This window comes from Ursus maritimus, unplaced genomic scaffold, assembly GCF_017311325.1.
Source record: "Ursus maritimus isolate PB19 unplaced genomic scaffold, ASM1731132v1 scaffold_13, whole genome shotgun sequence".
NCBI classification, from domain to species: Eukaryota; Metazoa; Chordata; class Mammalia; order Carnivora; family Ursidae; genus Ursus; species Ursus maritimus.
Window position 1 is genome coordinate 45,335,812 of NW_024423675.1, and position 72,089 is coordinate 45,407,900.

The 72,089-nt window shown below is 41.2% G+C and overlaps 2 protein-coding genes across 6 annotated transcripts in view; one reads left to right on the plus strand and one right to left on the minus strand.

The window, feature by feature from the left end:
• The window catches only part of REPS1 (RALBP1 associated Eps domain containing 1), an 80,448-nt gene extending 63,827 nt beyond the window's left edge, over positions 1–16,621 (minus strand). For 2 of the 5 annotated variants that reach the window (XM_040627849.1, XM_040627847.1), the window contains exon 1: positions 16,402–16,620. In XM_040627849.1, the coding sequence (XP_040483783.1) occupies positions 16,402–16,554 (153 nt within the window). In that variant the 5' untranslated portion in view covers positions 16,555–16,620. Of the gene's footprint in view, positions 1–16,401 lie in introns of all 5 variants that reach the window. The other 3 variants (XM_040627848.1, XM_040627851.1, XM_040627850.1) reach the window with 3 other exon arrangements.
• Positions 16,622–45,000: 28,379 nt separating this feature from the next.
• ABRACL (ABRA C-terminal like) lies at positions 45,001–57,072 on the plus strand. Its single transcript, XM_008691043.2, has 3 exons — positions 45,001–45,156; positions 50,468–50,534; positions 56,474–57,072. Exons 2-3 carry the CDS (start codon positions 50,474–50,476, stop codon positions 56,656–56,658), a joined length of 246 nt encoding a protein of 81 aa, XP_008689265.2. The 5' UTR covers positions 45,001–45,156; positions 50,468–50,473; the 3' UTR covers positions 56,659–57,072.
• The last annotated feature ends 15,017 nt before the right edge of the window (positions 57,073–72,089 follow it).

A 72,089-nucleotide genomic window follows, 5' to 3' on the forward strand; every position in this document is an offset into this window, starting at 1 on the left:
TTCGACAGAGATAGAGACAGCCAGCGAGAGAGGGAACACAAGCAGGGGGAGTTGGAGAGGAAGAAGCAGGCTCATAGCGGAAAAGCCTGATGTGGGGCTGGATCCCATAACACCGGGATCACGCCCTGAGCCGGAGGCAGACGCTTAACCGCTGTGCCACTCAGGCGCCCCCTTCAAATACATTTCTAATTCCATGGAACACAATACAACATTACAGAGATGTTCTTGATGACTCAGATTATTTAGATAAATATTAGATGTCTGGGATAACGACTATAAAGGAAACCAAAGGACTTTAAAAAATGAGTTAGTTTGCATATATCTCAAAATAGAAATGGACTCAGCATGAGAAGGATCTGTTCTGGATACCAAGGAAGAATAAATAAAACCTCAGTAACAATGTGGAGAATATACAAGAAAAATCTAGTTTGAGTTAAGCAGAAGTCTAAATTAAAAAATATTTTTGAAAGTAATAAACCTGTCAGCAAGTAATCTGACTTCCACTCTTATACCTCCATGAAACCCAATACTGAGCATGTTTTGTAGCATGTGACAGACTACTCTCTTCCATGACACGTTCTTTCTTTCTTTGCTTCTCTGCTCATTTCCCTCCAGAGCCCCAAGCAGCTACCTCAGGCTTCCTCTTGCTACCTTTCTTTTACTCAGCAAAGTTATCCTGGATGATCTTATTCGTATCTATGCTATAAGATGCCGCCTCTATGTTAAGAAGATCTAAACCATATTTCCATGAACTTTCTCCCAAGTTTCTGCCCTCTGGAGCTAATGAGCAGGACCTCAAAAAGTCAGATGAATGAATGTTACCCAGATTTCAAGAGATCTTGACTAACTTTGCTTTAGCAAATAAATCTGTTCGGTTTAACAATCTATTAGAATGGTCTTTGTTTTTATATAAAAGTTTTACAGAAAAATAGTTTTGAATTGTATCCCTTTATTTTAACAAAATTATTAATATACTTAGCAAACTACTGAAAATAATCAGTGTTACCTAAATAAGTGTAGCAGAAAAACCTATTTTTAAGTTTTATTTACAAAATGTTTGAAGACACCTGCCTGAAAGACACAGGTAAAGAGGACTTGCAGCTATTAGATTCTAAAAGGACTCACACAACTAGAGGCAGACTGCAAGCAGGTATGGGCCTCTCAACATGGTTTGTAAATGTCAAATAATTTCAAAAAGGAAATTTAGAGATTTAGAGGATTTTAGATTTGTTAGAGAGCAAAGACATAAGCACAGAAGTGGGATAATAAGTATTAATCATGGGGCCCCTGGGTGGCTCAGATGGTTAAGCGTCTGCCTTCAGCTCAGGTCATGATCCTGGGGTTCTGGGATCAAGCCCCACGTCAGGCTCCCTGCTGAGCATGAGGGAGCCTGCTTCTCCCTCTCCTGCTACTGTTCCCCTGGTTTGTGCTCTTTCACTCTCCCTACCAAATAAATAAATAAAAACTTGAAAAAAGTATTAATTATATAATACTTAGGAAGTAGAACATAGCAGTTACAAACAGGATTACTTAATCCCAACTCTACCATTTACTAGCTATGTGATCTCAGAGAAGTTACTTACCCTCTCCATGTCTTCATTTTAAAAATAGGGATAATAAACTGTACCCACATTGAGAATTAAATGAATTAATACTAGTAAAGAGGCAAAACAGTAGCTGGCATACAGTAGGCACTACACAACAGCATTTGTTATACTGTTATTATTTTATTATTATTACAGTATCTATTAAAGTTAGTGATAAGCAAACATACTTCTGAAAATAAAAGATAAATTTATGGTCACTCATTCAACATTCAACAAATATTCATTCAACAAATATTTACCCAAAAATATATATGGGATTCGGTCATGAACCTAATTGTAACAGTTACCCTGCTAGATTGCTGGAGCTTAGGAGAAAAGATTTAAGTTTACCAGAAGGGCAGGAACCAAGTCTATTTCACTCATCTCTATATACTCAGTGCCCTGAATGCATACATTGGTGCATAATAGGTGTTTAATAGTGATTGCTGAATTAATTAATAATGCTATTAGAGAATATTAAGTAGGAAAAAATATCTTTTGAATATACGGAGAGCAGGATTCAATAGAACCATCCCCTAATTAAAATGGGATAGCAGGGGCGCCTGGGTGGCACAGTGGTTAAGCGTCTGCCTTCGGCTCAGGGCGTGATCCTGGTGTTATAGGATCGAGCCCCACATCAGGCTCCTCCGCTATGAGCCTGCTTCTTCCTTTCCCACTCCCCCTGCTTGTGTTCCCTCTCTCTCTGGCTGTCTCTATCTCTGTCGAATAAATAAATAAAATCTTAAAAAATAATAAAAATAAAATAAAATAAAATAAAATGGTATAGCAATGCTACAGCTACAGGGTAACTGGCCTTCAAGGAATTTGTTCACTAACCTTCAAGAATTCACTAATTCTAGAGTTTCATAAAAGCATACATTTTCTTATTAATGAAACGGGAATAACAATACCTGGCAGGCTTATTATAAAGATTAAATGAGATCTTGTGTTAAATAAGAACCACAAAGCTGCAATGAGATGCTGATGGCAACTGGTAGGCTAGACTATTCTAGCTCCAAGACGTACTCCTCAATCAAAATGCAATCACACCATGTGTGGATGACTTTGGGGACTGCTTGCAAATAGCTAGTGAACCCCTTACATTAAACCTGTAAATGCTTCTGGATTTAACATCCGAGGTTCAACTTTTTGGAGGCTACACTAATTTCAGGCAAATATTACACTTCCACATCTACCTTGCCTTGTTAATGGTCTCAAGAATATTTCAGAAAAACTCTGAGGTCTTAACTGAGAATACCTAAATCTCTATGACAAATGTGCAATTCTCCATTTACCATGAAAGAACATTTCAAATATAATGAAGTTTGCAATCTTCATTTTTAGTGAATGGCCTCATTCAGAAACCACCATCAAGTCTGGACAAGCTTTAAGGCCACCCAGCTGCTACTCTCAAGCTTTGAAATGCCCACTGATTTTTGCTAACACAGATGGGCCGAACATGGCATCTCACTGAGCACATCCAAAATTCAGTACAATGTCTCCCCACAAAACTATAGAATCCTCCTCACTTCTCTATTTCTGTTAATGGTTATCACCATTCTGCAAGCTACATCAGCTCAAAACCTTAAAATCATCCTTTATTATAGCCTTTTGGTGGTACACTTCATTTCAGGAGGACAAATCCTCTAATTCCATAGTAAAAGGGTGAAACAAGTGGCATTACTGATAGGATCAAAAGATTGGGGGCAGTTATTATTAATTTCACGTAACAAAAATAATAAAAGGTATAAATCTAGGCTTAGAAGAAATATGGGGAGACTTTTACTATTAAAGCCAAGATCCTATAAATTATGAGTTTTCTCATATAAGCAGAGCTTGACTTAATGAAACTTATTTGATCACCCTCTTAGAACCAGGCACTTTGCTAGATGTTTACACTCCACTTTGGTATTATCTGGTATTATCCTCAGTCCACAAACAAGGAAATGGGAGTGTTCAAAAGTCTCTATGCACTTTTGTCATAGAGATTTAGGTATTCTCACTTAAGACCTTAGAGTTTTCCTGAAACTCTCTCCAGAGCAAGAGAGTTAATAAGTACCAAACAGAGAGTCAAACCTAGAATTGTCACATTCCTATTCTGGCTATACCATACTCGATACTTGTTGACAGAATATTACAAGGGTGTTATAATTAAATATTTTTCTATGGGATATAATTAAGTGCTCTAAAAATAAAAAAGAAGAAGAAGAAGAAGAAGAATTTGTAAGAGAGGAGAGAGAGAAGGAGGGGGCAGACAGAAGGAGAGGGAGAGAGAATCTTAAGCAGGCTCCATTCTCAGCACAGAGCGCGAAGTAGGTAGGGCTCCATCCCACAACCCTGAGATCGTAACCTGAGCCAAAATCAAGAACAAGACGCTTAACCAACTGAGCCATCCACGTGCTCTAAATATGAATTCTTCTAAATCAACTATTAAAAAATACTATATCAATAAACACTTGAGTTTAAACAACCCTCTGATCCTTCTAGTCATAAATGAGACACAAAGAAAAATCAATAATACTTAAATAGTTTCTAGACAATGATTTCTTTTTTCAAAGACACAGAGATTTCTATTTCCACATACAACGTATGACATAATCCATGGACAAAAAGCAATAATCACTTTTAGATCAGTGCTATTAGCTATTTTTTATCCAACGCAGTATATTCATATGATTATGAGGATTGGGTCCCAGATCTACTTATGCAAACTCAGACTGGATATACAACAATTCAGAAACACAAAGACACCAAATCAGTGCTTCAAAGTAACATTAGAAGCTTTTAGCCTGGAAAGCCTGGGTGGCTCAGGTGGTTAAGCCTCTGCTTTCGACTCAGATCATGATCCCAGGGTCCTGGGATTGAGTTCGCATTGGGCTCCTTGCTCAGCGGGATGCCTGCTTCTCCCTCTGCCTGCCGCTCCCCCTGCTTGTGCTCCCGTGAGCAAGCGCGCTGCTAGATTAGATAGACAGATAGATAAATAAATAAATAAATCCAGAAAAAAAGGCAGCTTTTAGCCTACAAAAAAATTCATGATAGTGACAGTGATTTTTTTTTTTTTAAGATTTGAGAGGGACAGAACGCGCATGTGCGCGGATGCAGGGAGCGGGTAGTGAGGGGCAGTGAGAATCTTAAGCAGACTCCATACTGAGCACCAACCCCAGGCAGGACTCCACCCCAGGACCCTGAGATCATGACCTGAGTGGAAACCAAGAGTACCAACAGTAATTATTTTAATAGAAGATGACCGGAAGTAGTCCTTCCTGTAGATTAAAACTACTATTTGATTAAATTACTACTTATCAGGCATGATTAAGTCAAACTCAGATTATTTTTGAGGCATTACATTTCTGTGATTTTCCAAAAAATTAAGATATCTGAATTAAGTGTACAGAAGTTCAGCATACTACCCAAAGTCAACAAAACCTGTTTTTTTTTCAATTTAAATTCAATTAGCCAACATACAGTACATCATGAGTTTCAGATGTAGTGTTCAATAATTCATCAGTTGCGTATAACACCCAGTGCTCATCACATCATGTGAAAGTGGTCTTAATTCATTCTAAATCACAACTTTCTCAACCCCTTCTAAATCTATTAAATAACGTACACATAAAAAAATCTAGTATATATGAGGCAGGCAGAGCCAGCACAAAGAAAGCAGTGAATAAATGTAAGACAGAATTATTATTCCAGTACTGGTGCTTCATGTAAATATACTTGGTTGTAATGAATCTTCATATGGCAGTCTCTTCTACACATAATTATCAATATATCACCTTTCATATGATATCTAGTGCATAAGGCCCTTAACAACTGTCAGATTATATAAGTGACATTGATATTGAGGTTTTGTAATTAGAACTGTATTATTCAGACAGTAGAAGGTCCTTTATTCTCTACCACACTCACCTTCACATCCTCCAAAATGACTATTTCATACATTCCCCTCACCCTGCAAAACTGTTTTCAAAAAAAATGTGTAGTTTTGAGGTATAATTTATATACCATAAAATCTAGCCATGGTAAGTGTATGATTCATTGAATTGTAAGAAAATTCATAGAGTCGTGTATCATTACCACAATCCAATGTTAGAACTTTACCGTCACCCCAAATGTTTTCCTCCGGTGTTTCCAGTCCTACCCTGGCCTTGGGTAACCACTATTCTGTATAGATATGCCTTTTCTAGACATTTAATATAAATGCAACCACAAATATGTACTCTTTTGTATCTGGCTTCTATCACTTATGTTTTTGACATTCATCTTTGTTGTAGTATTTTGTAATTTGTTCCTTTTTGTTACAGAATCGTATTTCACTGTATGGATATACTATATTTTGTTTATCCATTCACCATTTGATGGACAGCTGGATTGCTTTCCAATTTTTGACTGCTGTGAATAATGCTGCTAACAGACTTTAGCAATTCTTCGAGTGTACACATTTTCATTTCTTTTGGATAGATCCCTACGAGTAGAACTGCTAATTCATAAGATAAGCTTATCTGTAACTTTTTAAGAAACAGCCAAACTGTTTTCCAATATGGCTATACCATTTACATTTCCAAGAGCAGTGTATAAGAGTTCCAGTTTCTCCACAACACCATGTAATGTCAGTCTTTTTAATTATATTCATTCCTGTGGGTGTGTGACAACATCACTGTGGTTTAATCTGCATTTCCTTAATGACTAATAATGTTGAACATCTTTTTACATGCTTATTGGCCATTTATACTGTCTCCTTTGGTGAAATATCTATTAAAATCTTTTGCTCATTTTTTATTGTTTTTTTTCCTTTATAACTGGGTTGTAAAATTTTTTTATATATATTCTAGATTAAAGACCTTTACCATGTTTGTAATATGCAACTACTTTCTGCCAATCCGTGGCTTGTCTTTTTACTTTCTTAAGTAACCTCTGAAGTGCTAAAGTTTTTAAACATTTTAATGAAGTCTAATTTGTCAGTATTTTCTTTTATGATTCATGCTTTTGGTGTCATCTAAGAACTCTGCCTAACACAAGATCATAAGGATTTTCTCTAATATCTCCTAGAATTTTTATAGTTTTGGATTTTATAATTAAGTCTATGATCTATTTTAAGATAATATTTGTATATGGTGTGAAGTATATACAACAATATGCCCAAGTCCATTTTATTTTTAAACATACAGATATCTAATTGTCCCAGCACCTTTTGTTGAAAAGACTATCCTTCCCCCATTAAACTGTCCTAGCACTTTTTCAATAACCAGGTGATTATAAATGTTAAAGTTTCATTTCTGGACTCTCATTTCTGTTCTATTAATTTTCATGCTTGGTCTTTTTTTTTTTCCCTGATGGGCAACAACTTTATTTTTAACAAAATATTTTACTTTATTTGTCAGAGAGAGGGAGAGAGACACAGAGGCAGGCAGAGGGAGAAGCTGGCTCCCCACTGAGGAAGGAGCCCAACTCGGGACTCAATCCCAGGACCCTGGGATCGTGACATGAGCTGAAGGCAGATGCTTAACCAACTGAGTCACCCAGGTGTCCCTCATGCTTAGTCTTACGTCAATCATACTGTCTTGATTACCATAGATTATAGTAAATTTTAAAATTAGGGAGAGCAAATCTTCTATTTTATTTGTTTTCAAAATTGTTTTGGCTATTCTAGGTCCTTTGCATTTCCTTATAAATTTTAGGCTCTGCTTTACAAATTTCTACAAAAACGCCTCGTTGGATTTGGATAGGGATTTTGCTGAATCTACAGATAAGTTTGGGGACGACTGCCATCTTAACAACATCAATCTTCCAACCTATGAACACAGACTGTCTCTCCATTTAATTATAGATTTATTTATTTATTTATTTATTTATTAGAGAGAGAGAAAGCAAGAGCAGGAGGGCAGAAGGAGAGGGAGAGATCCTCTCAAGCAGACTCCACAATCAGCGCAGAGCACAACCCTGAGATTTGGAACTGTGCCAAAACCACAAGTTGGGATGCTTAACCAACTGTGTCACCCTTTCCATTTATTTAAATCTTCAATATCCCTTAGTAATGGTTTGTAATATAAAAATTTTGGTGTTTTGAAAGATTTTATTTTTAAGTCACCTCTACATTCATTGTGGGGCTCAAACTTATAACCCCGAGATCAAGAGTTGCATGCTCTACCAACTGAGCCAGCCAGGTACCCCATCTTTTGTTAAATTTATTCCTAAATATTTATTCTTTTTGATGCTACTGTAAATAGATTTTTTGTTACTTTCATATTCAGATTGTTCCCACTAAACTGTTAATCTTGCCTCACTTTGTAAAGAAAATAGAAACCGTTAGGCTAGAATACCCTAATTTTCCTCCACTCAATCTATGTACCTACTTGGTTCTATACCCGTGTTCTTCCTTCTCCCCTTTTAAAATTGAGGAAGGGATCCCTCTTCCGTTAAGACCATCCTGTAGTCAGAATTCTGAACTATCCTGTTTTTTCAATATCCTCTCCTCACCTTCCTTTCTTCCCTTATTAATCCTAACAATTAAAATCATGCTGCAGTATTTTTTATACTCAAAAAAATAAACAAAAGACTTCCTTTATATCCTCATATACCTCCAACTTCTACCCCATGCCTATTTCATCTATAAACTTCTTCAAAAAGCAATCTATACACCCTATCTCTAATTCCTGGGCCATCAGGTATCCCTCAAGTCACTCAAATCTGGCTTCCACCTCTTCCAGTCCATGAGACTGGCTCATCAAAGTTACTGATGACCTCCAGACTGCCAAATCTAATGGCCATATTTCTGCCCACATCTTCTCAACCTCTCCACCAAACTAATACAGTTAACTATTCTTTTCTTGAAATACTCGCATTACTTAGGATCCATGACATAATCCGATATACATCCCTGATTTCCTTACAACCACTCTGACTATCCTTCTTAGCCTCCTTCCTAGAGGCCTTCCAGTTTACCCAACTTAGAAATGTGGTGGACTCCTCAGGGTTCTATTTCTAGTCAATCCTTCTTCCCTCTCTGTGGTCACTTCCTTCCCTTCCTCCCTGATTTCAACTATTTTCATGGCTTTTAAGCATCACTAATAATACACTGATAATCTTCAAATTGACATCTCCAAGCCAAATATCTTTGATCCTCTCTGGTAGAGGCCCACCTGACAATCATACAGGATTCTGAGTACCTATGACTGACAAAAAACAAAAATAACTGAATTTACCATTACTCCTCCACCAAAAAACAGAACAAAACAGAACAAAAAAAAAAAAAAAAAAGAAAACACCTCGTCCCGCCATCCAATAATGGTGACCTCCAGCAATATCTCCGAGTTCTCCCTTATGTTCCGTATCCAACCATTATCATGTCCTCCTATTTTTGCTGCCTCAAAATATCTCAAATATGTCCACTCCTCTCAATCCCACAGCCACCTCACTAATCTAAGCCATTATCGTCTCCCATCTGAGCTACTGCATATCCACTGGCCAATCTGTTTCTGTTTGTCCCGGTATTCTCTTCTCTACACGGCAGGGTAATCTTTAAAACACATAATTCAGATGATGCTACTCCCTTACTAAAAACTTTTCATATTTTCAAATCCAAACTCCTTAATGCTGTGTACAAGACCCTGCAGTACGCGGTGCCTGCTATGTCCATCCCCCCCACCATAGCGCTCCAGCTTTTCATTTCCCCCAACACATTCAGCTCTTCAAGCTTCAGGCCCTTCACATGCTTTCCCTCTTTGTGAAACATCTCATTCTTACTCCCTTATTTCTGTCTACGTCTCCTCAGAGGAACCTTCCTTTAAAACTAAGTAGACCCCTGGAGTCTGCAATGATTCTCTATTAACTGTACACAGTTCTTTTCTTTCTTAACATTAACATAATCCATGAAGGCAGGAAAGATTTCTGATTTTTTATCACTGCTATATATATCTATAGAGATATATACACCCTGAATATAAATAGTAGCCATCAAGAAGTATTCATGAAAATATACAAAACTGACTTAAGAAAGACATTATGTTTAGTACTTCACAGGTTTGCTCTTCCTCAAAACTTTCTTAATGCAGAGGTCCGTGGGATGAGCTTGACTAAATTGGAGGAAGGCTAGCAACCTCAAATTATATGCACAATTTTGTGAACTGTGTTTTCTAAGTAGATGTCTAATATGTGCACCAGAATTTCAAAGGAAACTGCAATCCAAAAGAGTTAGAAGATACATAATCTAATAAATTCTGGCTTCATCATTTAACAAGGTAGACTCAAATTCAACATAAAGTCAATTCTTGAAACAAAATGAAGAAAAGATACAGTATTTTGGGGGGATGCCTGGGTGGCTGAGTCAGTTAAGTGTCTGCCTTCGGTTCAGGTCATAATCCTGGAGTTCCAGGATCGAGCCCCACCTAGGGCTCCCTGTGCAGCGGGGAGTCTACTTCTCCCTCTCCCTCTGCCTTTCCCCGCCCTGCTCATGTTCTCTCTCTCACTCTCGTTCTCTCAAATAAATAAATAAATAAATAAAATCTCAAAAAATATAGATAGATAGATAGATAGATAGATATAGTATTTTTTTAAAGGCCTAAGTCCCATAATTTACTAAATCTCAATGAAACTTAGTATATGGTATGAACCTCAAAAAAGATTTCTGACCCAAAGTTCTTATTACATACTGATTTTTATGTCATGCCTACATATGCAACCCATCAGACATAGATTCTTTATATAAAGGTAAAGGAGGGAAAAGATGAATGAAGATACATCTATCACAGGAAAGGCTGCAGAAAATGAAATATCTACGAAGGAAAAGATGAGAAGTGCGAACTCTTACCACCCACTTCAAATTTTCACTGGCCAAGTATCTTGAAGAATGAGAAACCATGGGCCTTACAACCCTTTCATTAGTTCAGAGAGAGAGAGAGAGAGAGAGAGTCACTTCAGCAACCCAGGCTGAGATTCTCTTCGAATCTCCACAAGAATGTAACAAATCAATGCGTTAAAACTGTGGAACAACTAATTTCAACACTGTGTGCTATGTTCTTAAGGGTGTGGTTGACTAGAGGGGCCATTTCGACACTGTAACACCTTTGTTTGAAAAACCCAATCCAATCACTTCAGGCTGTGAGAACGAAAATCCATGACATTAAGTGATCTGTTTAAAACCGTCACAAGGCTAGCTAGACAGGACTGGAACTTGCCTCCCGTGTTTGGTGCTCCTCATTACCAGCCTCTCTTACAGCTCCATCAAAATGCCGACCCAAACACTAAGACTCTAGTTCTGGGCTATTAATTTAAAAACAAAACGAAAAGACTAAAACCAGCATTTGATCTGATATAGGAAAAAGGAATTTAAAAAGTAAATATGACACTACAGAAAGTATGACTTCTCTCACAAACAGTATGATATGTTTTTTCAACTGTGTATAGAAAGTGTATGATTAAGCAAGATTATTTTTGTAGTTTGTTGTAATTATTATCGTGATTCAGAAATTACAAAAAAAAAAAGAAATCACTACTCCAAAATAACAAGCCTGACATTTATTTATATTAAATTTAAAACTTTCAACAAACAAGGCTCTGCTTCCCTATTTTAATATTATCACTAATGAGTAGATCTTATAATTGAACAAATTTCCAGAGAAAGACAAAATGGTTTATATTTCATTGTTGTCATTTTTCATCCATTAAATTAACATATTATTCAAATATTCTACCAAGATGTTGTTCAACACAAATGACCTAAAGATTTCTTGAGCTTCATGAATAGGGGTACATTGGATATAACCTTCAATGAAAGATTAGTACTAGAACTTTTATCAAGCTATTATGCTCTCAAAAGTCTATATTAAGTTTTAAAACATTTCCCAAAATAGAGGCTTTAAGTAAAAGCTAACAAAACGTATTTATTAGTATAGTAGCATACCTTCCATAATCTTAAAAAAATAAATTACTTCTGATTTTTAAGACAATAAATGCCTTTTTTTTTTTTTTTTTTTTTTTTGCTCAGCAAAGAGCAAAATTCCTCATGATTAAATCCTATGAACCAAATTTTTCTCCACTCAGTCCTGTTCCTCTCTGTTGCGGAGCATAATTCTTTTTTTTTTTTTTTTTAAGATTTTATTTATTTGACAGAGAGAGACACAGCCAGCGAGAGAGGGAATACAAGCAGGGGGGGTGGGAGATGAAAAAGCAGGCTCCCGGTGGAGGAGCCTGATGTGGGGCTGGATCTCAGGACCCTGGGATCACGCCCTGGGCTAAAGGCAGATGCTTAACGACTGAGCCACCTAGGCGCCCCAACTGTGGAGCATAATTCTACAAAGCTTCAGCTCATTCACTTTGTCTACTGACACACTGTCTCCAAAAACAAACCTTTAAACTCAGCACAAGTCTTACTCTACTATTCCAAAACCAGTGTAATGAATATACTTTAAGATATCTGTCTGACAGTTGTAATATAAATTGTGTCTCTGTGTGCACAAGATACCAACTACAAGAATCTTCCTATTTCTCTTAAGTCGCTGTGTCTCAAGACAGCATCATACATAAAACTATTCACTATGCAAAGAAGGAAATCCATACATAACTCAAAATCAAACAATCTCTAATCTCTACTCTTCAGAAGAGCTATGGGCAAACCAATCACATGAACAGTGAAAGTAAGAAAAAGCTGAAAGGTAGCAAGGAATAATGGTAAAGGAGAGATGCTTTATTCACTAACAAATTATTTAACTTCTCTGCCTATCATGTTCCTAGTTAATAAATAAAAATAACACCCCCTTCACCGTGTTCTTGTAAGGATCAAAGAGTTCCTGCATGAAAATGACTTGCCCGGTAAAAGGCACGTAACACGCCAGCTCCTTCCTCCTTCAGTTCTGGGCCCTCTGTTCTTTGTTCTCTATACTCATTCCCCCAGATGACTCAGCCTTCTCATGACTTTTATTAACAAATGCTGACAACTACTACATCAATCAAAGCCCTGATGTGTACATGCATGCTCACAGTGTAAGCTGTCCGTCCCCTACTCCTGAGATACTTAGGTGAGAAAGGCAGAGGAAGAGACCCAAATACCTGAATTTCACTGTAAGAACAAGCACTCCGTGCGGACAAATGTCCATGAGTCTCCAACTATCTCCTAGAGACTTCCACTTCCATCTCAAATGCCGGAAATCAAACTTGCCAGTATCTTTTTTAAAATCGGGCTCTCTTCCTGCCCCTTTTCTATGTGGGGAGTGGTGTCCAACAGAGACCAATCCTTGCTCTATTCTTCCCTCATCTAAATATCACCAGGTAACCCAGGCCCATCAATTCTACTCTCATAATTTCTTGCCTCATTTTCGGTCCCACTGTTACCACCAGAGTCCAGGTGAGGTTTTCTCAATCTCAGCACCACTGACTGGCATTCGGGCCCAGATCATCCTTGCTGTGGAGGCCGTCCTGTGCATTGTAGGATGCCTGGCAGCGTCACCGGCCTCTCGCCCCTAAATGCCAGTACAACTGCTCCTTCCCTGCAAGTTTTGACAACAAAAAGGTCTGCAGACAGTGCCAAATGCCCCTGGGGAGGCAAAATCATCCTCCCCACGATGTCCCCCAACTCCTGCATCTGAGCACCATGACCCAGTTCCTCACCACTTTTAACATGCAACAGAGAATGGATCCCCAAATTCATCTCCAGCTTCTTCCCTCTAACTCCTGTTGCACTGATCTCCTAAAGGTCTTATAAAGCACGGCTTTTATGAGTCATTTCTCTTAAACTACACCTCCCTGTTACCTTCACAATTAGTTCAAAGCTCTCCACCCAGCCTTGATAATCTGGCCTCAATTAAACATTATCCAACAAAGCACCTCACATAGTGTCTACCCAGCAGCCCTTCAGTAACTCAGACCTGTTCATCCAGATCTGTTTCCCATTCTACAGTTGTCACCCTGGTTTGGACACCCATTACCCAGCATCTGTTTCAGACCACTGCACAAGCCTCCCTCCCCCTGACTCCACTCTTCTCACTCAAGGCCGAAAACCAACAATGAGTCTCCATTGCCTATTGAAATATGAAATCTTCTACATGTTCTTTAGGGTCTTTCTAAATATAAGACGGCCTCTTTCTAACTCTATGTTCCATTGTCCCCAAGACATACTCCAGCTTCAGCAAAACCTGAAAAATCTGCTACTCCTTGAAAAGGCTCCTACACTTTCCACCTTTTGTCATGTTTTTTTCTGTCGGGAAGTCCTCCATCCCACTGCCCTCCCTCAATACGAATTTAAAGTCCATTTCAATTAAGTCAAGGAGACTTTCCTTATCATACCTCCTTTGTACCTCTCCTATGCATTCACATGGTACTTTATGTTACACATGGGTATCCCTGTAGTTTACAAGGTCCTGGAGAGATTTTTAACTCCTCTTTTGACGCCCTGCGATGCGCAGCCCAGTTAAATAGCTAACTCAATATATTCGAGTTGACCCAAATGTTTCCCACTTAGAAAGCAAGAGGCGGCTGTGTTTTCACACAATCCCAAATTTTCTTAAGAGAACTAAATCCATATTCCCCTTCGTCTCACATTTTATGTCTTAGGCCAATTTTTAAGTAAACTGCTTTCAAGATACCCAAAATACTGTTTAGTATATTACTGTTAAGAGTTCTGCTTCAGCGAGCTCCTACAGCTTCTAACCTGTAACTGAATCCTTTTTTTTTTTAAAGATTGATTGATTGATTGATTGATTTGACAGAGAGAGACAGCCAACGAGAGAGGGAACACAAGCAGGGGGAGTGGGAGAGGAAGAAGCAGGCTCCTAGCAGAGAAGCCTGATGTGGGGCTCGATCCCAGAACGCTGGGATCACGCCCTGAGCCGGAAGGCAGACGCTTAATGACTGCACCACCCAGGCGCCCCTGAATCCTTAATATTTATACTATTTAAGCCCTTTATACTGAAAGGCAACCGAAATTTATTTTTGAATGTTAATAAAACTGAGCATAATGCGAAAGCAACTTGATTAAACGTATTTCAAGCAAAGGTTAATTAATGCTAATCTATCCTAAATAATACACTAAAAGTCCAAAAGTCTTCCAGCACCATTAAAAATATTAAAGTCAGTTTATTTCAGCTTCCCCTCACCCTAAAAACATAAACCAAAATAGAACTTGGAAAGTTTCGCCTTAATTTTAGTTCCTAAATGACTTGAAAGTATGTTTTGCTATTGCTACAAAAAAAAAGGGCAATACCATTAATGAACATGTTCTGACCAGACCTCTAACTCCAAAGCCATATGAGGTGAGTATAGTACCCCACGCTGCCACCACCATTCTTTAGCTGGGGTCAGCAAACTATAGGTCCTGTTTCATAGGACCCTGAACTAAGAATGGTTTTTATATTTTTAAAGGGTTGCAAAAACAAAAACAAAGAATATTGGAGAGACACTGTTTGTGGCCAGCAAAGCCTAAAATACTTAATTTTTGTCTGTTTCCAGCAGCACAAATTCGAGACTCCTAGCTGTTGGTATCTAAGACACCCAACTTTTTCTCCCAATATTTTTTAAAAAGCAATATAAAACATACAAGATTATGCAAAAAGACAGAACTCATTCAATTTAGTCATAGTTAATGCACAGGTAACTTCCAAAATAGAGACCTCTGGGGACATTTTTATACTTCCAGAATTTCTGTTAGAAGGAACCTGACTCTCATTCTTTAGATACGCACATTTACACTTGAAGAATGGAAGTGCATGGCCCAAAGTTCCACTGCTAGTGAACAACAGAATGGAGTCAAAGATCCAGGCCTCAAAACTCCTGATTCAGTGCTCTCTGCAGTATGCTACATTATACTCAATCATATGGCTTTAAGTTTTAAAGATGTGGGTAAGTGGCTTGGATCATCATAAAGATGAAAGCTTAAAACCTGCTCCTGATATACTGTTTAGACAGACTAGCAACTATGAATCATTAAACAGAGTAACAATGTTCACCACATACATTAGATAAGAACTTCTAGGAAATCTTCTATTTTAAAAACAGATGTGATCGAGAAAGCTTAAAATTTACTCTGCTTGCTCCTCTAGTGCTACAGATCTGATTGAGGCAAATATGCACGTTTGACTTCCAGCTGCTCAATACTTATCTCCCAACCCGAACCCACAAGTTCCACCAAATGTTACCGAATGGCAATCGAAAACTGTCCAGTTCACATCAGCCACACGTTCTATAGTTAATTACAAGTTCTTTCCATACATATCTACTCGCAAACTACTAGCTACAAATTAAAAATTTTTATCTCCTCAAGAATTCAGCGGCCTTAAGAAGACTGCTTCTTCGATTCCTACAAAACCGACTTTGTGGCGTCTGCTGGCTAATTCAAGAATTAAAAACAAAACAAAACAAAACAAAAACCCATTTTACCTATACCGGTAACTTTACTACTCTGCAGGTTCCGGAGAGCTATGTTATATACCAGGATCTAGGATTCAAAGACATGGTCACAATCCAAGATCCTTCATCTGAAGTTGCTCTTCCAGTGTTGAAAAACAGATTCTGAGGGGCAGTCGAGAGATACTGGACTTAGGCTCTTGAGAGATAATACACAGACCTCCGCCCCCCAACCCCCACCATATCCCCGCATGACTTTTGTCTTCTAACAGCGACCCCTCCCCCTCGACCGCGGCGCGAGTCCCGGCCGCCCGGGCACCTGCGGCCCCAGCCTGGAGGCACAAGCCCACCGCCACTGCTGGAAACGGCGCCCACCCCCACCCCCGGAGGCGGGCGGCTAGAGGCCGGAGCCGCCGAGAAGCAACCGGTCGGCGTCCGGCAGAGCCCAGGACGCGTCCAGAGGCGAGGGCGGCGGCGTTACCTGGAGGACCACGTCGTTGGGCAGCTGCGCGGCCCGGAATAGCTCCAGCACCCGCCCGTTGGCCGCCACCTTCTTGGTGCTCTCGATGTCGCAGTAGGAGAAGAGATCCGAGTAGTATTTCTGCTCCGCATCGCTCAGCGTTAAGCCTTCCATCTTCGCCTCCGGCTCACGGCCGCCCCGCCCCGCATGCAAGACCCGGGACCCGGCCCCACGACCCCGGGACGGCGGGGGCTGCGCGCGGCCCGGCTTCCTCCTCGCCCCGAGAAGCCGCGAGGAGCCCCAACCCCGGCCTCACGCGCGCGGGGGGCGCCCGAGCAACAGGGCCCGGCTGGGCTCGGCGCGGCGCCGCTTGCGAGGCCCCGCGCAGTCCCGGGCTCGGCTCGGCGCGCGGCTCCGGCTCCGCGACCGAGGGGAGGGCGCGGGGAAGGAGGCGGGGGCCGCGGCGGCGCGAGGCACGGGCAGACTCCACCACCGCCCCCGCCGCGGGTTCGAGGCTCCCCGGCTCCCCGCCGCTTCCCCCCAGACTTCCCGCCTCGGCTTCCCCTTCCGTCCACGCCCCCGGAGCGGCGGCACTTCCCGGAAAGTTGTGGGGCTTCGAGTCTAAAGTTTCGGGGGCTCCGAGCTGAGCGTGGCCGCCGCTCCGCCTCCCTCCGCCGCCATTTATTGCGCCCCGGCCCGGCCCCCGACGCGCCCGCACCAACACTGACAGCGGCGGCCGCGCTCCAGACCCGGATGTGAGGCCGGGAGGAGAGAGCGCGAGAGGGAGAGAAACACCCACCGGGCTGGCTCGGCCGCTCCCGGGAGAGGGGGCCGCAGCGCCCCCTGGTGGCCGGAGCCCCGCTGCGGAGGGCCGAGCGGCCCCCAGCCCCGGGAGGAGGAGCTGGGACCCTGGGGACGCGAGGACCAGGGGCCCACAGCAGCAGCTCATTAACACCGAGGCAACCTACATACCCGTTTCTGTTTAGATTGTTTCGAAGCTTCCGACACGAAAGGTTTAATAAATATTCATTGAAAGAGGAACATTGTTCAGGTTATTACTATTTTATCTGTTTGTACCTTCTAGATGTCAGATGTTACTGAGAATAAATGCAATATTTCTATGTGCTCCAAAGAGCTATGAAGATTCAATCTATCTGGGAACTCTCATATTGACATTAACACTGAGGCTGAACTCCCACTCTTGTTCCAAAACATGTTTACCTGAGAAACAAAATTTGCTGAATAGAGGGAAAAACTTACAAAGTTTTCTTCTATGTACAAGGTCGTCCTGGTCACCGGGAACTTAGCGCCCTGAATGTATACCATCAACTTTGTAACCCCGTATGGGCCCTGGGCTGACCTCAGGGTCCCCTTGCCACTTTTAATTTACCCCTTTACAAAAATCATGCACTGTTCTGATTGGCACCTACCTGAAAGAGGAGAGTCGTAAAACAGCTCGAGAAGAATATCTGAAGAGTTTATACTTAGCAAATAGGAACTGTTTCAGTGGCTAAGGCTGTTTGTTACACAGATTTTTCCATTTTGGTTTTTATTTTGTCTTCTACATGTTGCTCCCCAGAGTTCTGACCCTATAAATGGCCCATGGGAGGAAATCATTACAGGTTCCCAATCCTTTACCTGTAATTCCAGAATCAAAAAGCACTGAAAACCCAAAAGGTTTTTGTTTTTTGGGGGGTTTTTTTGTTTTTTTTTTTGCAGCACTTTGGCAGCAAAACCTGCCCTGTTTCATCTGGAGACAAAAATCTTAGTTCACATGAAGTTATTTATAGTCTTATTTGTGCCACTTAGTGTCAATCTTTTTTACTCATTTTACTCCAGGTCTTAATAGGATGTTAGTATGTAATTACACGTGTTTATTTTATTAACTTTCTTTAAAATATTTTATTTTAAAATTTTTTTTACCTTTCTTTAAAAATACACACACACACACACACACACACACACACACACACACACACACATATGACCATGGAGCTGTAAATACTTTCTAACTTGACCAGTAGCATTTTAGGTAGATACATATATATATATACGACATGCCATTAAGCTCAAGTTGCCCAATCTCTAGAACTTTCAATTTGTCACATGGACATCTCACATACCTGTCCAGGGGACCTGCTGTAGGTGACCAGAGCCTCACAGATGGCTTGTCTTCCAAAGGTGTAGATAGGAGGAGCACAATGGGGTGGGGATTTGATCACAATTGTCTTCAGCAGGGCGCCTGGGTAGTTCAGTCAGTCAAGTGGCTGCCTTTGGCTCAGGTCATGATCTCAGAGTCCCAGAATCGAGTCCCTCATCAGGCTCTCTGCTCAGCGGGGAGTCTGCTTCTCCCTTTCCCTCTGCCCCTCTTGTGCTCTCTCTCTCTCTGTCAAATAAATAAATTAAATCTTAAAAAACAAAAAACAAAACAAAACAATTGTCTTCGGCATCTTTTTCTCCACCACCTTTCCTAGGCCTTGAAGGTCTTTCCTGCCCCAGGGCCTTTGTTCCTGCTACCTGAAATACTCTTGCCACAGATCTTTGCACGGCTTGTTCTCTCACACCATTCAGGTCCTCGTTCATATGTCACTTCCCCAGAGATAACTTCCTCTCAACACCTGATCTGAAACAGCCCTGCTCTGTACCCCTCTGAATTATTTTTCTTTATAGTCCTTTTCACTACCTGACATTAAAGTATACATCTGTTTATACTTTTAATAGCTAATAGTTATTGAGTGCTTACTATGTTTCAGGTACTGTTCTAAAACTGTACACTAATTACCACATTAATCACAACAATCCTTTGAAGTAGGCACTTAGTATTTTTATTGGACAAATGAGGAAACTGAGGCACAAATGGGTTAAATAACTTATGAGTCAGATTGTTATTAAGTGCCTGGATCTGGGATTCAAAACCCAGGAAATCTCAAATCTGAAATCTCTGTCTTATAGAGCGTTTCTTACTTGTTTATTAAGTCTCCCCAACTACCATCCCTGTATTTACCAGATAATATTTGCTCATTGCCGTGGCTCCAATGCCTAATATCTGGCTCATAATTCTCATCAAGAACTATTTGTTGTATGAATGAATGAACAAATGAACTAATGACATGATGAGCCAATCAGTACCCTTTGGCTCCCTTAACTCCCGCAACCTCCAACCCTACCCCTCCTTAGCAACCTAAAATACTTACAGGATTGTTTTCCTTCCAAGTTCTGGGATTCTGAGATTTCCTTCTCAGTCCATAAGGTGCTATCTTTTTTACTCTCGCTTCCCGTTCCTTGAGTAAACCTGGTCCTTACAACCTGCAGTTTCTTCTCTGCTAATTCCAACACATATTTCATGCATTCAAGGTGCGCTTTGAGTGTCTTGGACACTCAGTGTAAAACAAACTGCATGATCTTGTCCTCAGAGATCATCCATCTAGGGACCTCATGTCATGTCAAGGACACCTGGCTAGCACCCTGGATTCCCTCTTGTGTTGACCTTCCCCCCACCCCTTGCCAAGTGCTAAACTTGAATTGGCCACAACATGTGAGTTACGGAATGTTGAGGTGGACTCTTTCTGTGGTCCCATTGCTCTGTGAGGCCTTCCTAATGTAATAGGATAGAGAGTGGAAATTTTCCAGTTGATGAGCAAGACCAAGCAGAGGACAAAAGTCAGTCACCCGTACCACATGAACAACAAGGTCAAACCCCCACCCGTAAGGGTTTACCAAGAAGCGGTGAAATGGGCCCTATTGCCAGCAACCACTGCCTCAGCCCCAGACCCACTCCCCAGGCCCGTGAAGGAGTCCCAAACACCACTCACCGTGTGAGGAGCACGGTGGTTGTGAAGAATCCCTCCAAACAAACACATACTCCCCACAGAGTCAGGCACCCATTAAGACAGGGAGGCCTGCTCTGGGGGACTCTGTCTTCCCAGCCTCCTGCTATATTCCAGGTGGGTTTGGTGTTGGAGAGTTCGACAGTTTCACAAAAGAAAGAGATTTTTCTCTGTATCTGTCCCTTAAATTTGTATTTCCAGATATGAAAGGGGAAAAAATGCAATTTAACACATGTTCTTGGAGGTCAAGTCTAATTTTTTCCTAGTATACATTTCTAAACATATCAATTTTAAAAAGTGACATCATGGGAAAGCTATTTTAAAATAGATGGTCTATATTATATAGCTACAAATTTACAGATGCTGGTTTTCAGGGAAAGATCAAACAGTTGGTTAGGGCCAGCAGATGCATCAACTGTTATTTAACTGGAAATCTCCAGGCTTTTAAAATAAACTGTATACAGTAAAATCCATTGTTTCTGGTATACAGTTCTATGAGTTTCGACAAATGCATACAGTCGTGTACCCACCACCAACATCAAGATCCAGAGCCACTCTGTGATCCCCCCCAAAATTCCTTTGTGCTGCCCCTTTTAACTCACCCCTGCCTCCACCCTCAGCCCCTGGCAACCACTGATTTGTTTTCTACTTCTACACTTTTGCCTCTTCCAAAATGTCCTATATGGAATTATGTGATGGGTAATCTTTTGAATCTGGATTTTTTTTCACATAGCATAATGCATTTGAGATTCTTCCATGTTCTTGCTTCTATAATGGTTCATTTTTTTAAATTGCTAAATAGTATTCTGTTGTATGAATGATTATAGTTTGTTCATCTATTCACTAAGGGAAGGACATTTGGGTGTTTTCAATGTTAGGTGATTATTAATAGAGATGCTGTAAACATGTATGCAAGTTTTTTGTGCGAACTTAAGTCTTCATTTTCTCCTTCGGTAAATATCTGGGAGTATTGTTGGGTCATATGGTAAGTATATGTTTAACTTTAAAAAATGCCTGACTCTTTTTCAAAATGCCTATGCCACTTTGCCTTCCCATGAATAATGTACAGAAATTTAGTTTCTCTATATCCTCACAAACCATTCTAACATCATTCTAATGAGTGCATAGTGATTTCTCACTGTGACGTTAAGTTGCATTTCCCCAGTGACAAATGATATAGAGCATCTTTTCATGTGCATATTTGCCATCTGAATATCTTCTGTGGCAAAGTGTCTATTGAAGACTTTTCCCATTTTTTATTGGGTTGTTCGTTTTCTCATTGTCAAGTTTTGAAAATTCTTTGTACATTTTTGATACAAGCCTTTGTCGGATACGTGATTTGATGGTATTTTCCACAGTCTGTGGCTTGCCTTTTTATTTTTTACAGAGTAGGATTCTTAGTCCAATGCAGGAGTGATCCTAAAAGACATTAGTGAGGGGAAATCCATGTCATCAAGTTTGTATAAGAGAGATTGCCCAAGATAAGAATATACATTAAACCCATGAAGAGTGGCTAATGGTTGGGCTGATAGCGCAGGACCTTGGAAGAAAGCAGTTTGGAAGATCCGGAATGAGACGGTCTAAGGGAAAAGCTTGTTGTTGAACCTATGGAAAGGAGCATGAAGCGTGAATATCTTTGTGTTTTGTGCTGACACCCACCGGAAAACATCCACTATGTTTTCCCGAGGAGGCACATGACAACCCAGTGGGCGAAATGGCCTGGCTAGTTGATGCCAGGTGACCTCTGCAAGCAGCCACCTGGTGTCGGCACATTTGCTCGGGAACTGAATAGCTACCGTGGCAGCAATGGAAGGCATGCGTGGGCCCCACATGATGGGTTTCCACTTACCAAGGTCAAACGTCGACCTGCCAGCAAGAGTTGAGCTCCGCTCAGCTCAGCTTGGTGCCAGCTGAACAGAAAGTCAAGCTTCTGATGCAGCATCATCCCTCAGGGGAGACCGATCAGACACGTGGTGACAAGTTGATTGATCTTTACCAGAATCAAACATATTCTGGACATAAATCTGCTTTTCTGTCTGCAGAGCCTCGGCTGGCAATACTATCGGAGGATCTAAGCATTTTTATCAGCAACCTAGAATCTATGTAACATGACTTCAGACTGAGATATTCACTTTCCAGTAATACAAATGCGTTACTGTAGGTCCACCTACAGGTCTTACACACCGCATCATCCAGAAGCTGCTGAGTTAGAGAATACAGAATGGCCTTTTGAAGTGCAGTTGTTGTGTCAGCTTGCAGATGATACTCCGTAAACATGGAGCCCTATACTCCCGGACGCAGTGTGCGCACTGCATTACCGGCCTGCTATGCTGCCACATTGCCAGTAGGTAGCCTGACTATGTGGGATACGAAACCACCGGGGAGGAGTCAAACTGGCCTCTGTTTGCCTTTGCCCTCAGCAACCTATCTGGGGGAGTTTGCACTTCCCATCCTCTCAGTTTTGAGCATCTGGAGGCCCTGGTTCTCAAAGGGAAGTGCCTCCACTAATAGGAGGCTTATTACCAGTCCCACCAAACTTGAAGCTACAAATGCTGTCCAGTCGCTTAGGGCACCTCCTGCCAATAGATTAGTAGAGAAGAAAAGAATCAACATACTAGGGGTTAATCGAAACTTCGAAGTAGGAAAGAATATGTTTCACACCCAGAAGACCACTGGGGTGTCTCCTGGTAGTCCTCTGTTCAGTTTTAATGATAAATGGACAAGTCTAATTGCCACGGTCTGAGGGGTATGGTGACAAGGGACTCAGACCACTTAGGGACAAAGGCCTGTGTCACCTTACAAGGGAAGTCGGCTGGAGCTGCAGAGGTGTTGGCTGAGGTCAAGAGGAATCTAGAATGAGTAGAGAGGAGACAATGAACATCAGGTGTGGCCTTGAAGTGAGCTGCAATGGTGGCAGATAGAGTTCGCTCCACTAACTTCGCTCTCGCAAAAATTTCCGGGAAACAACCATAAGAATCCAGGGGGAGTTGTTCCCCTGTGGGTAATTACATGACATGAAGCAAATGGATCTGAGTGGTATGGACTGTGGTGGTTGCTGTGGTATGCTACCCAATTTACACCCCTCAGGACCGAGACACTGTTCTTTCAACTGTTAGGAATGTTGGAGATCAGGGGCTCACAGCTGAATCCCTCACCAGGGATTGCCCTTGGGAGAAAGATTCCTCACCTAAGGTGACACCCGAGTCCTGGGGGCAGCACATTAGTCAGTGGATACAGGAGCCTAAACGTCCTTGCATTATTTTTTTTTTAAGATTTTATTTATTTATTTATTTATTTACTTACTTACTTATTTGAGAGAGAGAGAATGAGAAAGTGAGAGAGCACAAGCAGGCAGAGGGAGAGGAAGAAGTAGGCTCCCCACTGAGCAGAGAGCTCCTTGCAGGACTCGATCCCAGGACTCAATCCTAGGTCTCTGGAATCATGACCTGAGCCGAAGGCAGACGCTTGACCGACCGAGCCACCCAGGTGCCCTGGTCCTTGCACTGTTTTGAGACAACTTGAAGAGCCATCTCAGCTCCAGAGCTCCTCCAGGAATTGGCTGGTGCCTCTGCTGTTACCACATTACAGATCTCCCTCTGTTCAATTATGGGCTTTTTCCACTTCACTTCTGTATGTGTGCTGTTCCTGACAACAATTATCAATGAACTTCCTGTACCCAGATCTTCATTTCAGTGTGTTTCCTGGGGAAACCAACTTAAGCCACCCACATACTTCTGCTCCTATTAAGTAAGTTGAGTTAATTAGTGCTTACCAACCTGTTGTACTTATTATTGTAATTGTTATAATTGGATTAAATGTTACATAAGCAAATTAATTATGAAAACAGGAAGATGGTTTTTGGGTTTTTTTTAAGATTTTATTTATTTATTTGAGAGAGAGAGCATGGGCAGGGGGGAGAGGCAGAGAGAGAGGGAGAAACAGACTCCCTGCTGAGCACAGAACCTGACATGGGGCTCGATCCCGGGACCCCAGGATCATGACCTGAGCCGAAGGCAGGCTCTTAACCGACTGAGCCACCCAGGTTCCCGGGTTTTTGTTTCTATAAAAACCAAAAACGATGTTTTGGAAAGACATGATGATAGTAAGTTGCTAAGAAATGTTGCTGTTGAATGGGCTGTGGAACTCATGAAGAAAGACCAGGGGTTGGAAGCAACGGTACCATATCTACATGCCAGGCACACAGCGGATTCAGCATGAGCTGCTTGTTTAATTGATTGTAGAGTTCGGAGTAGAGGGTGGTTTCCTATATGTAATCAGAATTTCTGGTTTTTTGTTTTCAAAAAATCTCTTATTGTTTTTGTAAAAATATACACGTTTATTGTGAAAACAAAATAACTCAGGAAAGAATGAAGAAAAATATAAAAATTACCTGGAATCCTGCCATCTGCAGGCAACTTCTATTAACATTTGGATGAATATTTCTGACATCAGTTGTTTAAAATAGACACAAAATGGGGGCGCCTGGGTAGCGCAGTCAGTTAAGACAACTCTTGGTTTCGGCTCGGGTGGCGATTACAGGGTCATGTCTGCAGATCATGAGACTGAAGCCTGCATTGGGCTCCGAGCTCAGCGTGGAGTCTGCTTGGGATTCTCTCTCCTCCCCCTCTGCCCCTCCTGCTCATGCTCTCTCTCCCTCTAAAATAAATAAATAAATCTTTTTAAAACTAAAATAAAATAAATTACACACAGAATGATAGGCATACAAGCATACAATGTCAAATAAAGGGATGGATTATATGTATATATAGACATGCATTATAAGTACACATTACTACTTATTATATACTCAAATATATCAATTGAATGGATGCATTATACATTACTATGTATTATATATATAATATTATATATGTGTGTATATATATAATTCATCCCCTTATTTGCCATCATATGCCTATTTCTTTATAATCCTTTGTAGCAAGGCTTTTTCACTCAAAATTGTATTTGTAAAAAGAGTTGTCCTTTTCTCTTAACTTAATTTAAATCTTATTTCTTTTCCTTTCTTGGAGCCAGCAATACAAATGATATAATCAGATTAACAGATCGGAAAAACACAACTGTATCCTCCAGAAACCACTTAAGGCAATCTTGTACTTTATTACCAATGGGATCTATTTTCATTACCTAACTAGAAGGGAATCATAAAATGATATTTTTTTTGGATGTTGCAGCTGTAAATCAGTGTTTCCATAATGAGATAGAATATGCCAAATAAATTTAAGATTTCATATTAGCATGAGGTTCATCAGGAGCAAAGGCATAGAAATCTATACAAAATTGTTGTCACAGCAAAAATAAATCAATTCTTTATATCAATAGAATGCTCAGAAGAGATTAGCCAAAAATGAAAAAGCACTTTTCTCCAAATAAAAATCAACCCCACAAATATTTATTGCTTACTCTATGGAGGGCAGTTTTCCCCTCTAAGTTTCTTTTGTAAACATTCCCAATTTAGTGTTTTCTCAATATTATGAATTTTTAACATAGAAAAGATCAAAATGTTTTTTCCTATTATTTGTAATATTAAAGCATGTAGAAGTAACTGTTGCTTGCCACTAGTAGCATTTTCTTTTCTTTTTTTTTAAGGTTTTTCTGTTTATTTGAGAGAGAGAGAGAGCTGAGCGGAGGGCGAGGCAGAGGGAGAGAGAGAATCTTCAGCAGACTCTGTGCTGAGCACAGAGCCTGAAATGGGGCTGGATCCAAGGGCCCTCATATTATGACCAGAGCGGAAATCAAAGAGTCAAAGATGCTTAACCGACTGAGCCACCCAGGTGCCCCCACTAGTAGCATATTCTAAAGTGGGAACTCTGCACTTGCATGGAGTCATCTCCAACACATCAACTTTTTAAACTATTAATTTAATAAAAGTAAAACAAGATAATCTGTCATTTATTTTCTTTCCACAACCTTTATTAGTTTCTGTTGACTTCCATCACCCTGCCATAGAAATGTTTTACAGCGTCATGAATTCCATAACTGTTCATGGTGCTTAAGAGCTGTAGTGTTTCTGCTTTGTGAAATCTTTTTCCATTCAAATCCTATGTCATGCTTTGCTGTTGTCAATATTTCGTTATCTGAGGAAGCTTAAAGGTCACCTCTGTGCAATCTTAAAAACTAAAAATGTGTGAAATGAGTACTTATCTTAATTAATGGCTGTAGCAATAGGAGGGTATCAAGTTGTAATAGAAATACAATGGTCCTAGTTTGAGGTCAAATACACCTGGGTTTGAAACCTGACTCTGGCAATTATTAGCCTTGTAATCCAGGGGAGGTTTAATTTCTGTCAGCCTGAGTCTTCTTCTGTAAAATGGGATGATTTAGTTGGCCAATGTAAGAACAAGAAAGAATGTATATAAAACGTTGTTATCCAACCGGTGTTTAACAGCTAGCAGCTATTATCAATGGCAAACATGATCAATTAAAATCTGGATTCTTTTTCGGGGCACCTGGGTGGCTCAGTCTGTCAAGCATCTGCCTTCGGCTCAGGTCATGATCCCAGGGTCCTGCAATCAAGCCCCGCATCGGGCTCCCTGCTCTGCGGGGAGCCTGCTTCTCCTCCCTCTGCCCCTCCCACCCACTTGTGCTTACTCTCTCTTTCTCTCTTGCTTTCTCTCAAATAAATGTATAAAATCTCAAAAAAATAAAATCTGAATTGTTTTAAATTTTGTTCTTGCTGTTTGTTTAAATAATTCAAACAACCAGGGAGCATCTTTTATTAAGATATAAATAATTATTTAAAACATCATTATCAGCTGTCATACTCATTTCCTCCTAGTCTTCAAGCTGTTACTATCCTGTAGACCCTCCAGATAAAAAGAACCCGACCTGTATCTAGTTATTTGCGTACATTCAACACATGTTAATCCTAGTAAGAATTTAGTGCTTAAAATCTACTTATCTTTTTAAAAAAATAATTATTTCTATACAGGCACATAAGTATAGTGGGGTCAAACATTTTCAACACCACAAGTGGCTTTTAATTTCCTCTAATGAATATAATCTTCCTCAGTAGCAGCATGGAGTTTAACTCAATTTTGCCAGTTATCATATCTCAGGATCTTTCTGTTAAAAGTGTAATCATTTAAGTAGTTCAGTATTTCACTTAAATGCTCAGCCCTTCACATTTCTTCCTCTTTTCCCTGCTCTTCTCTCAGATGTCATGGTGGGGGGGTGGTATATGAGGGTAGGGGATGGAGATAGCTCACATGATTTCTGGACTATGAGAGAGAAGGGGCCTTAATCTGCAAGCTGGAGTCCCTGTGCTCTCCTCCGGTTCGCCTGCAAGGTGGCTGGTGTGACCTGGTCCCCAAGTCTATGTTGAGGTATCCTCAGAGTTAGCTGGTCCAGTCTGGCCTTTTAGGGCATCATCACAAAATCACCTGTAGCCTCTAACTCTAATCATTAAGTCTCTGTATTGGTGGCCTCTGTCATTCACCAGTCCTCCCATTGGTACTTTCACTTGTCTATATGGAAACTTGGTGGGGGCATGATGGGGGGAGGTGGGTAGATTGTTTCTTAGAGCTGAGACTTTGGTCTTAAGCAGATGGCAACACTAAACATGACTTTGTGGGTCAGGGATTTGGGGAGGGCTTGTCAGGCACTTGCTTTTGTGATCTATGTGCAGTCATCGAAGGCTTGACTGGGTTAACTGTCCAAGATGACCCACTCATATGGTTAATGCTGCCTGTTGTCTGGGATCCCACTGAGGGCTCTCTACTGGACTGTCTTATGGCCGGCCACTGCATTGCTCGGCTTCTTACAGCGTGATGGCTGGGTTTTAAGGGAGCATCTAAAGAGCAAGTGTCCCAAGAAATCAAGGCAGAAATCATTGAGCATCATTTCAATGCATTCTATTGATCATGGGTGAGTCATGAAGGCCAGCCCTGATTTAATGAGAGAATTATATCCCACCTCTTGATGGAAGGGCCCAATGTTTTTCATTATAATAAATAAGCCAGGTAAAATGATTTGTCTTTGAAAACCATATATACTATAACTGACAAAAAAAGGAACACAACTAACCAGTGGGTTTACTTTAGGTTGGGTTTCTCTCTTTCACTCAATCTCACATCTTTCTGTTGTTGGCACTATACTATATTGTCTCTTCCCTAGCAAGATTATATTTATCTCCAAATTAACTGGACAATCTTTCTCTTTACCATGGGAATGATCACCTATAAAACAATTTGGCATTTTTGCGTGGTGTTTCTTTGCCAATTTATCAGTTTCTTCCTGGACTATCAGCCTATAGAGATCTTCTTTTTCTTGTTAAGTAAATTTTTTTTTCTCAGAAATGTATCCGTTGCATTGAGATTTTAAAATTGACATCAATCTTTGTAATGTGTCTTTTGTGACTATTTTAAAGGCAGAACATATTAAGTTTCAGGATAAAAGGTAAGTTTAACTTGTTTTTTGGGTAATTTAAAAATAGATTTACAGGGTATTAAAAAAAAACTTTTTAAAAATTCTCATCATGAAATATACCACTTGGTCAGTAGCAAAGCTGATTTTACCAAAATAAGCTTATTTCTGCTAAGAACTATAAAATTAACTGCATGCTACTTTCTGTGGCTTATGATAAAGAAACCCATCAAAGGTCAATGCAACAAAAAGTTGATAAGCATGCTAAGATTCAGTCTCAGGGGTTCCAGGACTTACAACACCCATACGTTCTAGAACAATACTTTGATTTAAAGACAGAAAGCTATTTTACCAAAGTTAACACCATAAACCAGTTCATTCACTCAAAGACAATAATTTTCAAAGGATTATTTATGAGAAAGGCAATCATTACAATAACCATTTATGTACAAAGAGAAATAAGCAAAACAGAGAAATGCAGGTAAGGAGTCAAACCAAATGTTTCCCTGAAATGGCCTATCACCAAAATGAAGTTTGTTGTTTATTTGCTTAGTTGGGCTTAGTTGGGCTTTATTGTTGATGATTATATTTGTAAAATTCGGGACCCTTAAAAAAATGATTGCTTTAATTTTCTACCTTATTCTGCAGGCTGGAACATACCTGGCTTATGTGAAAGTTGGATTCTCCCACCCCCTTCAGGTTGTGTTCCCTAACTAGCCAGCTCATTTCAAGGGACCAGGACAACGAGCAGTGACAATGATTTTGTTGTCAGCGTGTCTATGAATAATTGGTTTCCACAAATTCAGTATTACAGTCTCCTCTTTTGTGAACAGAATTCCCCAACTAATTAACTAACTTCTTTCTTCCTCCTTCTTTCCCTCTTCTCCTTGCTTTTTTTCCCCCCTCCCTCCTCCCTCCCTGTCATTCATCAATTATTAAATATTTACTCTATGTCAGGCAGCATGCTAAGTTTGAGAATTTGAAGAAAACGTTTCTTGCCTTTAAAGGGGTAAGAAGCTAATGAGGGTGACATTCACTAGCAGTAAATAATAATAATACAATGTAGTGGATGGTCTAGGAGACAGAAATAGAATACTCTTGGGTATACAGAAAAGTTGCCTTATATAGACCTGGAGTGGTGGAAAGTAAGGTCAAGTTAGTCTTAGATGCTGTGGGCCTCTCCTTTAGGGGAAATTGTGGGGTGATTATCAATTCTGTGACAGATAGAACAGGACAAGTGAGAGTTTAAAGTGATGACATTCCAGGGCGCTTGGGTGGCTCACTCAGTTAACCGTCCGACTCTTGGTTTCAGCTCCGGTCGTGATCTTGGGGTTGTGGGATTGAGCTCCAAGTCGAGCTCCACGCTCAGCAGGGAGTCTGCTTGAGATTCTCTCTCTCCCTCTCCCTCTGCCCACCCCCGTCCCTCCCTGGCCCAGGCTCATGCTCTCTCTCTCTCTCTCTCTGGAATAAAAAATGGATAAATTGTTAAAAAAAAAAAAAAGTGATGACATTTCAAATTAGGTCACCTGAGATGGGACAATGGAGGCTGGACTGGAGGTGATGTTGACGGCAAGGTAAGTGAAAGCAAGAAAAAGGAGGAGAAGGGTGGACGAGAGTTACACAGGATGATTTAGTTCTAGCGATCCGCTGTAGAGCACATGGGTGCACCTCCCAACACTGCGTTATGCACCCAAAGGTTTAGGTGGGTGGAACTCACGTTAGGTGTCCTTACTGCAATAACTTAAAAGCAACAACAATATTGTCACCAATCCTTGTGTTGACCAGGCTGAACTTAGCTGAGAGTGGTGTCTGATTCTTCATACCAGCTAGACTCCAGAATCTACCTGACGTTTTCCTTTTTATGAATCCCGCTCTTTTGCCGTCATCATTTTAAGAAAAAGTTGGGGGTTTTTGGAAGTTCGGATGTTTTATGACAGCTCCAATTAGACCAACTAGAGTTAACTTAAAGGAATTGTTTGTTGTGACTAGCTTTGGAAAAGAGAGTAACCATTTACTTTATTTTTTACAACCAGGGATTTTCTGCCTGCTTCCTTTATATTTGTCTTTCTTTCCGTTTTCCTAGGACCTTCATTGACATGTATTCCTTTTCTTTTTCTTCTCAGTTTTAATTCAAGGGGCACCTGGCTGGCTCTGTCAGAGAAGCCTGTGACTCTTGATCTTGGGGTCGTGAATGTAAGCCCCACATTGGTTATAGAGATTACTTAAAAATAAGTAAATAAAATGTTCTATTTCTTAGTTTGTAAGAAAAAATTTATATGTACAAGATCCAAAGTGAAGAGAAAGGCAGCTTTCAATCACAAATCGAGACAGTAACCATCCAGACTCTACTGTGCAAGCATATTTAATGCATATACCTCAACATTATACTTAGGTAATTTTAACTATGCAGTTCAAGTTCGGTTTTATATCAGATCTGTATATATACGGTACTTGTGGTCAAATTTTAAGATTGGTAAGTCAATTTGAAGCTGCTTATGTTTTGAGCACAGGTGTCACTATTACAACTGTATGATGTTAACTCACAAAATAGCAGTCCTCGAAGATCTCTTCGTCCCATGCTCGTACACTTGTAATCTGACTCAGTTTGCTAATTTTTCTTTTTGTAGTTACTCTTCAGATTATAGTTGTTATGCACTGAGTTCCCTATGCATCTCCCCCAGCTCCTTTTTCTCAGCCATTCCATACTTTTCTATTCTCTTCTGACATGCATTTATTTAAGGTTTCAATATGTTTCTAACACTCTAAAGGTTCAGGGTTTGTCTGGGATCGGTAGGGCTTTTGAGACAACCTGGGGGCTTTGCACATACCTATAAATTCCTGTCAAGAAAACAGTTTGGTAAGTTCAGTTCACTTCAAGCCAACATTTATTGAACATCTACTATCCATTAATAACTGTACTAGATCCTGAGAACAGAATGTTGCCATTGAGAATTTATAGTCTAGTGGAGGAGACAGATACACATTTCTTAAAATTTTCCTGTTCCCTGCGTTGAACTTTCTATCTGTGCACCTCCCCACCCCCACACTCCACCTCTCAGTCTCAGGTTGGCTGTGTTCCCAGTTTGAGGATGTCTGGCTCTCCTCTAATGGCCTTTATCCCCTTTTATGTGAACATTTTGCTGTAGTTTGTGAACTTTTAGGCTGCTTACTATGAAAGCCTTGTCTGCCCTGGAATGATGAAATGCAAATATTTCACCTCACCTCCACGGAAGATTTGAAGTTAAGCTTTCCCTGCTCTCAAGGAGAGCTGAATTTTCAGTTTTTAATTAACATATTAATTTCTAAATGATCAAGTCTATTGTGCAAGTGCCACAGGAGAAGACGGTGACATGAAGGAAGACAATGCTTGGGAGGGAAACAGAGAGTAGGGTAGGAGGGATTTTTCCAATGAGAGGAGCTTATCGGAGGGCTCCTTGGGGGCCTGGGAGTTGATCTTAGAGAAGTGGCCTAGAAGGCTTTGGGCCATTGCTCAAGAAAAGCAGGGTGAGCAAACAGAAGGGACTCCCAAGAGGGGCAGTGTTTAAGGTCACAATAGTCACGAGTCTCAGAGCCCCTGATTTCACTGGAGAGGCCCCTTGCCTAGGCTCAGGGACCAAACAGCCATTCTCCCTGTCCATACCCGATACTGCCCAGCATAAACAGTAGTGATGCAATGGGAGCATGTAATTAAGTAAATGTTACCATACAGCAAATGTGAGGTATTTTCAAAAGTATATGTCATTTGGCAATGGCTTAGTAGAAAATTATGGAGCCTGAAATCAGATCAATGTAAATATATAATGATATACACTAAATTAATAATGATATACTTAATTAAAAGTCATTTCTAATTAACCATGCACATACTTAACAGTTATGATCATTAAAAAGCGGAATAACATTAACTGAAAATAAACATTATCACAAAATAATACCAATGTTTCACTGATAACAAAGTGACCTTTCTGATATGGTCAGCTTCCAACCCTTTGCCTGTAGAAATGCAAATACGTGTGCTGACAAGGGTTGGCCACCAGTCTTCTTAATGTCTGATGTCCAATCTTGCCACACTGATAGCTAAGAGAAGGCCTCTCTTCCCTTAATTGGTTTGAAAATAAGCCTGGGTTTAGCTAACTATCAGAGGCTCTCTACCCCTGGGGAACAGAACAATAGTTTAACAACTACAAACAGAAGCTTCTGGAGACCATTCTAGAATACTGGAAAGGGACAGCTTGATAAGAGACTTAACATTATCTCAGCTCAAGCACTGTCGAGTAGATATTTCTTCAACAGAGTCAATGGTCCTAGATAGCAGACCCAAAATCCCTGTTAGAGAGAAGAGCGACGGATCAAGTTCAGAGTAGGTACTCAATAAATGTTTGTTTAATGGTCAAAATTACCAATGGCAGATATAACTGAACTGACAAAATATTAATATTAAAGTCTTTCATTACTGTTAACATCCCTCGCTTTCTTTCCTCTCACACGCTTTGAATTCCTATTCCGGTTCCAGGAATTCGACAACCTCTAGGAAATTCCCTGCTGTTTTGCCTTTATTTCTGTCCTTATGAAAGCCCCTTTGTAAAAACCAACGTGATTGTGCAAGTATGGTAATTGTTTGCGAATCGTAGATGCCTCCAGGTGGGTAACTAATCTAACTTTCTTACAGTTACCGTTCCGACTACATAATAATATTGATATTTCAAAGGTCTCTCCTAGAGCACTTGGCTGACATGAGCCAGTCTTTCTGAGAAGTGTCAAACTCGGAGGAGCACCCTGAAGCCACTTAACTACTCAGAAGAGAAGCCTATCTAGAAACATCTGCATGTTTGAATTTTTAAATCAGAATCTAAATGCTTGAGTGACATAACCTGTCAAACTGCATCAGACTTTATAAGCGCAAGGAAGTAATTAGCTATTTTAAGGAAATTTGTGGCAGTAAAAACCACATTCTGAGTTCCTAAGAAATCAATGAAGAGATTGGAATTAGTCCTAAAAGATATCTCTATTTATTGAATAATTCTTTTATTTAGAACATCACAGTTTCTTCAACGCTGCTGAGACGAGAAAGGAGTAAATGTGGCGCATGCGCCTTCTCCACACAGTTCTGTTGATTTATCCCTTAACTATACCCACGGAACAACTGCCAAAAAGACTTCTAAAATTTACTCATAGATACATCTTTTAAATTTATATTGACAAAACATCAAATCACATTTCTCTGAAATGTTTCTCAGGAAGACTTAATAAATGTTTATGACAAATACTTACTAGAAAAAAGGTAGATATTATGAAGAATTTTTCTACGTGATTAACAACATTTAAAATTCACATGATGCTGTAAACTACAATATCAATGAAACTTTCCCTTTACCCCATTAAAAATGTATTCAACTAATTTTCACATTTTAGTAGCTTATTTCAATTGAATGTGATCCAGAGACATTGATCCTGAGGGTAGAGACTAGACATCAATCTCACAATAAAAGGACAGTGGAAATAGAATATAAATGCGGAGGGGCACCTGGCTGGTTCAGTCAATAGAGCATCTGACTCTTGATCTCAGGGTTGTGAGTTCAAGCCCCATGTTGGGTTTCCACACTTAAAAAAAATAAAAATAAAAATAAATATATATATATATACACACACACACACACATATAATTATATGTACTCAATACATACTCGATTTTTTTTAATTACCTCTTTCCTAGAAGCTTGTTTAAATTTCAGTGAAATTGAAAAAGATCTAGACTACAATGGCTAAGATGACTGGTTTATACATCTAATCTTTCATTTTAAATAGCCCTGAGAGGAGTCAAGAGGTTAGATAGTCAACCCTCCAGTCCATTTAGCTAAGCAATTGTGGAGTGCTCACTCCTTGCCAGGCGTGGTGCCAAGCATTTCAAAGGATACAAAATGAATAAGACACTGTCTACCCTCAAGAACTTTATAGTCTACCAAGGGGGAATGACTATGGTACAAGTTCCAATACAAATTTCAATAAACATGCTTTTTAAAACAATACACTGTAGCGTCTTTTGTCTTCTTAAGAGGGTTTTGTCATAATTCACATCACAGAAAAGAAGTTCCTGTGAGCTTAGTTTCATTGATAGAGATTCATGGTAAAGAAAGAAAGAAAGAAAGAAAGAAAGAAAGAAAGAAAGAAAGAAGAAAGGAAGGAAGGTAGGAAGGAAAGAAGGAAGGAGGAAAGAGTAAGAGAAGAAGAAAAAGAAAGAAGAAAGTAAAACAGAGGCAAATTCTAAAGCTTCCTTCTGGTCTTCCAAGCTGCTCAGGGGCCAAGAAGGTGCTTTTTTCAGCAGAGCACATTCAGGAGACTTTGGAATTTGAACTGGAAAGCTAACCTGCTCTTCATAATAAAGGAGGGAACTGGAGGTTCTGGAGCCTGAGAAGTGAGACCTTGGCAAACACACAGGGAGATGTGAGGACAGGGCCTGGCGGCAGGTAGGAGGCTGGAGCTGCAGGGCGAGGGGCCAGTGAGCAATTCCAGAGACAGGGCAGTGAAAGGACTTTTAAACAGGATAGCTCATATTCCATTATAAATTGTCTGCTTTGCTTTAATATAAATTGCTTCTATCCTTAAATTTTATCTTGAGAATACAGGCAGCGTTGTGGGGCCTAAACCCACACTTTCTTTCTTTCTTTTTTTTTCAGTAGGCTGCACACCCAATGCGGGGCTTGAACTCATGACCCTGAAGTCAAGAGTCCCACGCTCTCCTGACTGAGCCAGCCAGGTGCCCCAACCCACACTTTCTTTAAAGAAAAAGAGGTAGATGAATTGTTATTCTGTTGATATGTAGAAAATAACAAATACATACAAGTATATGCAAATACATGTAAATATCTACTTGCAGGGATATTTGTAGGTGGGGTTGTAATACCCATAAACAAGTGGATTTGGCCATCCTTGGACAACCAGGTAAAAGTGCTTTTCACTACTGCGTATTACTATGGAAAAATCATCAAAACTTCTGCAGTGTTCCATTCCTACTGTATGTCATTTGCAATCTATTTTTAATAAACTTTGTATGTATTTTTTTTATTAAAGATTTTTATTTATTTATTTGACAGAGATAGAGACAGCCAGCGAGAGAGGGAACACAAGCAGGGGGAGTGGGAGAGGAAGAAGCAGGCTCACAGCGAAAGAGCCTGATGTGGCGCTCGATCCCACAACGCTGGGATCAAGCCCTGAGCCAAAGGCAGGCGCTTAACCACTGTGCCACCCAGGCACCCCTGTATGTATTTTTTTAAGAATTCACATCAAGGGGTGCCTGGGTGGCTCAGTCATTAAGCGTCTGCCTTCAGCTCAGGGCCTGATCCCAGGGTCCTGGGATCGAGGCCCTCATCAGGCTCCCTGTTCCACTGGGAAGCCTGCTTCTTCCTCTCCCACTCCCCCTGCTTGTGTTCCCTCTCTCGCTGGCTGTCTCTCTCTCTCAGTCAAATAAATAAACAAAATCTTTTTTTAAAAAATCCACACTGTGTTGTAAATTACAGCTGCCCTGACATTCTTCACCTAATGCCAATGTTGGTTGGGGAGTTTTTGAACATCCTGAAGTGTAAGACGTAATCAGGATGAAAGAACTCAGAACCAACAGAAAGCAGGAGAATGTACATCCTGAGAATTTGCAAAAATATAAGGCAGAGCACTAGATTGGAGTAGTGAACTTGAATTGATTTTATTAAATTTCAAAGATGATGGTGATATTTGCATTTCATAAAGTGGAATGACGTAATGGTCCTAAAACATGTGCAAAGAGCTGGAGGACTCTCAAAGGGGGATATGACACATTCGGGGCAGAGAGGATTGGAATGAAGGAAGAGAATAGGGCTGGGCATGTTTCCTATATTAGTTCATTTCCTGTCAAATCCTTTTGCAATGAAGAGGGATGTTTAAAAGAGACACAATTTTATTTAATCATTTCAACAATCCAGCAAGTTGGTTTTGGTCTCACTAATTTTTAGATTAGGACACTGAGGCACCTAGAACATAGTCCCATTCCCAAGGATGCACACAGTCAGGACTGGAGCCAGACTGGCACCTGGATCACCTCTGCCTTACCCACATATGGAATTTTGTTCAAGAGCATGCATTCGAGTTTGGTCTTGGATTCAGTAGACAAAGATATCGTGGGGGACCAGGAGGGGAGACTCATCAGGCAAAGGGAAAAATCTGAGCAAAGGCAAGAAAGTGGGGATTTGGTGGTTTCAGGACAGGGAGAGAAGAGGTACAAGGTTGTATACCAAGCACACAGAAAGTGCAAACTACACATTTACACAACAAAACGAATCTGCATCTCATCCCCACCCTATACTCTGGACCAGGTACAGAAAAAGGATGGGGTTCAACTTGACTGATTCATGGTTTTCACAGATGGTTTTGGGTGGTCAGGGATCTGGAAGGTCGTAGAGGCCAAGTTGTGAAAGGTTTTAAAGGGCATGGTGAAAAGTGTATATTCAATTTAATAGACCATCAGGAAACTCTGAAGGGTTTAAGTAACAGATTAAAGCTGCACTTGCAGAAAGTTAACCCAGCAGGAAGGTGAAGAGTGGAACACAGCAGGGCATCCCAGACTTGACTGTAACGCCAATGCAGTTTCAGTAAGTCTGAGATTCTGGATGTCCAACAAGCTCTCTCCCTTAGAGATTCTGACAGAAAGGCTGGTGGGCCAGGGGAGACCTCCATACAGAGAAATACCAGAGGGGTGTGGCCTAGGCTGTGGTTGGGGGAATGAGAAGACAAGTGTAGAGCCCCGGGGCAGTAAAAAGGGGCCAGTGAAGGAGTTAGAGAAGGGAGAAATCGGGACAGGAGGAGCACTGAGGCAGCTCTCTGACAATTCCTTGATGCTGGCAAATGGAGGAGCTGGTGAGCTCTTCTTCCTTCTCCAGCCTTTCTCTGCTTCCCTGCATGCAGTGTTTGCTGTTGGTCCCACTTTTCTCCCACTGTTGATTAAAGGAAGTTGAGGCTGTCTACTCCAGCCTCCCCCAGAGTCCCCTTGGAAGGGGATAGTGCCCATCAAGCTTGCCACGATTTGCTGACATCCCGCTGAGAGCTTTCAGGTGTGCAGATCGGGAGTCTCGCCCCTGATTTCTTCCGCCGGGCCCTGAGTTTCCTGCTCTGATTCCTTCCCTCAATCACCAGTCCTGGACCCAGTGGCAAGATCTATATAGTGTTTTCTGTGCTAGGCACACAACCATGTATCATCTTCTCTCCTGGTTGCAACCTCTGGACAAGAACTCCAACTCCAAATCACTTCAGTTGTGCTTCTTTTGGACTCAGCCTTAACATTATTACTTCCTTCCCAGGAGACCTTGGCTGACACTGTTTCCTTCATTCCCTTGCCTCCTGCTTGCTCCCTAGCGTCCCGTCTAAGGGGTCCACTTCTTCCTGATTTCCAGCAGCCTAGACTTCAAGCAGGTGGTGCACCTGCACCATTTACTCTCCCTTATTTGGGTAATGATCACAACCAAGGGGATTGGTGACAATGCCAAGCGCTACAGACAGCCGCATGACAGTGAGAACTGAGAACAGTTCATTGTGGTTGCCAGTTGGGAGTCATTAGTGACCTTAGACTAGAGAGAATAGCTTTAGTAAAAAAGTGAAGGCAGAAGCCAGATTACAATTAGTAAAATAAATGGTGGATGGTGAGGTATAGCAGTGGCAAGTCTAAAGTGTTCCTTGAAGAAATTTGTTGAGAAAAACAGAAAACAAAAGCTCAAGCAAGCAGCAGGATTGAGGATTGAGGGGAGGGATAGTGACTAAACTAGGGGATTAATCATTGTGGGATAAGAATTTAGGTTTCTTGTCAGAAAAGTAGGAGGCCTAGAACAGAAATAATTTGCATAATTTTTTTTGATTGGTGGGTTGGGAATGGGGGAAAGATTGCAAAAGCTAAATATTGGTTATCTCATTAAGGTTCTTAGAAATTTTCCAGATTTTGTTGATTTTTTGGGGCCATCTATAACAGGTCTGTCCAATAGAACTTTCTGGGAAAGTAGAAATGTTTTATGCTATACAAGACAGTAGCCATTAACCACTTATGGCAATTGAACATTTGAAATGAGGCTATTGTGGCTAAAGATCTGAATTTTTAATGTTATTTCATTTCAATTAATTTAAATGTAAATCAAAATATCCATATGGGGCTAGTAGCTAATTATTGTACAAGGCAGATCTATAGAGTTGCTGTTGTCTATGGTAGACATATTTTGGGGTGATTCCTCTCCCACACCGCCTTGGTAGAGAAACTTATCTCATTTACAGTTTTTGGAATGAGCAGTCATAATAATTGGACATACCAGATTGAACTGAAAGTAATAATCAATAGTAATCAATCTAAACTGGGTCAGTTATACTTTTTCAAGAATCTGGAACTGAGATACCTAAAGACTGCATTCATTTGTCTATCTCTAGAGGCATTTGGATTTGCAACTTCTGTACTAAAGCAACCTATAGTGATTGGAGTTGCAGGCATAAATTATAGTGCTAAAGGAGACACTTTGGGGATAGGAGACCTTCCTGAGCACCCCTCAAATCTTGCTGAGTCCCTACCTTGCCTCCGTATCAGATTTTCCTCCACTCATTCGAGGAAAGTGCCCCTACTACAGTTAACATGAATGAAGGAGCCTGAGCAGAGACTAGAACAGACCCTTTACATTCTGTGGGATTGACTAAAAGATGTTAGTAGCTGCAGCCGCTGAAAAGCAGAAGTCTCTTGGAATTCCTTGGAGCAACTGCTGCCACAAGATTTCTCTGGCTGCTGGCTTCACAGGCTTGACAGACCTGTGGTTCTCAACCTTGACTGCACATCAGAATTACTTTGGGACCTTAAAAGAGAGATGTCTCAGAGATTATGGTTTAATTAGTTTAGGTAGGACCTGGGCACTACTTCTTAAAGGTTGGCAAGTGATTCTAACGTGTAGTCAGATTAACCACCAGTGTCTTGCTTTGTGGCATTAACTTCTTCCACTCCAGGCCTTTGTAACCCTCAGACAACACCTTGGACGTTTGGTCTAGCAATTGTATTTCTTCCAGTGCCCACCTTGCCCCACCTAGCACCACTGTGATCACCAGAGCTGCCTGTCTGGCTGCTCTTTGCACATAGCATTAAACCTCTTGTGACAAAGTTCAATGATCTTGAAATTTTAATTCTCAGCTGGCAACGCAGACCATTTGGCCCAGGCTTAATAAAGGATAATGTAGCCTCTCCCTTACTGGAGCTACAACAAAGACTCAGGAAAAAGAAAGCAGAACTGAAAGCCAAATGAAACAAATCTACAAAAGAGAAGGGTGAACTATGGATAGGGTGACCAGTTGTCCTAAATTAACTGGGGCTGTCCCAGATTTTACCTTTGATGCTGTCCTTTGATGCATAGACATTTTTAATTTTTACAAAATTCAGGTTATCTATTTTTCCTTTGGTTGCTTGTGCTTTTGGTGTCATATTTAAAAAAATGTTGCCTGATCCAAGGTCATGATGATTTACACCTATGTCTTCTTCTAAGAGATCTATGGTTTCCACTTCTACATTTTAAGTTTTCGCATATTATATGAAATAGGGACCCAATTAATTATTTTCCTTATGGATATCCAGTGTCCCAGCACCATTTGTTGAAAATATCATTCTTTCCCCATTGAATGGGCTTGGCACCCTTATTAAAAAAATCAATTGACCATAAATGAATGAGTTTATTACTGGACTATAAATTCTATTCCATTTTCTACATATCTTAGTACCACTTACTGTCCTTTGTCATAAGTTTTACATTACTTATTATTGCTTTGTAATAAGCTTTGAAATCAGGGTATGTGAGTCCCCCCATTTTGATCTTCTGTTTCTTCTTCTGGCTCTTCTGGATCCCTTTCATTTCTATGAATTTTAGGATCAGTTTGTTTAAAAAAAAGTTTGAATTTTGATAGGGATTGCCTTCAATCTGTAGATCATTTGGGGAAATATTGCCATCTTCACAACATTAAGCCTTCCAACCTATTAACACAGGATGGTTTTCCATTTACTTTGATTTAAATTTTTTTTTTCTCTCAACAATATTTTGTACAATTGTACAAGTTTTGTTCTTCTTTCAACTTATTCCTAAGTATTTTACTCTTTTCATGTTATTATAAACAGAATTTATTTCTTGGTTTCATTTTCAGATTATTTATTGCTAGTATATAGAAATACAACTGAATGGGGAATCTGGGTGGCTCAGTTGGGTAAGAATCTGCCTTAGGCTCAGGTCATGATCTCGGGGTCCTGGGATCGAGCCCTGCATCCTAGGGCTCCCTGTTCAGTGGTGAGTCTGCTTGTTCCTCTTCCCCTCCCTCTTGCTCATGCTCTCTATCTCTTTATATCTCAGATAAATAAATAAAATCTTTAAAAAAAAGAAAAAAGAAAAAAGTCTTAAAAAAAAAAGAAATACAACTGATTTTTATATATTGATATATCCTGCAACCTTGCCGAACTGGCTTATTGTCTCTAATAGCTTTTTTTTGTGAATTCTCTAGCAGACCTTCTTGTCTTGTTCCTGATTGTAGGGGACATGCTTTCAGTTTTTGACAATTAAGTATGATGCTAGCTATGAGTTTTTGTAGATGCCATTATTATTATTAGGTTGAGAAAATTCCCTTCTTTTCCTAGTTTGTTGAAGGTTTTTATTGCAGAAGAGTACTGTGTTTTATCATATATCTTTTTCATCTACTGAGATGATTATGTGGGTTTTCCCCTTTATTCTATTAATGTATTGTATTGCATTGATTATTTTCCATTTGTTGCGCCAATTTTGCATTCCTGGAATAAATCCCACTTGATTATGATATATAATCCTTTTTCATTATTTCTTGAGGGCATGGATTTTACTTTCACTTCTTTGTGTCACCCAAAGCACTCAAAAGTACCATAATTGGATCCAGAATTAATGCCCAAGACATCAGTCATCATTAATAGTACTATCATCTTTAACACACGGTGATGTTGATTTGAACTAGAATGACAGGCTGAGAAATCTCACTTTACAGAATAAGATAAAACGTGAAGACTCTTAGCCATAGGGGACTTTTAAATTTTTGAATGTTGTTGAATAATCCTTACATTCCTGGAATAGGCCTTGCTGGGTCACGATACTCTATACTTTATATTTTTTAATGCTTTATTAAGAAAGAACATAGTACAAGAAAAAAATAATTGTGTCTATCTTAGTGAATTCTCAAACAAAACATCTGTTTAACCAAGATCAAGAAGCAGAACATTATCACCACCCCCCTAAGGCCCCCATAGTGCCCCATTTTAGTCACCCCACCACCCAGGAAAGATAACCACTACCCTAACCTTTTAACACCCCTGATGAGTTTCGTCTGCTTTTAAAACTTGTTGTAAAAAGAAGAGTAGTCAAGATCATTTCACTCAACACTGTGTTTGTGAGATCCATTTCTATTGTTGCACGTAGTTATTGGCTGTGTCTTTTCCTTTGTGGACAATTTTCTGGCTTATGAATATGTCATGATTTATCAACCATTCCAGTGTTATTGGGCATTTGGGTAGCTTTAGTTTAGAAATATTATGAATAGTGCTATTGTGACTATTTCTTTCATATCCTTTGATGAATCTTTGTGCCTTTTCCCTTGGGTATATACTCAGGATAGAATTGCTATCCTCAAGATTTCTTACAAATACTGCTTTCTATTCATTACAATGGAGACAATTATGTTTTTAAAAATGAATACCTCAATTTGTCATGTACCTTTAAATATAATGTAATAATTTTTCTCATTCCAGGACCATGTAATTTCTTAGGTAAAATTATTAGCATATATGTCTTGCTTTATCCTGGAATTATCTATATAGCTTCATTGACTAATACAGTAGCCACTAGCCATATAAGGCTATTGAGCACCTGAAATGCTCTGTAAGTGTAAAACACACTGTAGACTTCAAAGGCTTAGTACAAAACAAAGAATGTATAGTATCTCATTAATAAGTTTTACAGGTGGTAATGATAGTACTTTGGATATACTGCATTAGAACATATTATTAAAATTAATTTCACATTTTTTAATGTGGCTAATAGGAAATTTTAAATTACATATGTGGCTCATTATTACATTTCTATTGGACAGGGCTGGTCTATATTTTGCAATTAAATAAATGGATAAAGATTGTCTTAACATTTCATATGTACCTTACTGAAAGTTCTTCTTGACAAAGATCATGCTGTAGGCTACTTTGTACTTTCCAATACTGACACACTGTTGCTGGCATAGTCTTGATATTTAATAAATACTTCTTAACTGTTTAATAAACTTTACTTTTTGCTTTTTAAGTTACAATTTTTTGCTTTTTTTTTTTTTTAAATTTTATGTATTTATTTGTCGGAGGGGGAAGGAGAGAGAACACAAGCCGGGGGAGTGGCAGGCAGAGGGAGAAGCAGGCTCCTTGCTGAGCAAGAAGTCTGATGTGGGACTCGATTCCAGGTACCTGCGATCATGACCTGAGCCAGAGGCAGACGCTCAATGGACTGAGCCACCCAGGCATCCTTTTTCTTTTTTTTTTTTCTGCTTTTTAAGTTAAAAATTCCACATTGTTTAGCTACATGATGATAACATTCCTAAGAGAAGAAGAAAAGATGGCAAAAGTCTGCGTAGAAACTGAAAGAGTAGGAATTGGGTATGAAAAATATTATTTGACAAAAATTTTTAATATTTTTCATCAAAAAAACTTTCTCAAATTGTAATTATAGATTCACATGAAGTTTATGTTATGCTTAGTGTAGCATGTGTATAAACAAAGTATTTTCAAAGACTGAATCCATTTTTATAAGAATAGGGACTTTTCCTTGTTTAGGTGAAATGTGTTTTTCCCCCCATTGGTAGAGTATTGTGCAACACTGATTACTTAGTCATAACAGGGGTAGCACACTACATATTAATTACTCATATCACTGGATATTATCCAAATGAGGAACTGTGATCTCTGCCACAGGACAAAAAGCCAGGCCCTGCTTGGAGGATTGCTAAACATGTTAATTTCTTGAATTATAATTTTGCAGTATGTAGACTTTGAAAGATAGAAAGTGTTAACTTCTCAGCTTTGTTTTAGTGAGAAAAAGGCCACAAAGGATCTCAGAGTCACTTTATACTTCATCTGGCATGGGAAACCTAGGCTGAACCAGAGTCTTTTGGTGGAAGGGAACAGAGACTCATTCAAAGTGGTGCCCAGAGTGGTAGGTACTTACTATAAAAGGGTAACTAGAATACAGTGTGGCGAGTGGCTGGATCCAGTGCAGCCTGGGGGACCTGGATACTCAGATCTCCCTGGGGAGCAGGTGTTTGTTGCTCTTACTCCATCACCAGGTCTCAGCTTCTCTTAGAGTTTGCTTCTACCATTTCTGCCCCCACCCACCTTCTACTTCATCCCGGGCGGGGGGAGGGGTCTGCTTACTCCAGTGTTTTGCTTTCTGGAGGCCCATTTTCTCTGCTCCAGCCTCAAGCCTTCTCTCAGCTTAAGCTTTTCTATGGAATAGCTCCTTCTTTGCTCTCCCCTTTCACTTTCCAAGGGACAATCTGATTGGCTTAATTATCAGAGTCCCTGTTTGGTGGGGATCGTTTGTTCCAGGTCACCTTCTAGGATGATGGCCAGTTTATGGATTGTGTGCTCTTGGGTCACATGATCACCCTTAATCTAATCCGCTATTTCGGGGGTGGCGGTGGTGGTGCTTTTTTGGGTTATTTGTGCAACCTTTGCCTTAGGAATAGTTTGGGTAGTTTCAGCAGAGCCTCAGTTTCCCTTTTTAAGGGATTCTGAGTATAGCAAGCATTTCCTGTCTTTCTCTCTTTGGCGCGCGAGTAAAACACACTGAGTGACTAAAATAAAGGGAGTATAAATAGATCGATTGACTATGCAGTTAAATGTAGGAAATAATGAATGAAGAAGAGACGAATATTCACTCAGGATCAAGAACTAGCATTATCTGAGTAAACTTTCTTTGCAATACAAGTTGGTTTTTAAAGATGCTTCCCCCGTCCCCCCAAATCAGACTCTAATGCCGTCACGTTCGTAGTTTTCCGGAGACCCCTGCTCCTGGCACACAAAACCAATGTCACGTTCCTTCTAGACCGCAGCAGTCATCACACTGGGGACGCTTCATTTCTTACGCTGGGAGAGAGATCCTGGCAGGAAATCTATACCCAGGATCAGATGCGGGGGTTGGGGATCATCGGCACCAAGTGGCGCAGGGCAAAGGTGGCAGTAATCGAAGTTCGAGTCCGTATTCCTAGAAGCCTTGGGCGCCCTGCCACCTGTCTGGAGCCGGCCCCCTTCCCGGGCGTCTCCTCTGCGGAGTTTCCTCCCCATAGGCTTGTCCCCGGGAGCGTGGGCGGCCCCTTTCTCGAGCGCTTAAACTCTTACCTCCCACCCCCCTCCTCCACACCCGCCTTTCTCTTCTGCCTCAGTCACTTCCTTCCTCAGCCTCTTCCTCCTCGGTGTGTTGAAGAAGATAACCAGGTCCGGACCAACGTTGCACCAGCTTTTCCTCGGAAAAGAAAAAAAGGCGGATCGGTGAGTGGGTCTCCCGGGAAGGTGACAGGCAGGTATAAAGGATGGACGGGGGTGTCCGGCGGAGGCCAGGCGGACGGGCGGTCGGGGGCGGCGGGTGGGGAGCTGGGACCGGGAGGGGCCGAGGCGCGTGGAGGCTGTAACTGGAATTGGGCCGAGACCCGGCGAGGGGGACCGGTGGGCGCGCCCCCACGCCCCCGCTTCTCCCGCCGACTTCCGCATCGGCTCACGTGACACAGTGCCGGCCCGGGGAGACCGGGAAGCCGGCGGCCCGGCGGAGCTTTCCTCCGCGGTGCGGCTCGTGCGCTTTGCACTTGCAGGTGGCGCGGGAGCGCGTTCTGCGGAGCGGGGCCGGCAAGAACTGGGCACTAGGGGAGAGGCTCCCCCGAGGACTGCAGTGGCCCCCGCGTAGCGGACTCTGCGGTGCCGGCGGTGGGGTGCGGCTCCCTACGCTCCAGACCGTGGGGGCGGAGGGTGGGGGTGGTGAGAGACACTAGGGGCTCGGGGAGCCCCGGGCGGGGTCCGTTTCCGTCGCCAGACTGGGGCGCCGGCTTTCGCGGCTCGCCGGGGCGCACCGGCTACCGGGGAGCGCGGGCGGGCGGCGCTGGCGCGGGACTGGCGGAGACAAAGGCTTCCGGGACGCGGCCCTGCCCTTGGGGGCTGCCCCGCAGTCGCCGTGCCGCCCCGGCCCCCAGAGTCCCGCGCTCCCCAACCCTGCACCCTCCCCGACCCCCTTGCGGGCCAGCTCCCAAACTTGGAGCAGGGATGACCAAATATGGTGCGTGTGCGCGTCCGCGGGCGGGCAGGAAGGAACCCAAGTCGTCCCTTGACCCCCACCAGCTGCTAGTCCGGGATTGCGAGGGACCATTGAGAAACGTGGCGGGTTCCAGGGTGTGGATGTAGAGCTGGCTGCCGATTCCCAGGCACCCCCACTCCAGCTCGCTTTATTCCTCGAACCTTAGAAAATCTTCACGTATTGCCTCTAAACTTAAACAAAACAAAACAGAAACTATAAACAGGTCTTTAAATACATTCTTAAGTGTATATTAATGGTGGAGCATTTCGGCATATGGCCCAATCCTCCGACATTCCGCTTTCTTTGTGATTCCCACGCACAATGCCTAATTAGATTCTGACACAGTTAGAAGACCCGACTAGCATCTGCCATCGCCTTGCCTTGAGCTCGCACTGAAAATCTCTTTCTCCCCCTTAGACTTGCTCTGCTGATGGCCTCCCTTCATTGTTCTTGATCTTGCTGCTTACTCCAGTCCCAGCCTTCTGTCATAAAATGTCATGGGGCTCAAGGATTGTGTAACAGCAATGAATATTCCCCTGCTTTGTCCCTGCTAAATAATAAAATAAATAAATAACTCATGCCAAATTATGTGTGCTAGCAATAGCTCCTAAGCCTGTTGTTTTCCTACTTGCAGGGAGCCTTTCTTGCTTTGCAAGTGTTCTGCCTTAGTACATACTCAGCATGTAATATTCCATACAAACACGACTCACTATTGTATTTAACACACTTTGCATAATGACCGGGAAGAAGATGAAGAAGAGGAAAAGAAAAAATAGAATGATGTTGTAGAAACAGCATTTAATTGTGGGGAGTCCCTCTGAGCCAGTTTCATCATCCATAAGATGGGTTTTCTAAAAGATTTTATTTTAAAGATTTTATTTATTTATTTGACAGAGAAAGAGAGAGAGCACAAGTCGGGGGAGCAGCAGAGGGAGAGGGAGAAGAAGACTCCCACTGAGCAGGGAGCCTAACGCGGGGCTTGGTGCCAGGACCCTGGGATCATGACTTGAGCAGAAGGCAGATGCTTAACTGACTGAGCCACCCAAGCACCCCTTTTTAAAAAGATGTTTATTTATACATTTGAGAGAAAGAGAGAGACCCCACAGGCAGGGGTGGGGGCACAGAAGTGGGGGAGCTGAGGGAGAAGCAGACTCCCCTCTGAGCCACTGAGCAGGGAGCACGATGTGGGGCTCCATCCCAGGACCCTGGGATCATGACCCAAGCTGAAGGCAGATGCTTAACCAACTGAGCCACCTGGCATCCCTATAAAATGGTTCAAATAATACATACGTTACAAGGTTTCTTAGGATGATATGGATTAACAAAAATAAGGAGTCTCGTGTGTAATTAGTTATAAAGAAATGCTGGTTGCCTTCCTTTCTTTAAATTGGATCTGCATACGGTCTGCTTAATATTACACAGGTGTTCACACTACTTAATAGTGGGATTTCCTCTTTGAGTCTCATTATTAAAGGAGAGCTAGGTCTGAAGTGTGCTGCTGATTGTACGGGGGGCAGTGTTAAACAGATAAATGTTCAGAGTGGGAGGAAATCAGAACACCTGAGAACTGGAGAGGACTATAATCCCCTTGGACATTTCATTCTCCCTTCTGTTTAGGCTGATTTCCTCACTAACCCTCACAGATCCATACTACTTGCATCACAGTTGTCAACTTATTGTAACAGCGTGTTACAGTGCTGTTAGAAAACGTAACAGCATCACAATCAAAGTAACAGGTGCAAACTTTATTCATTGTTAGACAGTTTTGATTGTTAGGAAATTTTTTTTCTTATATGGCTCCCACATTTGCTTATTACATCTCTCCGTCCTACCCAGTAAAGCAGCATGAAACAACACCATCACATAAATACATAAAAGAAGCTTTAATTTGGATAAATGATTTCAGGTCTTCTCTAGATTGACTTTATGGGTCAAGATTCTTTAGAGTACAAGTGACAGAAACTCTCAATCAAACCAGCACAAGCAAAACCAGGAAAGACTAGTTCATGAAACTGGAAAGTCCGGGGTCGTATACAGGCTCAGTCATTGTAAACTGGCTGGGCTTTTCTTAGTGTTAACTTTATTCGTGAAAGGCTCTTTTCACATAGTCCCAGTTTACATTAGGGGCTCTAACCTTACATCTTAGAACCTAGTAGGAGAGTGTTGTTTTACTGATCTGGCAAAATCTCTGGGCTGAACCTCATTGTTTAGGATGAGATCACTGACCTTATGCCCCAAATCAATTATTCTGGCTCTGACCCTCTCCTGGAACTTAGGGTGAGGCTCTACGGAAGTTTATGGGTTTAGAACAAGGAAGGAAAGATTGGACCCAAACAAAAATGAGACTGCTCGAGCCGGAATGGGGAATGGGCACTAGGTAGGTAAAAATGACAGCTGTCCACCACACTAACATCTACAGGGGTTTTTTCTACCATTATTTTCATGGTGTATCTTTCTGTTGTGTCTTCTGATTATATTTTTAACTTTTTAGCATCTTTCAAATTAAATTGAATATAATGTTATAGATACAATTTCACCAACACAAAGTTCTCAATATTTGGAAACTACAATTTTTGATACTGAATTTTATGCAATGCATTAACTCAAGATGTTGCATTTTATTGCAATAAACACTTTTTGGGGGGGGGTGCAAAAAAGGTGGTTTTATTGAAGCACGGGGACAGGACCTATGGGCAGAAAGAGCTGCTGCTGCAATAAACACTTCTTAAATTATAATATTCACATGAATAATGTAGCAGATAGTAGTGGTGCTTTTAATTATGTGCTGATAGAAAAGCTGGGGTACCAATCAATATCACTTAAACGTAGATATCATTCTTGTTTTTCAAAGTTACCAGGAATTGGTTACAATCTGTCTGGATACAATTGTTTCTTCCAAATCATCACTCCAAAGTAAGCCATTCATACAACCCCACTTTTTTCGTCCCTTATTTGATTGGAGGACAGAATTGATGCGTATTCTGCCAGTCGCTAATACTTTCTGACTCTCGTGTTCTGTTTTCACTGAGTTACTGCCTTCTTAAGGAAACACTCTTTACTGCCTTTACTTCTTTGACCCTGCATGGTTGGAGTTCCCTCCTCCATATTCACCTGCTCTTTCCCAATGTCTTGCTCTCCCCTCCCTTTCTGTAGCTGTTTGCCATGCCCCTTTACCTCCCTTTTCTGTCTCTGCACACTCTTGTTCCAATTCAGCAACTAGGGTGACAATATCCAAAGGTGTCATTCCATCCCCCTTCATGCCCTTGTCTGTTCAGTTCAAAACCAGGATTTATTGAGCCTGTACTCTTGGTGCCAGGTGTCACCCAGCAGTGAACATTACAGTCGAATTCCTGCATTAAGGGTCTTTACCATCTTATGGTGAAAGCCGAGAAACTGGTAGTCCCAGCCAAGTGAAATGGAGAGGGTGCACAATGCTTTGGGGGAGGGCTGCTCCACCAGGCTTGCAGGGAAGGCTTCCTGGAGGAAGTAATTTCTAAGGTGAGACTGGATGTGCGGGAGTTAGGCTGGAGGTGAGAGAGCCAGGGGCGTTTGAAGAATTCAAAGAAGCTCCATGTAGCTGCAGCCCAGAGTTCAAGGGGGCAGGGTGGAGGAGGCTGTGATGGTGTGTGCAACCCAGGCTGGAGAAGACCTAGTGAACCAAGGTCGGTCTCACAGCTCCTGTTAGTCATGGACTCTTCCTTATCTGAGATGAATGGTCCTTGCCACCAGCTCCCCACTGCAGTCGGGCTGTACTGGGCACTGCCCAGGGAAGGACACGGCGCCCTCCCTGCATGTGACCCACAGGCATCATCGCGCGAACCTGACAGTATTACAATTGCCCTGTACTGATCTGCTCTCCCCACTAGACCGCAGGCTCCGGGAGGGTTGGGAGCGTGTTCCTCTGTCTTGGTGCTCCAGCATCTAGCTCAGGGCTTGCCTCGGATGGGCTGGGCTTTTTCTCCTTTGCTTCTGTGCTTTTGCAAGCACTCTTCCCCACTCACAGAGCACCCTTTGCCAACTGTCTACCTGGTCCACATCTCTCCAGTGACCTCTACCAAGTCTTCTGTGGCTTCCTCCTTTATGCTTCCATAATGCCTTGGATCTATCACTCAAAGAATGTTGTCACATTGCTGTTTTTCACTCCAGGGCTTTTTCTGCTTCTGGACAGTGAGTTCCCTGAGGACAGGTCCTGTGTCACTCACCTTCGTGTGTTTGGTGCAGAGCAGAGCACCATGAGGATGGGTTTAGAGTATAATCGTGGCTGCTGCATTCTCCCCCATATTCCTATGTAGAATAAGAGTGGGTCAGCACAAAGGGGCAGGGATAAAGACCGAGGGGAAATGGAGGGACTCCGGTGTCATGTACATCACACAAGTAGTTTTAGGAAGAGGGATGTGGCAAATTAACAATGACAAATGAAACATAGAAAAAAAAAAAAGAAATGGGCCTTGGATTTGGCAAGATGTGCTTAATGGGATATAGAAATTGTAATAATATAGGCATTTTTTTCTCCCTCAGGCAGCAATGAATGTGGACCATGAAATTAACCTCTTAGTGGAGGAAATTCATCGTCTGGGTTCAAAAAGTAAGTATTCTAACACAACCACAGTATTCTGAGTTTACCTCACAGCAGGTAGGGCCTCCTTTTTGGTGGAAGCCTATGAAGGGGGTCACCCAGGACTTCAGGACATAGTTATGGCAGCTCTGCCCTCAGTCCTGGAGTGACTTCTGGGGGCAAGGCCTTTGGGGTATTGTGATTCCGAGGCAAGGAATGGTTGAGATATTCCATCATCCCTTCAATGGAAGGAAAATTTCTGTGCTTCTTTAATCTGGCTGCATTGAAATCTGGTGATTGAATCATGCGCAAATTTTTATTTGTCACACTATTAAAATTCATTTTTTCTGCTTTATCTTACCATTTTATAAACTTTCAAATGAGTAGGGACTTAGATTAAAATTATACTAAATTGTCTTTATTTTCTCCAAATTCTTGAGTTTTGCATAATCAGGTATTTATGTACATGTAACTAAAATAAACCATATCCTTTGCATAGTTTTTTTTTCTTAAGATTTATTTTATTTTTTAAGGCTTTATTTATTTATTTGACAGAGAGAGAGAGAGAGCCCAAGTAGGCAGAGTGGCAGGGAGAGGGAGAGGGAGAAGCAGGCTCCCCGCTGAGCAGAGAGCCCCATGTGGGACTCGATCCCAGGACCCTGGGATCATGACCTGAGCCGAAGGCAGACGCTTAACTGACTGAGCCACCCAGGTGCCCCTTATTTATTTTAGAGAGAGGGGAAGAGAGAGAGAGAGTGCACAAGCTGGGGGAGGGGCAGAGGGAGAAGAAGAGGGAAAGCATCTTAAGCAGACTCCCTGCTGAGCATGGAGCTGGACTCCGGACTTGAGCCCATGACCCTGAGATCATGACCTGAACCGAAATCAAGAGTTGGACACTTAACTGAGTGAGCCACACAGGCGCCCCATGTGTTTTTTTTAAACCAGCTTTTTCTTCAGCAGCATATAAGCAGCTACCGTGAAATTAGTGCCATGTGAAATTGGTAGTATTGGTGTCCTTTTCCAAGTTGTAATGAAAGTAACCATGATGTTTGTAGCTGTAGGTGTTTGTACATCTCTGATAAGACATACAGGAGTTCAGGAACATTCTGAAAATTGTAAGAGCAATAGACATGTTCAGCAACAACTAGGATAATGGAACTCAAAGTTTTAAAGTTACATCATATAAAAAAATTAAATAAAATTACATCACGGTAAGTGAAAAACAGCTTTAAAAAGTTCCTCTTAAGAGTTGTTTTGTCATTATAGCTTGAATTTTCTTACTTATAACTCAGTCTGCTTTTGAATTACAAATCACTTGAGATAAGACATACCTGGAAAATTCCATTGAGCCATTAGTATCAGATGTCCCCTGTACTAGTTCTCCATGGCTGTTGTGAATCTTTTCTTTTTATTTTTTTTAAGATTTTATTTATTTACTTGAGAGAAAGAGAGAGAGCATGAGCACAAGCAGGGAGAGGCAGAAGGAGAAGGAGAGGGAGAAGCAGACTCCCCACTGAGCAGAGAGCCTGAGGCGGCACTCGATCCCAGGACCCTGGGATCATGACCTGAGCCAGAGGCAGACGCCCAACCAACTGAGCCACCCAGGGGCCCTGTGAATCTTATTTTCAGTAGTGAAAGAAACTTGTGTTCCTCATTTCTACCTTTCCAGTTTCTTTGGAGCTCTGTGAGGTCATGTTGCTCTTGGGAGTAATACTATTTTTTAGATTGTTAAAAATATTAAGGATGTATTTCGAATGATTTGTAGGATTTTCTTCTCTCTTAGATCTGTCTCCATTTTAGCCTAGTGTTTATTGACCAGATTCAATTACATTTAAAATTCTGACCTTCACCCTAGAACAGTTATTATTCTACTAGGGCAAACTGAACATGAACTTCAAAATTAGCAGCTTTACAACCTAGAAGACCACCTAGTAATTATCATAATTTCTGTAAGGATGAAACGTTTTGAACTTTGCACCTTCCCGAAGCCTCTTGATTTACCTGTTCCTGGAAATAAATGACTTCTTGAGCTGGAAAGCATCTATGGAGATAGGTTATCTATGGACAGGTTATGGTTAATGATATAAGTTGTGTCTGGGATAATTTTGACTAAATTATGATTTAGATGAATCATTTTTAGATTAATCTAAATATGATATAGTAGGTGAAGTTGGAAATTGATGAATTTAGTTTGTATCTACTTCTTTTATTCTTTTTCCAAATTTTTACTGAAATTCTAGTTAATCTATTTATCTGTTTCTTTTAAAATGAAATTCTTCAAAGTCTTTCATTTTTCATCCAGTGGGAAAAAATTAAGGGGATAAAGATTATTTGGAGATTTAAATTCTTTCATTCAACAAATATTTCTTGAGTGCCGTCTTTGTGCTCAATTGCTGGACGTGTGAAAATAAACAAAATTCCATCTCAGCCCCTGTGGGCCTCTTTAGGTAGTGGGAAGACAGGCAAATGAGCTGGAAGCGTGTAGCGGGAAGTGGTTAGGAGCGTGGGCTCTGGAGTCGGGCTCTTTAGGAATGAATCCCAGCTCCCCTACCACTTACTGTGTGACCTTGGGCACATTACTACCCATTTTTATGCCTTGGTTTCCTTATTTAGAAAATAATACTCCATTTCAATAATTCGAAGACACTTTTTACCGCAAACTTTAACATTTCTAAAATAAGAACGCATCTTATAATCCATGTTGTGCTATAGTTAAATCGGCAGCTTAATTGGAACATAAAATAATGGTGCTTCTTGCAATGAATTGTGCCTCACTTTCCATGAAATAAGGATTAAGGGAGTTTTAATTACTATAAAATGCATTTAACAGTTCTAGGAGCATAGCAAGGACTAAATAGTTATTAGCTATTATTACTATCATTGATGGTGAGTGCTTTGATATATACGTACTTTTATAAGAAGTTATTAACTCGACTGAGGGAATCACAGAGCGCTTCTTGGAAAAGGTGACATTTGAGCCCAGTCTTGAAGAAAAAGAATTAGCCAGAGAAGGCGCTCTGGGATGCTGGGCGGATGGCTCAACATGGGCTCAACATGGGCAAAACTGCCAGGGGAGGGTCTCTCATGTCACCTTGGGTAACAGCAAGTCATCGATTTTGCCTGGATCAAAAAGTGCCTAGAACGATATGGTAGGAGATGAGGTGGAAGAGGAGTGCAAGGGCCAGAGGATGAAGGGTCTTATCTGGAACACCAAGGGCATCACTATTTGAAGGTGGTAGGGAGCCACTGAAAGATTAGAGTAGAAGAGTATCAATCAGGGGTGCCTGTCTGGCTTAGTCTGTGGAGTGTGTGACGCTTGATCTCATGGTTATGGGTTCAAGCCCCACCTTGGGGGTAGAGTTTATTAAAAAAAAAAAAAGAGTATCAAACATATTTGCACCTTAAAGGTTTCTTTCACATATTTTATTCCACACCAATATGGAGGATGTATTGGGGACAAAAATGCAGAAAGGGAGGCTGGCAAGGAGTCTTACAGTTGTCCGCATAAGAATCAATTATGGCCTGAACCAAGAAATGATTTGTCCATGGAGAAGAGCCTAGAGCAACAGAAGATACAAAGGAAATGGAATCACTTATGAGATTGAGGAGTGAGTGGGCAGAACTCCCAGATTATATCCAGGTTTCTGCCTTTTGTGCCTTTAAAAGATGTAACCTGGGGACGCCTGGGTGGCTCAGCTGGTTGAGCATCCAACTCATGGTTTCGGCTCAGGTCATGATCTCATGGGGCGTGGGATCAGGCGCCATGTTAGGCTTCGCACTCAGTGGGGAGTCTCCTGGAAGATTCTCTCCCTCTGCCCCTCCCCCCACTCTCTGTCTCTCAAATTAAAATAAATCTTTTTTAAAAAAATGAAAACCTCCATGTTACACTCTTTAAGAGCCAGGACTGGTACTGCCTCCTTCAGGAAGTCTTCCCTTTCTATTCTAGCCCAGAGTCATCTCACCCTTCTCCAAACTGTAAGATGTCCTGTCTTGGCTACTTACTGGACATCAGTCTCATACTGCTTTGTCCTGTTGCTTCACTTATTATGTGTATATTTCTTATTTCCTCGTGGGAACGGAAGCCATTTCTCTGAAAGCTAGAAAGTGATTCTATACTTCTTCTACTTGCCTCCAGTGCCCAGCACAGTGCTGCATTCACAGTGGGAATATACTAAGTCGCAGGTTAAAAGTTCTAGGAGGGGAGCATGGGAACTCGAGAACCCTTGGCCAAGGAATAGTCCCCCTCACTGTGATGGCCATGTCCTTGACAGCAGGCACAGCTGTTGGAGGGGAGAACGTGGAGCAGTGCTGAAGGAAGGGAGTCAGAAGCTTAGCCAGGGAGATCAAAGGAATCAACCAACAACGGGGAGGTGTTTCGTATTATTCTTATCTACAAGTTTTCAGTTGAGTGAGTTTTAATCAAAGATGCACCTTTTGTTTGTCTTATTTTTTAAAAAAAGACTTAATTTTTTAATATTTATTTATTTATTTTTAAAGAGTTTATTTATTTATTTGACAGAGAGAGACAGCCAGTGAGAGAGGGAACACAAGCAGGGGGAGCGGGAGAGGAAGAAGCAGGCTCCCAGCAGAGCAGGGAGCCCGATGCAGGGCTGGATCCCGGGACCCTGGGGTCAGGCCCTGAGCCGAAGGTAGACGCTTAACTACTGAGCCAACCAGGTGCCCCAAGACTTAACTTTTTTAGAGCAGTTTTAGGATACAATAAAATTGAGAGGAAGTACAGAGATTTCCTGTATACCTGCTACCCCCACACACGCGTAGCCTCCCCCATTATCAGCACCTTCCAGCAGACTTGCACATTTGTTACGGCTGATCATCTACATGGACACATCATCAACCACAGTTCATAGTTCATGCTTCACCCTTGCCATTGTACATTCTGTGGGTTTGGATAAGTGTTTAATGACATGTACCCATCATTATAGTATCCTACAGAGTCTATTCACTGCTCTAAAAATCCTCCGTGCTCTGCCTGTTCATCTCTCCCCTCCCCCAATCCCTAAAACCTACTGATCTTTTTATTTAGTTTTATCTTTTTCCATAGTTTTGCCTTTTCCAGAATGTCCTATAGTTGGGATCATACAGCACGTTGCCTTTTCAGATTGCCTTCTTTCTCTTAGTAATACATATTTAAGGTTCTACCATGTCTTATCGTGGCTTGATGGTTCATTTCTTTTTAGGGTTTACCTTAATTTTTAACATCTATATTAAAAACTGATCTCCAAACTGGATAATCTAGGGATCTGGTAAATACAGATTTCATTTTTAAGGTCACCAGTCCCTCCCTGGGGCTCTGAGTGTGTTTAGAACACATTTCGAGAAACACTGCTTCTGACCCAAACTTTCTCTTATATTTGTTATTTTTTATTGATTCGACAACACCACAATTAGAAAATAAAAATGTAGGGGTGCCTGGGTGGCTCAGTGGGTTAAGTGTCCGACTCTTGATTTCAGCTCAGGTCATGGTCTCAGGGTCCTGGGATTGAGCCCCGCTTCTTTCTGCTCTGCACTCAGCGGGGGTTCTGCTGAAGGATTCTCCCTCCTTCTCCCTCTGCCCCTCCCCCGACTCATGTGGGCACGCAGCATGCACACTCTCTCTCTCTCACTCAAATTGATAAATAAGTCTTTAAAAAAAAAAAATCAAAATGTAGACAGAGGGGAATTGGTCCAGAGTAGTGACACTGTAACACATTCACTGTTTTTAAGTGGGTTTTGGTTTGCCTCTAGTCTTTGTCCAGATGCTCCTAAGGCTGGGAGGTGTACAACACATTGTGTTAATTTCATCACTTTGGGTCTGGCAAGAGATGACATTGCATTTATGAGTGTAAACTATTAAATTGTCGTCTTGGTTAACCTATAGTTAGATGTTTTTTAAAGATTACGTAAATCTGCCGTATGTGGGGGCGAGAAACAGACTTTGCATTGGCTAACATTGTATTTTCTCAAATTAGATGCTGATGGGAAGTTGAGCGTGAAATTTGGGGTCCTCTTCCGAGATGACAAATGTGCCAACCTCTTTGAAGCATTGGTAGGAACTCTCAAGGCTGCGAAACGAAGGAAGATTGTTACGTACCCAGGAGAGCTCCTTTTACAGGGTGTTCACGATGATGTGGACATTATATTGCTGCAGGATTAATGTGGTTTGCATATCTTTGTTTACTGTTATTTTTTGTTTCTGGTAAACTGGAATATTAAGTCAAAGGACAAACATGAGCATACTTGATGTATTTTTATAGAACTTTATAAACAAAAGGAGACTCTTATTTTAAAAGTCTGTCCTCTTTTATACCTTGAAAGAAAATTTATGTATTACACTGTAAAAGGAACAAAACCTATTATTTTTTTTCTCAGGAATCTGATTGGGAAAATGTAGGTTGAGGCTTTTTTGGTGGTGAGGCTTTTTTGGTGAGGCAAGGGTGTTTCATAAATCATTCTTAGACAATTTCTACAGATATTTGACATTCCATAAAAGCAAGAGGCAAAGCTGAAGACCAGCTCCCACAAGGAATATTGTAATGTTTATGTAATAAAAACATGTAACTATGTTAAAGTTGTCTTATTGCCTTATTTTGTCACTTAAGATTTATGTGCCTCTCAGAAGTTTTTGCATCAAGATTAGATAACTGCAATAAAAATTATCAAAATTTGAAGAAAAATTCCCTTAACACTACAGAATTTAAAAGTAGGGATGTGTTACGATTAGGCCCTATAAAAAATATTTGGTGTCTGTTACGTGCTTACCACTGAGTTAGGGGATGTGCCAAAAGAAACATAACCTAAACATTTCACTATCTAATTGAATTAGTTGGGTCCAGCTGGAACAACTCAGAAATGTCTATAAATGCATGTTGCAGCCTCTGGTACAGAATCAAAAATGATACAGAATCTCAAGGAGGGTAAAATCCATGAAGACTCTGAGAGTTGGAAAAGGTATCATAGAAGAGTTAGAATTTGCATGATTGGAGCTGATTATCCATCAAGGGAAAAGATGGGATGGATGATGGTGATGACTCAGGCAAGGTAAGGCAGGGGGACATGAATTAGCAAGGCTCGCTCTTGTGAAAGGTCGGATGTCAGATTGACTAGAATGTTAGGGAGAGAGGTGATTCAGATTGGATAAATAAGGCGGAACCTGGGAACCTACGGAGAGGAGTCTGAACAGAAATTGAAGCAGGGAAGTTGCATGATGAAAGTAACGTTTTGTGAAGGTGGCTCTGGCATTGGTGACTAGGGAAGATTTTAGAGAGCAAAGACGCAGTCAGACAAGCCAGCTAAAACATTGCTCTAGAACCCATGGGGGTGGTGATAATGGAAAAGCAGAGGAAGGATGGACTCGAGTGCATTTTTAAAGAAGCTGAAACTCTCATCAATGCCCTTTTGATATGACAAGACCCCAATTCCAACTAGATTAAACAACAATAGTATTCACTGGCACTTCATAGTGAAGCATTTATTGAGCATTTGCTATGCTGATCCTCATATAAGCCTGTGAGGTAGGTATTGATATTATCTCCCATTCAATAGATGAGGCAGGAGATGCATAGAGAAATTAAATAGCTTGTCCAAGTTCACCTAGCCAGAAATGGGCAAGTCAGAATCATCTAACTGGCAAGTACTGGGATGGGATGGACTTCAGGCATGGCTGGCTCTAGGGGTTCAAACAATGTCAAAACTCTCTGGCTTTCCACATAGGTACTGATGCCTTCTTTGGTTCAAACTCATTCTCTTTCTACTTTAAATAGGCCTCCTGCATCTAGCCAGGAAGATGCCTGCTGGTAGTTGCAAATTCACATACTGCTAGATTAACAACCCTAGTGGAAAGAGAATTTGTTATACCTAATTATGAATTCTAGGAGAGGAGCTCTGGCCCCACCTGCAGCATAAACCTACCCGTTTGACCAATAACGGGGTTATTGGGGTAGCTCCTTTAAAAAAAAAAAAAGATGCTGGATATAAAGGAACAACATAAGTTCACTATACATAGAAGCTACCTTTTGAAGGATGAATCCTTGAACCGTGTAGCAGAAAATAAAAGATAAAGGAGAAGGTCTGGTTAAAAGCCACACCAGATGTGGGATCAGTGAGTGAAAATAATTTGTTAACAGAGACAGAAATTGGATGGAGCAGGAGGGCTGGTTTTAGAGTTTCATTTGGACATGGTGAACTTGCGGTGGTTAGTGTGGAAATGTATAGTAAGCAGATGAGGATTTGGTTCTGGAACTTGGTGAAGGTTCAGGAGTATAAACAGGCTTGAGAATTACAGTTCAAGGTTGATTTCATCTCAATTTTGGTATGTCCAGATAACCATAATTCTGCCTTTATTATTATCATTAACTTGACGTTTTTATTATCAGGCACTTGGAAAACACAAAAGACCTATAATGTACAGGCTTTGTAAAAGCCCAGGCTAAGAAATTGAAGCAAGCTTTAGAGGAAAGCAATTTGGGAAACTCCTGTCCAACAGAGCTTTTTGGAGAGGAGGCTGACCTCATATAATCGAAGACTTCCTTAACAATTCTGCAGAACTAAGTTGAAATAGTCACTCAGTCCGTCATTTTGTTTAGTGTCTTCTTGGTGAGTTTGAAATGAAGTTTCAAAGTTGCAAACCATAACGACTTAGAATTTGATAAATTTCCCAGAAAAGATACATCCGTGTGACTGTTTAGTCATTTTGAGAAAATTGACACCATAGCATTCTTATCTACTACTGACATCCATGATATAGTTTTACATATTTTCCTTTAGATTTGAGATGGTCAATTCCTTTGTAATGACTTTGTATTTGGATAGTTCTCTCTTATTTGGATTATGGCCTTAAAAATTCAAAACCATAAATTTGATTTCTTTGAAGCCAGCTTCACAGTGAAAATAATCTTCCTTGACCATAAACTACATTCCAGTTAATCGTCTCAGTAATGAGTGTCATTCACTATAGGTGGGTGGGAGTTGGAAATTATGAACCGTTGTACACAAGCATTTCTTCATGCAACAAAAATGTATAGCATCTACTTTTTCCAAGTCACTGTGCTAGGCATTAAAGCAAGGCAAAATGAGAGTAATAAAATTTGATTCCAGTCTTCAAAGAGAAACAAATGATTTGCACAATATACATTAAATACAGAAGAAGCTTTGGGGAGATGATAGAGGAGACAGGTATACTGATGATGAATTGTTCCGGGGGGAACTGGGATGAAGCGAAGTTTGTCTTAAAGCAGCAGAATGATTGAGAAGGTTTTTCCTGGTGAAGTGGTTACAAAGGGAAAGAAAGGCAAGTAGCTTAAGGTAAGGAAGGAAAGGAATATTGTGAGAGAGACTGGAAAAGCAGGTTGGGGCATTATTCTGAACTCTTAAGACAGAAGAAACAATTCTAAGTGTATGTCTTAAAAATGGTGAATTATAAAGAACTGTTAAAAAAAATAAAACAATGTGATAGGTACCACTAATTATGAAGTGACTTTAATTTGCAAGTTCCCTAACAGTGCTATTTTGTATATCGTGATTATGTAAGACAATCTATAATTACGGCTTATCATCTTCACAGAGAATGACCGTTAATTGAAAAATGGATGAAAGTGACCACTTTTGCATACTCAAATTTCCTTAATTTCCCATCATAAGAAATCCAAGCACCCCTTGTGTCCTGCAGACATGGTTTGCAAAGAAGTCACAGAACCGCTGACTTAAGGAATTTGTCGTAACTGAACACCAACATCCCAGATTTCCCTGGTGTCTGAGCTGCTTCCCTGGTTCCAGGCAATAAGAGGAGAAAAGCCTACAGACTGACAGACAAAATACAAACATATGTGATGGCAAAGGAACAAGCCCACTTTTCTGTGGGGCATGTGGCATTGGACTCATTAATTTATAGCCTCATATATCTAGAAAAAGTCACGAGACAGACCTGTATCTTTAACTTATTTATAATCAAATAGTCTTCGAGTTTCCTCTTTCTTAACAAAAGATATAAATAACTCTTCAAAGAAAACTCACTCCTCAGAAGCCTTTTATGCTGAGATATCAAAAATGACCACATTTTTCCTGAAGATGATTCCATATGACAACCCCTTTCCCGTGGTTTTTGTTTATCTCTACAGCCTCAGAAAAAGGTTTCCTTAAATTATTCCCCCCATAGTTCTCCTTTTGTTTTAGCGAGAATTTGGGAGCGTTTAGTGAGTGCTTTAATGAGACATTTTTGGTTAGAGGGAATGGGGACACACTTAGCTAGTTAACAGGGACTAACTATCAGGATGGATACAGGGCAATTAGGAAGATAAAGTTACTCACTGAAATCCAAGACGGTGAAATGTGACGTGCCGGGGATTCTGGAGATGGGGGACTCCTAAGACAGAGTAGCTTCTGTGGTTTTCAACATCTCCGTGCTCCAGAGATTTTGATCAGTAGATCCGGATGGGCCCAAGCGTTTCCACGAGGAAGCACCTCCCAGACTGATTCTGATGGGCAGCTCTCGGGAAGAGTCCTTCCTGGGCTGCCTTCCAGCTCCCCTGTTAATACCACTCAGCTGTGTTCATGGAGCCACTTTCTATTTGCTTCTCCTCCTGCTTCCAATTAGCTTCCTCATCCTTTGTCTTTTTTCTAATTCATAGCTTCTACTTGACTTTTACTTTGCTCCCTTATTACTTTGATTTACTAGTGTCCGTTCTCGCCTCTAGCTGTCTCATGTGCTGGATGTCTGTGTGTGTAAATTAAAACGCTTAATAGGATGAGTCTGACTAGCTCAGTTCGCCCTTAGCTGTCAGAACTTTTTGTGCCAGTCTAGCCCGTAGGTCATTGGCCAGCTCAAGAATTGATTTGGTCAGCTGCAATTCCCTAGTGCAATCAGTTATGAGTAGGTTGATAGGTGGGCAGGGGTGGGCGGGCACATATTTCAGAGCTACTGCTTAGAGCAAGGTCTGTGCCTTGAGCTTCCTAAGATGTGCCTGTGGGTCTGGGAAGCAATGTGATGCCATTCTAACAATTTTCTCAGAGACTCTCTGTGATTTATGATAGAATGTGAAGACAGTACTTTTCAATTTGGAGGCTATGGCCACCCCCTTTAAGATAAAAATATTTCCTTTGCACATTAGTTGCACTTTTAGAGTCCATGATTAAGAAAATACATAGTACAGGGGCACCTGGGTGGCTCAGTCGGCTGAGCGTCTGCCTTTGGCTCTGGTCATGATCCCGGAGTCCTGGGATCCAGCCACATCAGGCTCCCTGCTCAGCGGGCAGTCTGCTTCTCCCTCTGCCCTTCACCCTGCTCATGCGTGTGCATGCATTCTCTCTCTCTCTCTCTCTCTTTCTCTCAAATAAATAACATAAAAAAGAGAGAGAATACATAATACAAAACACACAAAATACAAAAAGCTACTATGACTTCAGCAAAAGTTTTAAGAGTTTGTATGTTATTAATCATAAGAGTAGTGTTACACTTTAAAGATAATAGTACATTTATTACGTATATAAGGCATATCACTTATCTACAGAAAATGCTTGGTGCTTGTATGGTTTCCTGGACCCCTTGAACTAACTCTGCGGCTTCTTACGGGTGCTCTGCCCACAGGTTACAGAGGATTTTGTAGTACAGTAACTACATATCCTATATCAGGAAAGCCTGCATTTGAGCCTCAGGGTTTACTACTCATTATCTTCATTTCTCAGAGTCGGCGGTAGTTCTACATTTCCTCCCCTTGAACCCCAACAGGCTTGTGTCTACTTCAACAAGTAGAGTGCAGTGGAAGTAATGCTAGAGATTTCTGGGGGTAGGTCACAGATGACCAAAGAGCAACCACCTGGCACAATGTTCAGAGGGAGGCAGGGCTTCAGGGATGGCTTCATCAAGCAAATCAACGATGTCCCCCAGATCCTGTTTTGTTTTGTTTCTTCGTGTTTCTCTATGCTGACTTCTGTGATATCAGTCTCATTGATTTCTAAGTCTTTTCTCCTGGTCAAAAAATAAGTGCCAACAATTCCTGGGGTGACATGGCCCTTTGGAGAGAGAGGGAGAGAGAGAATGGAGCTCCAAGTTGAAAAAATAGCATCAGTAGATTGTAGCTTCCAGTGTTGTTATTGTGAAGTCAGGTGACATCCTAATTCCTCATCATTTTTATTTGACTTTCTTCATTGTGGAAACTTGTATGATCTTTTTATTTCTGGTATTCTAAAGTTTTGCTGTGTTGTACCTTGGTATGGATAATTTTTGTACATTTATTTTGGGTATTGGACTGACACTTTCAATCTGGAAACAAGTTTTTTTAGTTTGAGGAAGTTTTCTTGTGTTACTTCTTTGATAATTTGTTTCCCTTCATTTCTTCTGTTTTGTTTCTTCCTGGAACCCTTTTCAGTTGAATGTTGGGCACTGCTTTTTTTTTTAATTTTTAAATTTATTTTAGAGAGAGAACGCAAGTGAGTGGGAGAGAGGGGCAGAGGAAGAGGGAGAGGGAGAGGGGGAGAATCTCAAGCAGACTCCCTGCTGAGCAAAGAGCCTGATGCGGGGCTTGATCCCATGACCCTGAGATAATGACGTGAGCCAAAATCGAGAGTCAGACACTTAACCAGCTGAGCCACCCAGGTGCCCCAAATGTTGGGCACTTCTGAATTGATACCCTGATTTTCTAATGATTTCTTCCTATCTTTTGTCTCTTTTCATTCTCCTTCCTAGGAGATTTTACTTTGCTTTATTGTTTAAAATTAATAGTTAAAATTCTTTTTTGATATTTTAATTTCCAATTCTTTTTTTATTTTTTTAAAGATTTATTTTTTTTAAAGATTTATTTACTTATTTATTTGAGGAGGGGGAGGGAAGGAAGGAGAGAGAGTTCCAAGCACACTCCACACTGAGTATGGAGCCCTACGAGGGGCTCAATCCCGTGTCCCTGAAATCATGACTTAAGCTGAAACCGAGAGTCAGAAGCTTAACTGACTGTGCCATCCAGGGGCCCCTATTCGTTTATTTGAAAGAGAGAGAGAGAGAGAGTGAGAGAGAGAGTGAGAACATGCCTGTGGGCATGCATGCTCCAGTGGGGAGAGGGGCAGAGAGAGAGAAACTCAAGCAGACTCCATGCTGAGTGCTGAGCCCCATGGGGGTGGGGGTGGGGGCACTCGATCTTACAACCCTGAAATCACCACCTGAGCAGAAATCAAGAGTCAGATGCTCAACTGAGCCACCCAGGCACCTCTACAATTCTTTTTTAAAGAATAGCATTCTGTTCTAGTTTCATGTCTCATCTCTCTGAGGATATTAATTGTGGTTTCACTGATATTTTCTTCTTTCTGTATTGTCTCTTTCAACTGAAGTTCTTTTTCAATTTGTATCTCCATTTTTGTGTGCTTTTGCTGGCGTTTTCCCTCAAACAACTTAGAAATCTTTGGCTCTCCATTAATATTTAATAGTCAATCACTAAAAAAATTATAGGCTTTGGAACGATGGACTGTTTTTGCCAACTCACACTAGTGAGATTTGCTATATGGTAATCAGATGGCAGGCAAGCTTTTAACCTAAAGCCATTTGGTTTCTCCTGAGAAGAATTCAGCTATTTTCTGTCTGGATGTGTCTCATAGGCACCAGCATTCTGGAAAGAGAGTAAGGGAACAGGCTGAGGGTCCACCTCGTCAATTAGCACACTTTACTCATTCTTCTGTTTTCAACTCTGCTCTCTGACATACCTGGGGTTCTCTGGTATGAGATACTTCCTCTCCATTTTCCCAGAGACCTTGGTCTCTATGTATTGGGGAGGATGGATAGTTTTCTGGGTTCATGGAGAAGGTCTACCAGCTCAGTGTATAGATGATCAATCACTCTTCCTAATTTCAGTTACATATTTCATTTCTGCCTTAAGGGTTCCCAGGAAGAATCATGTTCAGAGCCTTTCCAGGGCTCTGAGGAGGTGGCTTGGTTCAATTCCTGCTAGTACCCCTATCCATAGGTGCTTAGGTGGCAGCTTTTTCAAATCTATTATCATTCTTCTGTCTGCTTTCCAACCTCCCAATATTATTAATGTTTCTCAACAGCTATTGTATCCTCTCACGTTCTCTGTCCCTGTGAATTTGTGGCTTTTTTCACTTATTTGTTGCACTTTAGAACAGGTTCAAGAGTAAGAGAATATTTCAAAACTGATCAATTTACTATCTTTACTTTATTTAGCTTATTCCTAAACTGTTTTCTCTAATCTTTTTTGCTCTAAGACTCTCAGATCCAAGATGTAGGAAACCCAGAGTTCATTTTTAGCTCTACTTTGTCATCAGCTGTGGTGAAGGTCACTGTCATGCCAATTTTCCAGCATGTAACACATCTGTAGTCTTCTCAAGGCAAGCTCTCCCTGATTCTTGCTGTTTCTGAATCCTTCAGCTTCCAGATCATCCAGGCAGAGATGATCAGGAAAGGAGGTGTGGGGTATCAGGAGAAGCCCAGAAAGAGCTCATCCCTGAAAAATGTGGGATTGAGGACACTGGGAGTATAATCTAGGCTTACCACATTTTATCTCATGTGAGTGTGTTTTCAAGAAACAGAAGAGGAAGTATAAGAAGAAAAGGAGAAGTAATAGCACATCATATCAAGAAATGGTAGATCTTGCAACATTAAAAAATGAGAGTAGATGGGTAGTAAGGAGGGCACGTATTGCATGGTGCACTGGGTGTTATACACAACTAATGAATCATTGAACTTTACATCAGAAACCAGGGATGTACTGTATGGTGACTAACATAATAAAAAAACCATTAAAAAAAAAAAAAGAAAAGAAAAATAAATAAATAAATGAGAGTAGAAAACATAAGATAATTATTTAGGGACTGATTACAGAATTTATTGGAACAACTTTACCTAATTGTCAAGCAATTCAATAACAATTATGTGTCTCATTAAATAGGTGCCAAATTAACTTTGTGGAATGCACTATTTGACTAGAATAGTAAGCAGTCTACACATATGTTCAATATTTATTGTTTGTTGATGTTGTAATCAGCAGAGAAGGAGCCTGCTGACAGCTGGCTGCAGAAAGGCAAAGGGTATTAGTGCCAAGAACCCATGAGAAAGGTGAGGTATTTTTGGAGCTGCAGTTAACCACAGAATTCAGGACTGTCACACCACCATCGTGTGGCCGGGAGGCATTCAGCAAATCGAAGAACTAGATCCTTGGCTTGGAGTGGTGGACAAATCCGTACCTTCATCTCTTCTTATCTGTAAAATTGGAGAAATAATAATAATAATAATAATAATAATAATAATACCTAGCTCTTAGGATTATTGTGAGGATTCAATGTCTAAAATAAAGTAATTGCTCAATAAATGTTGTTGCTATTATTTGTCTTTTTTTTTTAAAAAAGATTTTATTTATTTACTTGAGAGAGAGAGCACAAGCAGGGGGAGGGTCAGAGGGAGAGGGAGAAGCAGACTCCCTGCTGAACAGGGAGCCCGATGTGGGGCTCCATCCCAGGACCCTGGGATCATGACCTGAGCCACCCGGGTGCCCCAATATTATTTATCTTGGCAGGGACATTGTTATTGGAGTTGTAATTGTTATCATTATTTGTTTTCATGCTGTAGTGAAAGTAACCCGAGCATCAAGGATGGCTTAATGCAAACAAGGGAAGTGGTCAAGGTCAAGGTCTCTCTGCATCAGATTCCAAGGGGAGGAAACAAGGCTTAGTGAAAGTCAGAGGCCTAAATCCAGAGACAAATTTACAAATGATTGTTTTTCTTTTCTTTTTTATTTTAATGTTTTTTAATTATATTATGTTAGTCACCATACAGTACATCCCTGGTTTCTGATGTAAAGTTCGATGATTCATTACTTGCATATAACACCCGTGCACCATGCAACACACGCCCTCCTTACTACCCATCACCAGCCTATCCCATTCCCCCACCCCCCTCCCCTCTGAAGCCCTCAGTCTGTAACAAATGATAGTTTTTCTTTTGGTGAATTCTTGCTTGAAGGCCAAATCTCCACCTCCCATCACACATCATATCTTTGTCCATCCTATGGTTCCTTTGTCCTTTTGTCCCCCAATGAATCAACAGTACCTAGAACAGTACTGGCGCATAATAGGTGCTTAATAAATAGTTGTTGAGGGATGGATGAGTGAAAGGCTGGCTGGATGATGAATTTAGCAGAAGAACTTGGTGGTTCTTCCGAGCATCAGGAGAATGCTCATGTCTCATGGTCACTTATAGCTTAAAATAATAAGAAAGAATATGGGTTGGCAGTTAGGGTTCTTCGATTTGGCAGTGTGCTCTAGTTGTGTTGTTTTTTTTAATCAGCATTTTGGCAGCTTTTATTGTACAGTGTTTGGATGATAAATGAGTACTTTCTCACAGAAAGGTAACACATGGCTCCTGCATTTTATGAAATAACACACCCTTCGTGTCATTGATGGATTTTTAGAATATATTCCAAAATTATAGAAATAAAAATGAGACTTTGCAAGGCTAAGCCAAAACTGAAAAGTTTTGGAGTGAATCCAGAACAATCTAGTCTTAGGCGTGAACACACTGGGGAACTAGAGCCCTAGATACACAGGAGCTTGTGATGTTGGGGAGTGGGCTGGGGACAGGATGGATGCCATCTTCCCAAAGAGCTGCAGCCTATAGAAGTCTCCACGATAAATGGGCCTGGCTGAAGAGGTTGTTGTTGAGTAAAACATTCCCAAAGTGATTAAAGAACAAGAGTAGGCAATGGTAGATTTGGATAAAAGTGTGGAGAACCTTTAGTTTGGAATAACAATAAGTTTGGAGAGACTCCAACCTCTGGGGGGAGAGAGAAGGAATGACAAAGGTCAGAGTAGTCAGAATAAGAAAGGGGGGCTTATGCAGGGGATGTGGGGCAGAGATACCAATAGAACCAATACCAATGGGCAGCACGTGGCCTAAAGGAACAGCTGTTTGCATATTCCATGTTAGTACCATTTTTTTCCAAATGGGGTCCATTTGCAGGGTCCCCTTGAAGAGCCTCAAACTGGTCTAAATATGCCAGGTATTTCTTTGGTACTTCAGGACAAGTGACTTCCATTTTACATAGGACTGAGAGATGCTTACTAGTATAGTAACCTGCTAAGAAAGCTAAGGGTTGCTAAACATAGTTATTTGTAAGCCAAACGTAATGCATATTAGAGTTGACAAAGCACCTAACTCAGTAGCCTACTGATAAGTCTAGTCGGCACTCAGTAGTGCATGTGCTGTGCAACTCGTATTGCACTCGCGGAATGATGGTTGGAATTCCCACGCTCGTTTGAAGGGGCATTTTGTTTAATGGTGTATCATCAGTGTTTTATTGTATTGATTAAGATCTCCAATTACTCCCATTCTGGCTACTTAATGACAAGCTGTGAATTTAGCTTCATTGTTATAAATTTGCTTGTTTTTTATGTTAAAACGTGTTGATTTGTTTTTTGTTTTATTATGTTGAAATAAAAAATAAACTGAGACCAGCCTTGAAAATCTCTGAGCAGATGAAAACCAGCTTGGTCATACAAACAAAGCTTAATTCAGCTTATTTTGCAAGACCAGCTTGACCTGGGTCGTTTCTTGCTTATGCCTCTGGAAATCACAAAAAAACTTAAACTGTTTTTCAAAATTGATATGAGGTAACCACTAGCCAATTCCCTATCATTTAAGAAAATCCTAATATTATTTTAATTCTAATTCTAATATTATGACCAATCACTGGGAAGAATGAACAATCATCGCTTTCTCATTATATTAGCAGGCTTGTAGCAATATATTCCTGAGTTTCATTCCATGTTTTGGTTTGAATGCTCCCTGTTTGCAAACCGTCTCTTTGGCGTATGCACAGTAAACCTTTACTAATTACTACTTCGGGAAGTTCTTTGTTTTACTTCTGTTATTCATGAACTTTTGACAATCAGAACATTTGCAAGTGGTGACACATATTTGAGACAACGGTATTTGTGGCCGACAGTTTTCTCTAAAATTGAGCTTTGACATGTGAACCGTCTACTCTATTTCTAGAGAAGATGTGTGTATGAAATCTACAATAAATTCTTGTAAAACGATAGTTCATCACTATTTTTTCTCCTACTGGAAAACGAGACTATTTGGTGGTGCTTGGGGGCATTATCCTACTTAAATGTACTATGGTTCAAGAACTTTGAGCTACAACGTTTAAACCCATAGCTTGATAAAACTTTTAACAAAGGGCAACTGCTTGTTGTATGTTAGTGACATTAAGGAAAATGTCCTAAAAGCCAAAATTCTTATGAAAATTATTATGTTATGATAAGAGTCTTAACGTCATTTCTGTTATCAAATACTAGGAAGTACTAGGTTTCATGGTTCAGCAAGACTTGATTGCAAAGCATGATAGAGCAGCATCGGGCAGACAGAAAGAGGAGCAAGCAAAGAGCTGGTAAGCCTGGGGCTAGGGAAGCAAACATCTCTACAGCACTGGGTTTCTAAGAAGAGGTCACAATATCTGGGTATGTGAGCAACTCCAAGCTGACCCAGTTGGGTGGAAGGTATCATTCCCTACACTTCAGAGATGCTGATGCTGGGAGCTGCTTGAAGCCTGAATTCCAGCCCACAATCTTAGATCTCCAACTAGGCAATAGAATGGATGCCTCCAGATTATTTATATTCCAAGTCTGACTGCTCTCCACTGTGTTAGCAGGGTCACCAGGCTCAACTCAACCCAACAATAAATGGGACAACATGAGAAGGGAGGACAAGAAGGCTGACAATGAAGGTCTGAGGCCCAGAATAATTTTCTGAACCGGTTCGGGTGTTTTCAGTGGCTTTTTATGCAGGGACTCACGTAGTAGAAGAGGAAGAAAGGGAAAGAACAGGAGAGAAAAAAAATCCCCCAAAAAACAAAAAAAACAAAAAAAACAAAACAAAAAAACCCAAAAAAGCAAACCTCCCCAAAGCAACTCACTAGCCTCTCTTTCAGGATTTGCCAAAATCCAAGATGACTCTATTTTGGGATAGACTTTGGGTTTCTTTTAAAGTACAACAGGACAAAAACTGAAGAACACCAAGAGTCAGAGAGCTGTGAGAGGATTTTTCTTCTTTTATTCTCACATCCAATCAAATACTAAATGTTCAAGTAATATTTGCATTGCTATCAGCCCTCAGCTGAAAGTGGAGGGCTTTGAGAGGCCGGAACCCCAGGACAGGTGCTTATTTAGACAGAAGGTGAGCACAAGGTCATTGTGCCCACCTGGGTACCTGTTCCAGCAAAGAGGGGAGGGTTATGACCTCTGTTATCACCTCCCCTGGAGCAGAAACCATGCACCCATGTGACATCTTCTCATAATTTTCCTTTGTTCAAAGTGCAAATGGAGATGTTTCTTCCCAGTTTATTTATAGAGGCACAAATATTAAAAGAACAAGAATTTCTTGAAAAAGAGTTTTAAGCAAGAAATTTGCAGGTGCTACATTTTGTCTTTCACTGGAGTAGGCTGTCTCCAGGGCAGGTGTGAAAAGATTGTGGCATATCTCTTTTACTAACAGTGGTCACAGCCCATCTGGGAGGAAAAATCAGTGCATGGTGATGCCAGACACCATAGGACTCAAATAGGAGATCTCCCGAGAGTGGCCCGTTTCCTTCTGTTCACGTTCTCATCTGCTACACTATCACCTCCTTTCACGCTAGAGCAGAAACTCCAGCAACGCAGGGATTTAAAAAAATTTATAAGGCAGGGATTTTTTTTTTTTGTCTGTTTTGTTCAGAGTTGCAATCTCCGTGCCTAAAACAGTACCTGACGTGTAGTCGGCATGCAATAAACATTTGTTGACTAAATGAATAAACGTCCTTCACCTCATGCATCATGGACGAAGATGATGGTAATAACTAACATTTCTTATTCTTTTACTATATAGTTAGCAATATACTAAGCACTTTACGTACATTATTTTATTTAATATTCACAACACCCACGAAATAGGTATTAATCATAATAATATCCTTCTCTCTTTATATTCTTTTTTTAAAAAGATTTGATTGTTTATTTGAGAGAGAGAGAGTACAAGTTGGGGGACGGGCAGAGCGAGAAGCAGACTTCCCGCTGAGCAGGGAGCCAGAAGTGGGCCTCAATCCCTCCCAGGACCCTGGGATCATGACCCAAGCCAAAGGCAGACGCTTAACTGATTGAGCCACCCAGGCGCCCCTTCACTTTATATTCTGAGGCTTAAGGGAATCTAGAAACTTCCCAAAGGAACTCAGCTAGGAAGTATCTCTCCATCACCACTCCACATTGTCCTCAAGCAGTTTACAATTAGGAAGTTGAAATAGAAGTGTGTGAAACGGGGGCACGTGGATGACTCCACCGGTTAGGCATCTACCTTCTGCCCGGGTCATGATCCTATGGTCCTGGGAGTGATTGAGCCCCACATCTGGCTCCCTGCTCAGTGAGAGCCTGCTTCTCCCTCTTCCTCTGCCATTCCCCCTGCTTGTGCCCTCTTTCTCTCTCTGTCAAATAAATAAATAAATAAATAAATAATCTTAAAACAGTCTTACTGTTGTCTCCACCGGTGCTTCTATTTTCCATTCAGAGCATATGAATCACCTGGAAGTCTTGTGTCTCAGCAGGGTCTGGGGTGAGACGCAAGATACTGCGTGTCTGATGAGCTCCCAGGTGATGCCCTTACTGCTGGCTCCAGACCATGGTTTGAGAAACACGGGCTCTGTCTTCCCTTCCCCAGGCATTGCTTATGTTATAGGCCACTGTGTTCTTCAAGTATCTTGCATGAAAGGACTCCCACCTTCCCAGTTCTTACGATATCGGGAAACGTTGGAATTGTTCTTACCTTAGAAATTTTGATTAAACAGATTAACTTCAAAGAAAATACATTGATTTATTTTGCCTTTGATTTTTCTAGAATAGCTGATTAAGCACATGTCTTATATATACTGCTCCATGAATTTTTACACACATACACACACACATACCAAGATATAAAACACTGCCGGCCCCAGAAGTTTCCCTCAGGCCCCTTCTCAGGGAATATTACTTCCTCAAGGAAACAGGCTTCTGACATCAATCACCATAAATTAGTTTTGCCTATTTTTCAACTTCGTACAAATGGATTTGGTGAGAGCAAAGTAATGGTATCCCCTGGCTTGTGCTCCCCAGGGGCCAGAGCCACTCCCTGGCTGCCTCACTGTCGTGTTACCGCTGTGGCCCCCGTCAGAGAGATCCTCTGTGACTCCTTGCTGGGGGCTCCAGAACAGACCGGGCGTCTGTCAGTTAGCCCTTTATTTCTCTCTTCCTCGGGCTAAGAAGATACAGCCTCCATGGTGCTATGACCCCTGCCCGCCCCCTGCAGTTTCCAGATCCTCCCCCATCATGGCTGTAGGAAGAAGCCCCCTTGGGGGGCAGGGAGAGAGAGGTCACCAACCTTCCTCCCCTTCCTTGCCCATCTGCTTGCCTCTCCTTCTCGTCTCCATCTCTTCTCTCTCCCCTTCTTCGACCCATCTGCCTTCCCTCCCTTCTCTTCTTCCTTCCTTCCTTTTTCTTTCTCTTTTCCTGCCTCCGTCTGTCTGACTCCCTCCTTACTGTCACCCTGGCAGCAAGTTTTCTCACCAACAGCTCAGTGAAAGCACGTCTTCCCTG

Excerpts from the sequence above, each read along its gene's own strand:
- ABRACL (XM_008691043.2), top strand. The coding sequence starts at position 50,474 with ATGAATGTGGACCATGAAATTAACCTCTTAGTGGAGGAAATTCATCGT. Across the intron at positions 50,535-56,473 it reads TCATCGTCTGGGTTCAAAAA|ATGCTGATGGGAAGTTGAGC; the intron begins GTAAGTATTCTA and ends TTCTCAAATTAG.